Source organism: Aythya marila (genome assembly GCF_965140915.1).
Source record: "Aythya marila genome assembly, chromosome: 1".
NCBI lineage: Eukaryota > Metazoa > Chordata > Aves > Anseriformes > Anatidae > Aythya > Aythya marila.
This window is the reverse complement of record NC_139042.1, coordinates 128025487-128097575: the sequence shown is the minus strand read 5'-3', so window position 1 is coordinate 128097575 and position 72089 is coordinate 128025487. Positions and strand designations below refer to the sequence as shown.

Sequence of the window (72089 nt, the reverse complement as noted above, 5' to 3'; positions counted from 1 at the left end):
GGTCTGACTGTCAGTTCTTTTCTCTATACCCAGCTTGGGTATCTGAGAAAATGATGAGAAACTTCTTTAATTACCCGTCCTCCACATATCTTACATCTATATCATTGGGGAATGAAAATGCTCAGAATATACATTCCAGAAAATTTCCTATATTATGTGATAATGGTGCCTCTTACTAATTATTTCTATATCTTGTACCCACACAGATTTTCTTTGGGTGGCATCCACTGATTACTTAGACTCTTTCACAAAATAGGAGATGATGTCCACCATACTCTTCTTTTTGTCTGCCATTCTCATTGTATCCTCACAACTTTATCCCCACGTTTGCCCTAAATAATAAATATATATCCCCATGTTTGCCCTAAATCAAGATATTAAGTTCTGTAGTTTCTCACACCATTTTGAGGTTAAGCTTATTAATGTTCTGAGTTTGGTGTTTTTCACCCTCACAAAGGAAATCGAATAAAAGATCTGATGTGTAGCTTTCACCAACAGTTGTTTCTGCAGACATCATTTGTGGGGCCCTGTCATCCCACCAAACTTAAATTAGGACCTTTCAGCAGCTTGTGATTCTACTTGAAAGAGAAAACAAAACAAAACAAAACAAAACAAAACCCAGGGCCGCTGAGAGAATTTTCCCAAGTGAAACTTAACATTCAGAAAGCAAGGAAAGGTTATTTTTTAAAATAAAAGCTTCTATAAAATATAGCACTATAAACTGCTCCTCTGGAATTGAGATAAATTTGGTATAGATTCATCACTGAGAAGCAACTTCTCCTGGTATGCAAGTTATCAGCAACAAGCTTTTGAAGCTGTCTTCTCTAGACTCTATAGAGTAAACAGAACGGCATATATTTCACTGTATATGTGCTCTTGCATGGGAAAATCCAATTTAATCCTCGGAATTTAAACTCTCTGTGTTCTGTTCTTGGTCAGGCAGCTGCTTTTAGAAATAAAACTTGTCTTCTAGCAAGGCAAGGAGTGAACAGCATTGACTGCAAGTGATTAGAAGTAAAGCTTTTACTTCAAATACAGAATGCTTTGAGCTGCTTCAAACATCTGGCTTCTGGCTAATGGTACCCTGTGAGCAAAGAACAGTAGACAAGAGGGAAATGAATGAAACTGGAAATTGAATTATTTATCAGGGATCTAAATAGACCTCTCTTTGGCACACAGACTTGTTAAATTTCATGGGTTTTGAGTTTAAAGAATGGTATACATGATGGAACACAGCTACTTTGCCAGATCAACACAATGAGTTAAGAACTTTACATTTGCAGTATCCTTTTTCCACCTTCTAGTTCTCTGCTGGCTGTCAAACCAATGCACATTTCATGGTGCATGAAGCAAAGCACTAGAGAAAGAAAAGGGAAGCAGCCACTAAGGTCACTAATCCCACAGCTAATATAAGGGCAAATTTTGGTTTTGTCAACTTTTCTTCATGTTATGATCAGCTCAATCTCTTTGGGCTAGAATCTTCTCACATTAATCTGGTGTGCACTGAACTACCTAATGTGAAGACCAGCACTTAAACTTCTCTAAATGTGACAAATTTAAAAAAAAAAAAGAGAGAGAGAGAGAGAGAGAGAGAGAGAAAAAAAGCTTTTCCATTGGCCCTTACTTTTTGAATTTATTTGTGCTTACAGAGATTGACTTCAACTTTGTAATTTCACACTCATTTCATATCTATAAACCATTAGATAAGTGCTAGGATGAGAGAACAATCTAGGTTTAGTTCCCTGTGAAAAATAAAATAAAATAAAATTTTATTTACTTAAACTTCTAAATGTGTAATGCAATGAGTAAATACAGAGCAATACAAAGAGATGAGACAGGGACACTTAATGGTATACAATAATATGACTAAGTATTCAATGAGTTATTATGTGGACCAAAAAAGAATAATATGTTTTTCCCTCCATTTTTAAGAAGAAAGGATAAATAACTACAATCAAACATAAAAATATATATATATTTTTTGGAGGACATTAAGAAGGAATTTATTTGGTAGGGTAGAAAATCTTACCTAATTTCCTAATTTACTAAAGCTTCATATGCTAGGGTTTTGGGAAGGATGGAGCTTCTGCAGATAGTAGTGTCTGCATAAATAGTGTTCAGTACCAGAACACTGTCCTGGTGGCAGACAGTTCTTATCTTAGCCTACATAAGAGAATGAGATGCAATCACATTGTTTTATCTCATGTATGAATGATAAGGGCATTTCTGTTGCTTATTTTGTGATCAAGATTCTTCTGACCTGTAAGAGCTCAATATAAGCTTTGTTATCTATTGCAAATGGATCAATGCCACATATAGGAAATTGAATTATTTCCCTGAGTTATGTTCTGTAGTATCTGAAATATCAAAAAAAAATTCAAATACTGCATTATCCTGCATTAAGCTTTCTGTGAATACGCAAGGGCTGTAGTATTAGGGTGAAGCATAGCAGATCTGTTAGCTCAGTAAGGCTGGTAATTTTTAATCCTATTCGTTAGTCTTAATTTTACCACAAGTCTGAGCTCTTTTATATTTTTCTCTATATATTATTACATAGACAAACACACTTTGAAATATGGGATGTTTATGCATGCTAATTTAGGGTATTTGGGAAATTGTACCACTGGAAGAGAACGACGTTATTCCCAGAACAGAAATTAGAAATATGAGATTTCTCTCCTCACAGATTATTCTTCATATTTCCACATCACTCCAACAGAGAGAAAGATTGGCATATTCAGCGCAGGACCTGTTTTCCTTATGGTTCCCAAAAAATTGCTGGAGGCTCTTTGAGACTACAAGGACAGATGAAAGACTACAAACAGGCTTACAGGGATCTTGTATATGAATGACAGAGAGCTGACCACACACATCAGACCAGATCATCTTCCATGGTAGAATCAATGTAGGTATTATCTACTCTCAGTTTCTGTCTTGATTATCACTGTAGTTTTCTCAGACGTCAGTTTCCTGGCAAATGAGAGATGTCTCATGCAATTTTAAACATAAGAAGACCTGGGAGAAAAAATTAGAACAACTTTCTGCTGGATAGCATGATTTGGACAAACAGAGAAGTTTCATCCAATATAACAGCAAAATTTTGTTTCATTTTGTTATCTGATTTCTGTAACACTTGATACAAATAATTTTGTTTAAGTGTAAGCATAACTTCATTCACATTCTGTTAAAGACACTGCATCTCATTTCAGTTATGGCAAAAATTGCTAGTTTACAAAACATTTCAGTTTGAGCTTTCACTGATACTTGCTTTTCATCAAGTATTTTTCTTCTGTTATAAATTTTGGGCAAAAGTAAAAAATATGAAAATATGAGAAGTAAAAATTTCCCAAGTGACAGAAAATGTGTCTGTATATAAAAGATTTTTATGCTGCAATGCACAGCAGGAGAAAGAAGAAATTCTTCCTGTGACAGTCTGTGCTGTAAATCACAAATGCTGTGGTGTGTCTCTGTTGTGGTTTAACCCAGCATGCAGCTAAGTACCACACAACTGTTTGCTTTGTGTATTTTTGCTCCCCCTGTCCCAAACCCCAGTGGGATGAAGGAGAGAATTGGGACCAAAAAAAAAAAAAAAAAGCTCATGGGTTGAGATAAAGACAGTTTAATAAGACAGTAAAATGAAAGGAAAATAGTAAAATAATAAAATAAAAATGCAATAATGTTAGCAATTATAATAATAATAATAGAACATGCAAAGCAAGTGATGCACAATACAATTGCTCACCACCTGCTCACAGATGCCCAATCAGACCCCGAGCAGTGGCATTCCCCTCAGCCAACTTCCCCCACATTTGTTGTTCAGCATGATGCCATATGGTATGGGATATCCCTTTGATCAGCTGTTCTGACTGTCTGCTCCCAGATTCTTGTGTACCCCCAGATTCCTCAATGGCAGGGCAGCATGCAAAACTGAAAATGCCTTGACCCTGCATAAGTACTGCTCAACAACAACTAAAACATCCATGTGTTATCAACATTATTCTCATCCTAAATCTGAAACACAGCATCATACCATCTACTAGGAGGAAAATTTCCTGTTTCCCAGCTAAAACAAGGACGGCCTGGCTGAAGCAGCCATGCCTCAACTAAGCTCCTCTGTGCTGGCCACTCCAACTCCCCGTGCCACTGCTTCTCTGCACTGCCCTCTCCCTCTGGGTCTTTCCCCATCAGGCCAGGGTCCCAGCATTGGGCTCGCAAGGTCCCCAAGTGCCTCCCCCAACACCTTGCCTGAGGCAGGGTTCCTGCACCCACCCAACCCAGGACCAGAATGAAGCTGGAATCTGTGAAAATGGTAATAAAAATGATTGATTTCTAAACTAGACAACCTCAAGTAAATCTTTTTAGGCCTGAGCTTAATTTTTGGAGGGTGGGTCAAGAGATAATTAGATAGATTTTATGCTTGGAATCTCTTCATGTCATGAGTAAGGAAAGTTGCAAGGAGGAACTTTTAGTCCTACTTGCACTGATGTAAATCTGGAGAATGGCAATTCTCATTGTGGAGTTCTACACTACATACACCACTATAACAGAGTAAGTGTTCATAAAAGTGGAAGACAAGATATTTGTCTTACCAACAATTTATATGGACAGAGTAAAAGAAGTCAGAATTTTAGCTAAGTGTTACATTTACTCACCTATACTAATATGGATTGCTAGTTGTTAAAACTAGCATTAACTGTTGTCCTTTCTTTCCCTTTCTCTTTTTTTCCCATAAGCTCTTGTTCATATTCCAAATAGAAACCTATTAGATGATTAGCAGTAAGTGACAGAAACTGCCTTTATTTAAACGTAGTGGAGTGCATCTTGGTGCATTAAAATCTTTTAAATAGACTTTAAAAAGCTGAACTTTCAAATAATTTTGCTATTAAAATTTTCTTTTCCAACATGCCAAACCTGGTTTAACAATACCTCATTTAAAGTCAAGAAAAGTTTGCTCAGCTATAAACAGTTGGAATCATTATCTTTAGGGTTGTTTTTATTTTAAAGGTTTTTAGTAGAAGCTTTATTTGTGAAGATTTCTAAAGGACACTAACCTGTGAGTGGCAGTTTCACAGAGCACTCTGAAAAAAAAAAATACATGGAAAAAAAAAATGTCCCTTGACATTTAAAGATTTTTTTATTCTTTCCTCTATGCATAATATCAAATACATGCAGGGAGTAGACTGCTTTCATCTCACACTTCTGAAATATGAAGGGGATGGAAAAAATCAAGCAAAGCCTAAGCAACCCAGAAGCTCCCCTGCATGGGGTGCTGAGCCTGGGAATTCTCTACTGGCACAGCCTGGCGGTGCCGGGGAGGCCCAGGTATGCACATTAGAAGGAGACATGGCATTGCAGGGGCTCTAATGAGAGTTTTGTTTCTAGTATACCTTTCTCATAATGCACCATTACACAAAAACAATTACTTCTGTAATCAGGAAAGGGCTTGCTCTTACACTTTATTTGCCTTTCAGCCTGAACTTAAAAAGAAAAGGAGGAGTTGAAAAAAAACTCACAGCATATCAGGATAACTAATTATGGTAAACTGTAATTAATAAAATATTGTTCTGGTTTCTTGTGTGAGAATTCTTCACTGTCAGATGGAATTTTTTCTCACAGTCTTCTTTGTGACTCTCTGATTAATCATTTATATGGATATCTCAGCTCCAAACTCTTGCAGAAAACTGTAAACCTTGAAGGAGCTTCTATTTGTAACTTGATAGCTATGATATGGGCCTGCCCACCTAAGTCTTGTAAGTCTCCTTCTGTTGCTGATACACACAAATTATAAAATCACACAAATTATAAAATTATAAAAATAAAATTAAAAAGACCTTTCCAAATTGCTACAATAACTCTCCTCCTGCACAGCTGCCTGTAATTCTATGTTAAAAAATCATTATAACCTCCAGCTCTACGTAAAGCTGTATCGCAGAAGCATGTGAAGAAAAACAGGTTTTAAGTACTCATGCAAAAGTAAATAAAAGATAACTGGCAATTTGGTCAGCTTTCTACTCTGCACCTTAGGAGACTGCTCTCTTCAAAATGTCATTTTGCATTGTTTTCAGTGAGTGATATTGTTTAAGAAAATCTCAATTGCTGGTTACCTTTCTGAGAGGTCTATAACCTCTATGAAGCTGAGGAATAACTCTAATCCATTTATAAAATAAAACTTAGCTATGTATAAGTAGTGCTGAAGCTACTACTACTCCTTCAGCCCTGAAAAGCTATTTAGCTTATTCTTCATTCCCTGATCCTTCTCTTCTAGAAGTCTCACCAGAGCTTCTGAGTCACTGTTCAAGCTGCAAACCTTCCCCATGGCACAAGAGCAACTCCTCTGCTGTGCTTCCTAAGCAAGAGGGGAGGTTCACACACCATTAACTATGGACATACACACCTGGTTCAAGAAAGGGAGATGCAGCTGCAGCTAACTTCCATGCTGGCATGTATTCCACTGATGCGTGGGAATAGGGCAGGCCTCTGGGTTACCAGAAGGAAATGAATTCCTCCATCTCATAGGCCCCTTTTCCTTCCCAAAAAACTACTTCAAGCTTTACCTAATGTGGAAAGAAAAGAAGGGCCCCAGACTCAGCCAGGATTTAACATGGTTCAATGAGATATGTAGTGCCTCTTCCCCTGGACAGCAGAGAAAGGAGTAAGGGATTGCTCTCACCAGAGGGCCCCTTTGCAGAAACACTCATCCTTCTGCTGCCAAAGGGTCCCGGAATTTGCCAGTCACACACAACAAAGCTCCTATATCATCACAAGCCTCACAACCATTAATACTTTAATTAATTATTAATACATTAATAATACATTAATTAATTATTAATACATTGATACAAACCTCAGTGACTGAAAGACTAGGGTCACCTATAACTTGAAAGGTATTTTTAAACCTGGAAGCATATGAGTAAGAGCTCCTTTGTTCTGATCTTATGGATGAAATATGTTCAGGGGCTGGGTGAGATGAGATTGTACACCAACCTGAAAGAGAAGTAGGATGTTCACTGCAGAACTGGACCTGTTAACCTCTGCAGTGACCTCACCTAACACCAAATATTCCCCTCCCCCAGTCTTCCTCATGTTAAATAACTGGGCATCCTTCAGGAGCCAGGTTTGCTGCTTTACCTATGAGGAATGCAAGGAGAGGGGGAGCCGTGAGTGAAAAGAGACTGGCATGAGAAGAGTAGCTCTTGCTGCAAAGAAAGGCTCTCCATCTGGGGCTGTGTAGGAGGAAGCAGAGATTCTGCCAGCAACCAGAAAGGTGGAGGGTTTGTCGTGATTTTTTTTTTTTTTTAATGCGAGCTAATTTTATTCTCCTATGACCCCTTTCTCATGTAGACCTCTCAAAGATAAGAGTTTATTGTACTGCAGACCATTCTAAAGACAGGTTTCCATACTGGGCAGACAGGGGCTTTGTCAAAAATCTCAAACATTTTAAATCAACAACAAACACCCCATCCCCCACCCTGTCATTAACAAAACTTGCTGGTCATTACTGGATTTCTCATCCTAAGAAGACTCCTAATGTCCTATTTTTGACCTACAGGGTTAGAAAGTGTGTGTGTGCAGGCATAAGAGACAGAGAAATGACAGCTGAGATCCTTTCAGAATTGTGGAATTCCAAGATGGTTTAAGTGTGTGGGTGAGGGGCAGAAAGCATGAAAAAAAAAAAAAAAAAAAAAAAAAAAAAAAACCACATCAAGCTCCTTATGCTTCTTGCCCATCCTCAGTTCATCTATGCTCATTGAACAGAGATGAGAGCAGATCTGCATTAGTATTTTCTGTCTGCATCTGCTGTACCCAGGCAAAAATGCCTCGAGGCCTGCCCCAACTGTCCTTCCCCCACAGTGCTGTTAATGTACTGAGAGGCACTGTTTTGTCCTAGTAAATTGTTTATACATTTCCACTACATCTTATTTTCTGCATGTCTGTGCTCTAATTTTATTTACCAGCTTTTCAACCCCAAAGGTAAAAAAATAAAAGGAGATACCAAGAACAAAAAAAGAAATGGCAGGAAACTCATGTCTTTGTTCTTCTCACATGGACAGTAACACTCTCTTTCCATAGCTGCCCTTGCTACCACATGACAAATCGCAACTCTGTACTCTTCTGAGTGTTCCCTCAGTCCTGCCTGTTTTTTCCAACTGGGCAGTACGAAGTAAAGGGATTTGTGGAGTGACAGTTAATTCAGATAATTGTGTTTTCCTGCTGTCTGTTTATTGGAGATGCCAGTGCACTGAGGGCAGAGGATCCCACGTGCACATGTATGCCTTATGTAGTGCACTGTATGCCTGCAGCTGCCCTTCTCTCATCCCATCTGTTGGAGATGGATGTTGATTTTGCTCATCTTGCCTCCTAAAAAATCAGCAATAATAATGAATGAGGTCAGTGTTCAGTGGAATGTTGCCAGATTTATCTGGGCACATTAAGTGCACGTGCTGTGCAAGGTTTCTGTGCTGCAAAAACACAATCAAATCTGCGGATCTGAATCCCATGATTAAACATCCCATGGTAGTTAGGTCTTTGCATCACTGTCACCTCTGTGGATTTAAATCTATCACTTTTCCTCTCATCAAGAGACCTTTCTGTTGTGTTTCCTGTCTACCTTGATTTTTTTTTACCGTAATTGTCAGCTCAAAGACTAAGCTCAGAGCTCAGAGCTCAGAGCTTGTTAGGCAATGTCAAAGGACTTTTTAGATTATTTTTTTCTTTTTTTTGTCATGAACAAGGTTAGTTTTTTGAAACCTTCTATAAAGGGTTATTGTGTTGTTGTCAAATGTTAATTCATATTCACATTTTCCCTGACAATTTCTAAGCAAAGTCCCTTTTTCAGGTCAAAGATATTTTCTTTTCATCTTAGTTGAATTTTTATTGTAAATTAAAAGCTGAGTATGAAATGACAGCTTTTTAAACCTTGAAAATATTTGCCATCTTAGCTTTTCATCCCAGCCCAAAGTGTAAATAATTCTGAAAACCTCCTAAGAACAGTACAGAAGAGTAATACCAATTCAGCTACCTATGTGCTGTAATTGTGGAATGCAGTATCACAGGCTTTCAAGTCTGCTACGGAAATATCTATTCACCTAGATATATAACTCCTACTAGTGCAGCCCACATGACTATAACTCTTCAAACTCTTCCCACTTTCTTGCTATCCTCTGCTTGAACCCCCTTACTATTTTCTTCCTTATACAAGAACTTCTCTACTAAAGCAAACCAAAATTTACTCTTCTCATGGAAGGTACTTAAGGAGGAACGGTAGAAGCAGAATTCATCCTCCTAGCCTCAGTCAAATGTTAGGGACATCTTGAAATAAAGGTTCCACACTATGGTAACTCATTCTTTTTCAAGTTTTCTGTTTAGCTTGTTATTTGTTAGTTTTACCATAACATGAATTAGATGTAAAGTCCTGTGTTTTGTTGTGGTTTTGTTTTATTTTGTTTTACTGCACATATATAACAATGCTATACATTTGTCAGAATTCTGCAAAAAATAGCAGTAAAGAAATTGTAAAAGTCTTAATTTTGGATTGTGAGAACAGGGAACAGTGGACACTGTAAACAGTGACTGTCTTGGTAGCATTTTTTTCAGAAGAATAAAGTAAGAAAAGGAATGAAGAGAAAGTCTGTTGTCTTTCAAAGTAATCAAAGTAATTCATGAAGCAAACAAGTCCCTCCAGGAAGTCAAAACTCACTTTCCATCCTCTAATAATGATGAAGAGCAGCTAGAAATAAATTAACAAACATGCTTTTTGGCAAATATGTCTTATATGAAATGTGACAAATGAAGGCAGATGTTCTCTAACTAGTAATCCTGATTGTGAGTCCCACTTCTTTGTTTAAAAGAATATATCTTGTTACTGACTGGAGACATCTATATTTGCATACTATATCTCCCAGATGTAAGAAGAGTCATCAACTGTCATTCTGGGGTAAAATGGAGAAAATATTAATGCAGTCCTGAGGACAAAGACTTCAGGGTGTTGGTTGATGAGAAGCTCAACAAGAGCCAGCAATGTGTGCTCACAGCCCAGAAAGCCAAATGTATCATGGGCTGCATCAAAAGCATGGCCAGCAGGGTGAGGGAGGTGATTCTCTCTCTCTACCCTGCTCTCGTGAGACCCCACCATGCGTGCCGTGTTCAGCTCTTGGATCCCCAACCTGAGAAAGACACAGACCTGTTGAAATGAGTACAGAAGAGGGCAACAAGGATGATCAGAAGGCTGGAGTGTGTCTCCTATGAAAACAGGCTGAGAGAGTTTGGGTTTTTCTGAGAATACAAGTCTAGAGAATACAAGTCTCCAGGAAGACCTTATAGTGTCCTTCCAGTATGCAAAGAGGGTCTACAGGAAAGCTGGGGAGGGACCCTTTGTCAGGGAGTATAGTGATGGGACAAGGAGTAATGTTTTTTTTTTAAAAAGGGGGTAGATTTATAGTAGATATTGGGAAGAAATTCTTTACTCTGGAGGTCGTGAGTCACTGGAGCAGGTTGTTCAGAGGAGTTGTGGATGCCCCATCCCTGGAAGTGTTCCAGGCCAGGTTTGATGTGGCTTTTGAGCAACTTGGTCTAGTGGGAGATGCTCCTTCCCATGGCAGAAGTATTGAAACTAGATTAACTTGAAGGTCCTTTCCAACCCACTCTATTCTATGAGTCTGAGATTCTATAATGCTATGATCATGACCGATGTCATTTCCTACAGTCCTCAGACATCTCACTGGAAGTCTCATTGCCTTTTTCCACTTACAAATATCCCACAGAGTAACAATATTTAATTGATTCATACTTCATTGTATTTAAAATGGACACTTTTCATTGTGTATGATTTTAAATCTGAAACACAGGCTTGGCATACAGAATTAAATATACAAGAATGAGAAATGTCTTTTCCTCTTTGACTGCTTTGTAAATTACTATATTTGATGGATCAAGGATAAGTTCACAACCCACTGAAACTATCAGAAAATTTTGCATCAACTTCACTAAATTCAGGAGTCCAAAAGGAATATTATGGCAGCAAAATCTACTCTTGTATAATGGCCTCAAGTTCCTCCTGCCAATGCACATCTTCTAACAAATATGCCAAAAAAAGCTGAATCTTCCCAAAGCGGAAAAGATATTGGAGGTTTTCATGTCCTTGCTCTGAATGATTTTAATATCTATGAATGCTCATAGCCCACAGAAGTTTGATAAGTTCACTCTGAAATCAGTCTATTTTCAAACACTCAAAACTATCCATAAAAAAGACTTAATTCTGCCTCCACATGTGCATATGTGTAGTCTGTTTATGTCAGCTAGGGATACACTTAAGCACATAATCAAGCACCTCACTAGATCTGCTCACTGACAAAAATATGCGAAAAGAAAAGAAAAGAAAAGAAAAAAGAAAAGAAAAGAAAAGAAAAGAAAAGAAAAGAAAAGAAAAGAAAAGAAAAGAAAAGAAAAGAAAAGAAAAGAAAAGAAAAGAAAAGAAAAGAAAAGAAAAGAAAAGAAAAGAAAAGAAAAGAAAAGAAAATGTAGTTGAAAAGCAGTTGAACATCCACATGACAAGGGTGGAAGCCCACCACTTAGAGGCCTGAGGTTTGCATCAACCTACAAGTTCCCCAAGCCAAATTACTCTTTTCTTGCTTGGTTGCTTTTTTTTTTTTTTTCTTCTTCTTTCTTTTTTCCCTGTTTCTAAAGCGGATACAAAGAACAGTTTCTTTTAAAAGGATGTGGTTCATATAAATAAGTTTCAGATAAATGCAGCTGAGCTTTCAGGTCCTCAATGGGTATAAACCAGAAGAGCTCCACTAATGTAAAAGAAATTAGGCTAGTTTATGCCAGATTAGAATCTGCCTGGATTAGACTCCAAAATGGCAGAGCCAGGTCTCATAGCATTCAGTTCAAAAAGTAGCACAGGAAAGTAGTGTTTTCACACAAATTCCTCGAGCCTTCTCTTTTGAATTTAACTTCAAATAGTGGAGCAAAGCAACCTGCTTCCCTTGGGTCTGCTGTTTTAGTGCTCATCAGGCTCATTCAATGAACAATTTTCACCAGAAAATGTTGTTTTTGTCTGTTCTCTGCCTCAGAATTAGGGCCCATGGGCAAGTCAGCAAGATGCAGATTCTCACAGACATTTTAGGTGCTGTCCTCAAATTAGTACTTCAGTTAACTTTCAGAAAAAGCCACATGGTTGGATTTCACATAATATACTTGCTTGCTCTCACAAAAAAAAAAAAAAAAAAAAAAAAAAAAAAAAAAAAAACCAAAAAACATGCTATGCCATTCAAGATTAACAAAGTCTCTGTTATCCCAGGCCAGTGGCAGATCTCTAGAGCTACATTCCTTCTTAAATAACACAATGACTGGGAGCTTTGAAAGGTTATGCTAGCAGTCCTTAGAAACTTGCATATTCTGTGACAAAGGACATATTGCAGACATTTATTAATCCCTGAGCTGAAGTGACATAGAAGTTACTTGCAGCCTGATGAAATGTGTAACACCCAACTGACTCACATGGCTAATACCAGTTCTAAACTTAGCCATAGTCAGAATTGTAATTAAGAGCATATACATTTAGGGAATAGAATAATCTACTATTCAAGTCCAAACAGCCTTGTGAAGCATTACTACTAAACTGAATTTACCACTGACTGGTAATTTTTTCACCATCCCAAATCCTATGTCAGAAGATGTTCAGGCTGTTACAGATAGATACGTATTAGGCTGTAGATAAAAATAATGATATAGATTTAGATATTTATGACTATAAGACATTATTCTTTTAAAAACTTATATCTGTTATACACATGTGATGTGGATCTGCTGAAGGGGGAAATAATTTTATTGAGTTATAGCCAGGAAAAAAGGCATAAAGAATACAGGTAATGCACATTTTTCAAATAGCAATATAAACATAAACAGAAAAATGTTCAAGTTAGAATCACATGAAAGATTAGACTAATCTTCAGATGCATTTTAGATTTGTATGTACAGCAGTTTTATGTTAAAAGTTGAAATACAAACTCCAGACATGCAACGTATCTCAAGATTACAAAATAAATAAAGATGAATGCAAATAAGAACCAACATTTGAATCTTCTTCCAGAACAATGAGAAAATTTGCTATGTTAGAAACATTGTAAAAGTTACCCAAAGTATAAGAACTTATTTACAAAAGAGAAAGCACAGAGCCCCAGTGGTTTGGGGGATAAAAAGAGACATTTATTTATTTCCAAACAAAAGCTCAGGTAGTTAGGTCTTCTTGTGCCTGGGAGTGAATTCAAAAGTTTTGAATTTTTATTGCACTCTGAACACTCCTTTTGTAGTACTAAACAATTTCTCTATGAAAGAAACCTCCAAGAAGAACAGGCTTTTAACAGTTTGAAAGAAGAAATCCATCTCACTGAGAGTGCATGCTTCATGGGGATATCACAGTTATTTGTCCAGGTGAAAGTTTTTTCAGCTATTTCTGCTAACCAAAGATGATTTGAGAACAAGGAATAAATATGTTTGGTTTCAGTCTCTGCAACAGTATCTTCCCAATAGTCAGTATCTGCAAGAGGAAAGCAACCACACTTAGGTAATGCAAAAAACTATAGAAAGTATCAAGATAAAATCATTAGGCTCTACACTGCATACAGAATAATGGCTTAGATTCAAGTGAAAAATGCACCATTATTTCACTTTTCTTTCAGAAGTGCTAATATTAACTGAGTGTCACTAAGCATCATCAGTGGTTTTCCTGCTGGAAAGGTTTCCTTCATCAATTTTATGCATAATGAAACATCCTACAGGAAAACAGTATTGCTTCCCCTATTACTGTTCTTGCAAATTAGATTTTTATGGAGGGCTTTATTCTCTTCAGAAAAATAGGTCAGCTCCCCTGCAGTAATATACACGGTACAAGGCCTACCTATCTGCTTGCAATGAATACAGTAAATGTAACAACCCCTTCATGCTGAGCATTTTGACATGCAACTAATTCAACTGGTAAAATGACTATTTCCAATGGACAGATTTCCCCTGACCTCAGAGTTGAATAGAGGCCTAAATACTTAAACCCTTTTCTAATTCCAATCTCCCACTCTGAAAATATAGGCCAAAAATATCCCCTTCCAAGAGATTAGTCCTTGGAACTTTATTGGGCTTAAAGTTACATTCAAACAAACAATGTCCTAAGAAAAACAGTGGCTACTAAATAGTAAACAAAATGTGTTCCAAAGGCATCACATCATGATTACAATGACTTCAATTTTTCTATAACTTCTAAAATAAATGTATTTTCTTTATGTATTGGAAAATAAAAAGACATGATACATAAGAACATAAGAACAAGTTAAATAAATTGAAATATAAAGAATAAATTAAATAGATGGAAATAAAAATATAAAATAACTGTTTGCTTAAAACCAGTATAAAAAGAAATAGAACATATATTCCAAAATAGCTTCCTAGGCAGACTCTGTAAGACAAAACATGGGAAAAAAAAAAAAGAAAAATAAAATAAAAATAAAAATAAATAAAAAGGATTAATCAAAGTAGTTTCAATTACAGGAACTGAAGAATTTCTTTTCAACTGGGTCTGAAAGGGAGTGAGAACTGCTCTGACCATAAACATACACCTCAGCCATAATACTTTACAAACACATGCCTGACTTAAATCATGTGTCTTTAGATTGGTCATGATTTAACAGCACCTTTTTTCAATGTGTGTGCAGATGCTTCACTCCTTCAGGCAGCCTGAAAGGACAAGTAGGAGGGAGAACCCTACAAACATCTGTCCACATTCTGAGAGCTGCAGCACAGGGACCACACTGTCACCTTGCTGCTTGTCAGAGAAGGTTGCCCTGTCACTTGTTTTCATGTTCCTCAGTTGTGACTTAACATAAAAAAAGCCACATGAAATCCATTTGAAAATTTTTGAACTGAATCCATATGAAGTAAAATAAACACTTCTTCCTATCCCCGAATACAAAAGACATGTCTTCTTCCAAAAGAGATGTCTGTGTGTTAATCTGCAGTGAAAACTTAGTGCCAGAGATGGTACCCTTTGAAGTTAAAGGAGAGTTTCCTGCTGCCGTTATGATGCCCAGATTCGTGACTGAATTGAGAAATAACATGGTAATAGGCTTCCTAAGCTTCAAATAGCTCTCTGTAGATCACTCTCTTGTTCCATTGATTGTAGGAGGCATCAAGGTGACTGAGTTAGATGTTTTACTCAAATACTTCAAACAGCTGAACTGAAAACAGTGGTTCCCTATGAGGGCTCCTAATTCTGTTGTGACTAATTCTCTCAGCATGAAGTTCAGCCAGGATGGAGTGGTAGATTTGAGTAGAAAAATAGGGAATGACATCTCAAACTTAAATACCTAAATTTTCCTCTGCTTTTTCTACTTTTTTTTTTTTTTCTCTCTACTGAATTGTGTTAGCTTGAATCAAAGTTGATTTTTTTTTGTCAGCTTTCTTAGTATTTTTGTACTTTTCTTCTTTCTTTCCTGTTCCTGGAGAACAGGAAGAAACAAACAAACAAACAAACAAACAAACCAAAAAAAAAAAAAAAGTTGGAAAAAGAGAGGAATTTTAAAAGAAAAATTATTTCAGTTTTTGTTTTTATTTTAAAATTAACTGAATTTTCTTTGTAATTTAAAATTAACTTAATTTGACATATTCATATAAAATATAGAAATGATGAATGTTGCAAAAGTGGCATTTTTATACTCTTTGATTACATGTTTTTACTGTATGAACTTGATTAAGAATTGTCAGACTACTTAAAGGCACAAGTATTAGAAGTCCCTGTAAACTGGCATCCTGAGCCGTAATCTTTCAGAGCAGCATACAGAGGTCAGTTTTGAGCAGTAGAGCATCTACGGTATAATATAGTAGTGTATGTAATACAAGCTAGGATAACACAGAGTAAGAGATTAATATTCTGCATCATACTGTGCTCTGTTATTTTTATCCTGCTGTTTCTTTCAACTCACCGTCTCATGACTCACACCCTCCCCACACTGGAATTTCTGTCTCAGTCCTGTGGCTCATTGGTGTGCTATGGAAGACGATGCCGTGGAAAGCCATCTGGAGACCTGCACTACTGCATGAGCTCCAGGCCACTCTGAAAAGCACAGAGACAGAATTATTTACTGATTTATCATGCAACTACTCTGACTTGTGCAGTTTCTCTAGCAATCAGTCTTCAGTACTTGTGAAGGTTGAAGTTCTTCCTGTTCATATTGCCTTGGTAATGTCCCTAGATATGAAAAGGGTTAAAAAATTCAAATTTCTGGTAGTCTTAAGGAAAACTGACACTGTACAAAACCTTTAGAAAAATTACTAGCCTCCTCCTGTGAGGTGTTGCGGGCCCCTTTGAGACACGTTAATGAAATGCAGTATCAATAAAATAGCTGTTCATTACACATTTCTTGACTAGCTTTATCACCTTAGGGCATGATCTTAGATGCCACAATAGACAGACCATCAAGGATTTATGCTTCATGAACCCAAAACACAGTTACCTGATATGGAATAGTGAGAGCCATCCCTCACCGGCAGACATGTGATGAAGGCCAGGTCATAAGAGGAATTAGATGCTTAAACCCTTAGTAATTGCATGCTTAGGTACTGTAATACAAAATCCCATGCCAGTCTGCTGCAGTATAAACCTGTATTCACACTTCTTAAGGGACTCATCTTCTCGAGTCCTAGACTCTAGATTCTGTTGAAATCCAGAAATAACTAGACAGGAATCTGAGTATTATCAAATTCCAGAAATGACAGTGATCATAGGAAACACAGTTTTCTAGGCTATTTCCATTCCATTCCATTCCATTCCATTCCATTCATTTCTTTATGTTTCTGTTGAGTGTTAGAGACCTCTTTCAAGAATCAGCACTTTCAACTCCATTTTCCTGAGAGCATTTTCTAACCAAACAGAAGCCAAGAACAGAGAGGGTTCACTTCTTTTGTGAACTCCCTAGGTTAGAGGGAATACCTCAATAACATGTGAATTAGCAATTGGATACCATGTATTCCTTCAAGAATATTATAAATCTAAGGCTAGATGGTCATCTTTTCTCCTTTTTCATTAGGAGAAGTCAAAGAAACCTTGTCAGTGGAATATCTGCATCCTACCAAAAAACGACACTTGTATCAGGAAAGAGAATCTCAGGGCTGAGAATTCCACTCAGTAACAATATTTGTCTCACACAGCTACTGGAGCAGTGAGGTCTCCAAGGACTTTAGCAAGTATTTAGTCAGTGTTCTGCTTTTTTGCTGAGATGGTAGGTAGGAATGGCTTGGATATGGGGTAAGGTTAGCAGAGGGATCATTTGTGCTACAGTGCATTATTCCAGCTTTCACAAACAAATCTGCCAAAAGGTCTCAACTAGCCCTTTATCTATCCCTTTTAAATCATGTGGCCTCCTGCTTTTCCACTCTGTCAAATCTTGTTTTGCAGGTAACAAAACAAAACAAAATAAAGAAAAATATGTTTTATTCCTATCACTGTTTTGTTCTCCAAATTCATCTCGGGGCAAACTTCATATACTGTCAACTCAACTCAAGTCCTATATGTGGATTTCTGATGGTGACTCAGAGACAAGGCAACAAATCTTTTGTTGGTAACCTAAGCCAGCAGAGACATTTTGCTGCTCAGCATCCAGATGCCAGCTCAAGTCACCCATCACATCCTCTGCTCTCTCTTCTTGTCCATTCCCAATGTAGCTGGCTGCCTGGAGGGAAGAGGATGTGCGTGAGAAAGAACTAAGACTGAAGGCTTGCACATCTTCACCACATTCAAATGTCAGGTCTTCCATGAAGACAAAGGACAGAAGCTTCCCTCAGTCCACTCACAATCTAGAAATGTGACCCCAGACTGGTAAGTCATGTCATTTCTCTTGGATAATTCCTCCAGCTGGAGGACAATCCATGCAAAAGCCTGCGGAGGATATGATTAGTGACCTGAAATGAAGCCTGGGAAAACTGCAGTAGAAGCTTCCACTAGAGTCAGCACCTCAGGACAATAAATGATGTTGCAGTTTGATAGATGATTACAACAACAACATAAACCACCCGCTACAGGGTATTGGAGCAGTTAGAGAAAAGCTTGTTAAAGCAGCAGTGTCCTGCTGTGAGCAGCTGTGGGCTTTCTGTTCAATAGACAGGCTCCTTGGTACTACTGACTTAAACAAAACTTTTTGCTTGTAAAACTCACATCAACAATATTTTCAAGTAGTGCTGAGCTGCAGTCTCTTGTCCTGAATCTGTATTTGTTTGGAGCTGTTCTAAGATGATTATACGAAGTAAATGGGGCTTTTGAAATATCTTAGTTTTCAGGTTTGTCTTATCATCTGAGAGGCAAAAAAGTCCAGAAAAATGATTGCTCATAACAGCTGGGAAATCACTTGTAAACAGGAACTCTTCATTCACATCAGGCTGGTACTGTGTTGTTGCACTTCCTTGCACGTCTCATCCAGGTGATCCAAACACAAGGGAGGGAAGTTGCAGAGGCACAGTCCAGTGTGCTCACTGCTCACCGGTAGTTGACAAGCAAGGTACTTTTTCAGTGATTTTTTTTTTTTTTTTTTTTTTTTTTTTGAGGATGTTAGGTCTCAAAAGAGATATGCAGTATGGAAACATGCCTGTTTTACATGTAGTTCAGAGTTCTCTGGGAAAGGTTCTCAGATGGGACACTAGGTCTTTACAAGCTCTTGCAGACAATATCTTGAAATTCCTTCCTCAAGAAAGCTTATCCCACAACATGTCTCTGTGACAGCTGCTTGTACATGATTGATGAAATTATGTAAGGGCACTGTAGGCTGAAAGACTATGAGTCCTGGACAGTAACTGTACAATTGTACAATTGTTTCTGGGCCAGTCTAAACATGATGCTAACTAAAAACATGAAAAGAATGGTCTCACTCCTTGTGACTTCCCAAGGAAACAGCAAACACTCTTAAACATACACAAAAAAGAAATTAAAACGGAAGATTCCTGTGTCTTGCCACATTCCCAGACACAGCAGCCAGGTAGTCAAATGCAGCTTAAAGGTTGATCTACACTATTTTTTGATATGTGCTAGGCAGTAGATGTGATTAATTGGAGGAGTTTTGAGGGGAAGAGATGGAAGGGATGAGAACGAAAAAGCAGATTTAGAAGATATCCTCTTGGTATTTCAAACAGCCACTTCAAACCCCAAGTTGTCAGTATTCTAATGAGCAACTTGAACCCGAGTCTCTAATGTTGGTTATAGTCCCAAGTCACTCACACTGATTTGGTATACTATTCTCCTGTCAGAATCCTCTTCTCTGTCTGAAAGAGAATGCTGAGTTCAATTCAGATCATTGGGAAGTCAGTGGCAAAGTTCCAAGGATTTGAATAGAATCAGGGCTGGGCCTATTGTTTTTGAGACAGACACTGGTAATTATCTAAACTGCACAATTTAACTGCCACAAAAAGGGTCAGATTAGCTTTTCATTTTCATGCATGCTATTTAATTAAATCAGCCCTGATATGTTCATTAATATGAGAGTGATCATCCTGAGGCATTGCTTTTCCTCTGTCCCTGCTTTTGCCCAGGCTATGTGAGGGCATACTTCTCTGTGAACTAGGAATGAAGACCAGGAATATAATAACATCAGAAAAAATAAAGAGTCAGCTGAAACAATACCATCTACCTCAACACAAAGAAGTATTGGGCAGGTTTCTGGTCCTAAAGCTACCAGCTGCAAAGGCAAATTCAGGCTGGCAAGGCAATGTTGTGTCTGACAGAATATAACTTCAACAGGTGTTGCTAGAGCCTGTAGGAGGTGTTGTCTCTCTGAGCCTCACAGAGGCTGTCAAAATTAGCAGGACAGCTTGATAAGGCAGTCTCACTAATGTCTTTGCTAGTTGTTCAAAGAACAAGGCCATTCACAAATTGAAAAGAGCAAAGGATGAAACCGTCTTTCAGCAGAGTCTCACACACCCACAGCCAAGACACACAGATTTACTTTCACTGCAACATTTGAACATCTCCAGAGAAATAAGATTATTGAGCTCCAAATGGCTAACAGACCCAGTCAGTGCTCAGTGGAGTCCTTTATCATTCATTGTTGCTCCTCATAACTTAGAGCATTCACTAACCTATCTCAGCCTCCTGAAGCCTACAGAAACAAGTAAATCAAAACTTTTAGATCTCAGCAGATCATAACATCCTATTCTGTATTCAGGGGACAATTTTACAGTGAATGCAGCAGTCATTTATTCCTATTGAATGTCCACTGTCACTGTCACTAACACATCTCTTGTCATCATTGGTCCATGTTGATCTTTTCTTGAACATTTACATTTCCTCTGGAGAGGTGGAAGTGAAATAAAGTATCATGCCCTTCCCCCCCCCCCCCCCCCCCCCCTTCTTCTTTTTTAACTATTTGGGACAAAAAAGAACTTTGAGGGCCTTCAGAAGGAGGAAAAAGCTAGATGAATATACACCTAAATGGCCAGTAAAATTTATAACAATATCATGTATAAAGAAAAAATATTCCTAAGCATTACAGGGATATAAATATCTGTATACATTCTGAAAAAAAAAAAAAAAAAAAAAAAAAAAAGGCTAGAATACTTCTGGGAATGTCTATGCAAGCAGTTCAAAGACAAGATAGCCAGAATGTTCAACAGAAGCATTCAAATTTGAATATGCCCAACTCTCACCACAGTGAACATCCAGAAGACCTGGCAGCACCCACTTTGGGTAAGTGCTCCTCTTCAGTTCCTGCGAAGGACTACCAGTGCAGACACAGCCTTTACTACCTGCTAAGTGAAGGTTTTGATCACTATGCAAGCTGCAATCAAAGCTATGAAGATGCCAGGGTGCATGTGGAAAATAAAATGAAGCTGAAAATGTCATGCCGCCTTTACATTAATTAGTGGATCAGCACCATTTAGGATCCTGTGAACAGATTTAGATGCTGGAGTTCAAAACATATGAAAAGGCCCCCAGAAAATATGCTAATGGTCCAGGGTCTTGATCAACCATCATATGTAAAGTTGTAGAAAAGACTGGGTTATTTACTTCATATAGGATATAAATAAGACTTTCGGCAAAATGTATGTTAGAGAGAACAAAGTAAATCAGACTAGGACTTTTTGTTCACTGAGAAAAATATGCTAGGGACAATCAATAAAATATGTGTCAGGAAGTTTAAAAACAGGAAAAGGAAATACTTTTTTACAAGGCATGCAATTAAGCCATGGAATTAGTGACACAGGAAATTGTACAGGGAAAATACTTAACTGTATTCCAAAGGGGCAGGATATTTAAGGGAATATCCAGATTATCCACAATTATAAGTTATAGACAATAAAAACATGGAATCAATGGCTATTCCAGCTATCTTTTCAAATCCTTAGTATTAGTGTGGCTATGACGCTATACAATGTCTTTAAACATCACTTTGTTACTTATAACTCCTCAGATAAGTTTTCTTAAGGAAACTCCCCAGTCCCATTTGCCTCAAATTCCTCCTGCCTTCTATAGCTCCATTTTATCCAGGTTAAACATTATGCACTGACAGTGACACCCAGCCTTAAATAGTTCCATGTGATGCCTTTCTGGAGAGCACAGAACCAATCTGAATCATAATTTAAGTTCAGAGATGACAGTGAATAATAATTATCTCATCCTTAACCTTTTGCAAACTGCTGTCTCTGTGTTTTTTTTTCACTCTTTCTGAGCAAGGTGCAGACACATTGCTATTCCATCCAACTGATAGTAGGAAAGTTTACTGAAATCAGCAGGAGTGCTGCTTAAACCCGTATTTATTGAAACCAGTAGCAAATTTTCCATTAAATTCTGTAGTAGAGTATCACGCCTTCAGAGTCCAGATACAATTCAAATCAAATAAAAATAGAGCAGACATTTCTCTGACCCTAATTCCAGGTCACCAGTCTGTTTTGCAACTAGGAAAGGTAAAGTATTGTTCATAGCTCACAGGATTAAGTTACTCTTCATTCAATAGCCAGGAAATTTGATGAGAGCTATGACATATCTGCATATTGAGCAGCACAGGTCATTCTCAATTCTACCTGTACTTCATACTGGCTCATACTGATTGCATTCAACACCTACAGATGGCAAAAGGAGTGCATTGTAAAATTATGCCATTTGTTTACAGCAAATTATAAACATGGCATGGCAGTTTGTCAATGATTTTCAGTCCTTTCAGACTTATCAAATGACTCTTAAAAATGGGGATTTTATGTCTAGGAAAAAGTCATTTTTAGTCTGTTTAGTCCCTGCGCAGTCATTCTCCTTTAAAATAATAAAGTTTAAATTTGTTTCAATATTCTGATATGGACTTAGTTATATTGAGTCAGACTTACCTTTATTCCAAATGTGTTTATTTACAGAGGTGTATGTACCACTTCAAGTCATCACACCATCACACATCAGATCTAGCTATTATTCAGATTAAGTTTTCAAAGTGTTCCCATGTAAATGAAGCCTTACAGCTTTTGAAAAAACCTATCTCCGACATGTGGTCTTTCTCTACAGCAGGAAAATTGCTGTAACGTCCTAAGGTCTGATGACCCATAGTAATGCCCATATCACAGACACTGCATTTTGCCCAAACAAATGTAGCTGCAACCAAAATAGGCCAAAATTCTATAATGTAAACTGCATGATGATTCTCAGAACATGTATATATTTTGGCAATGCCCCAGCTACACTTCTGTCCCTTCTTATGATTTATAACCTATAGAAGTAACAAAAGGTAAAGAACAACTATTTGGGGATTTGCCTTTTCTTCCTTTCTCTCTTTCTTTCTTTCTTTCTTTCTTTCTTTCTTTCTTTCTTTCTTTCTTTCTTTCTTTCTTTCTTTCTTTCTTTCTTTCTTTCTTTCTTTCTTTCTTTCTTTCTCTTTCTTTCTTTCTCTCTCTCTCTCTCTCTCTCTCTCTCTCTCTTTCTCTCTCTCTTTCTCTCTCTTTTTTTTTATTTCTGTAAAAGATGCTTTTGTAAGATATTCCTTGCTTTTAGCCTGTGTGCTTATAGAATTATTTTGAAAAGCTACTAGGCAGATGGTCCCCAAATGTGAGTTAATAACTTGTAGGTAGCTTTTGGGGAAGCTTTTTGAAATCCCTTCATGCAAAATGATTTTACAAACCGCGTGCATGCCATTCTTTGACTATTCTAGCAGACTTTCACAATGGTCAAGAGAAAATAGCAGATTATATTCTATTTGTATTGCAGCAGATTGTTATATTTATTTTCCAATGATGCAAGAATATAAAGGGAAACAAAATAATTCACAAGGCTTTTGATGAAGATTTTTCTAAAATTTTGAATTCCTTACTGGATACAAAGTCAGGTTCTGTGTGCCTATGCTCCTCTTCTGTAGTCTTTCTGCAGTATTTATTATCATTCAAAAAAGGCTGTTTTTTCACAAAATGGAATAGGCTGAGGATTTGACAACCATGAGTCAGACTTCACAGCATCATAAGCTTAATTGAAAAAAAACAGATTTCAAATGTAGAGCTTTTCCTGTCTACTTTTGCATTGTTACATATACTGCATTTTTGCATAGTAATAACTTAAAAATGTTGCTAGTGTTTGATCTGGAGAGAATTTTACCATTTTTTTTAAACAGATATCACAAGAAAGCCATCACTACAATGACGACAAAATGCTGTACTCTTTCTTAGCAATGGCAACAGACCAAACACCTTCTAATTCCCCCACAAATTTTCCATATATGAACTGATGAAGTTTAAGTGCCCTGACTTCAGGATGATCCATAATTTCAACCCAAGATATTACAAATAAATAAATAAATAAATAATAGCTAAGAGCTCTGAGTTGATAGTTACAATGATTGAACCTTTTCCTCAAGCATAGCAAAACCTCCTACCAAAAGGGAACAGGAAATAACACTTTCTGGACTGAGCTAAAGACTGAAGGTTAAGGAACAAACTTCATTGTACACTCATGTACTTTCTGTGCTGCCTTATTAGAAATCACATACTGTTAATACATGTATATCCATATTTCCTTTTTAAAATCCCCAATTGCTTCACTTCTTACAGCTCTCACAAGGAGAGGATGAGAGAAACAATACACCAAGGCTGTTAGATACATTTCTTACAGCATTGTTGGAGGTGGTGAATGCAGAATCAGTAATGAACACTGTATGAGAATGTAAATAAAACAGATCACAATGGCCAGTAGCAGAAGTGATAAACAAATTTGTAAATTCAACAGCAAATTGCATATAACAACTATTCTACTAGATGTCACTAAATTGACAGTAATTCTGGCCAGGTATACTTAACACTTTCATTTGAGTTTATGATTGTAAGACATGTTGGCAGCAAGTGTGACCACATGGTACTTAAAATTAAGATATTAGTATCCCATTCAGGAAATACATTCTCTGTCGTGCACCCTGGCACTATGTGACCTTGGGAAAGTAGTTCAGGGCCCAGTTATGCTTTTCAGGTCCCATTTTAAACACAGCACAGTAATATTTCTTGCTTTTCTTACCATCTATTCTCAAAGCAGGCCATGAAGTCCTATCCCATAAAGAAAATGCCACCAGTGGAAGTAATACGTATGGATAGTTGGTTGGTAAGTAGGGAGGAATCAATAAACTCTCTGCATAGTACTTTATTCTTACAAAAGGAAATAGGACGAGCTGTTATTCAGTTCCAGGAAGAAAACAAGCTGCAGCTAGCACTACTGCTGTGCATGGATGCTATGGGGCATACAAACTAATCTACTTAAACTCAGCCTTTTTAAAGTCTAATACTAAAGAGAGAGCTTTCTTGAAAACTCTTTCCTAACCCTCCAAGCACTCCACTTCAATGCAGCAGAAAAGAATACGAGTTTTGGTTTCAAGATTTTGTTTCCTCAACTTGTAAAACACCAGGATGGCATGAGACAGACCATGACAAACCTGGCCACAAACTCACTGAAATCAGGAGAGGTCTCTTGGTCTCTGCCTGTCTGTCTCTGTCTCTCAGTTACAACGGACTTTAGGAGAAGTTAGAAGTCTGAAATTTGTTCTGAATGTACTGCTAGAAGAACGTAAGGACTCTGTCTAAATATGCTCTTATTTGCCATATTACTAAGCACAACTCTGCTTCTTGCTGTAATTCTATAAATGGCATCTAATCAGTATTTGCTACATTTCAGAGAAGTCCATGAATACATTTTTTTAATAATGTATTTCATTCACTATGTCCTTCCTGTATTCATAGAGTACGATTTTAGGAAAGCTAATGCAGTAACTTTTCCCTAAGAAGAGCAGTATTCATTTGGCTATCTTTTCTTTGTGCACTCAGCTACCTTTACAAAAGTTTTAAAATATTTTTTTTAAGGCTAGAGTCCTGCCAAATTTGCTTTAAAACAGCCAAGACATTCAAAAACTACAGACAAAAGACAAAACCAAAAACACAGAGTAACTAAAAAACTCTCCCCTTGGAAACAATCGAATCCTTTTACAGAATGAATCAGAATGGATCCAACTCAGTTCAACATGCTGTCTTCTGTAAGGCTGATATACTCTATTTCTGTGGTACTCCACACAGCAGTTGCAGAGAAGTCCTAACATATGTCAAAATAGCTGTACCTAGACTTTCTGCTCAGACCACCAATAAGCCACAGTGTCCCTGAGTGGGGAGCCATCCATAATATAAGCCAGACCAGGGAGCCCTGCCAAGGACAGAATATGCACTCCACAACACACGGGCTGGTATGTGCAGCACCAGGCACAGCCACATCCACTCGGCCTTGTCAACAAGTGAACATAACATAAGGTAAACAGAAAAGAGATGATGATGAGATGAAGCATTCTGGGCTCTGGAGACTGCTGACTCTGCAAAATGTTCTCATGCTGGGAAAACAATGGTGCATGCTTCAAACATGCTACCATTCATCAGGGGAGAGGGGAGAGCCAGCTGCACAGAATATGCCAAGCAGGGCGGAAGAAGAGCTGCTGATCCTATTGAGCACTGACCCATGGGGCAATTCAGCAGATTCTGCTTCTCACAGAGGCAAGACACAGCCAGTCAGCAGACGGGGCTAAGCACTGAGCTCAGCTGGAGCTGAGGTCCTGCCACTCACTGAGCACTATTTTGCCTCAGTGAAAAGCACCAGCTCCTGGCCCCAGGCTCCTACAGAGATCCAAACTCAACAGAGCCAGCAACACAGCGGGAGTCGCCTGCAGCCCTGGATATAGACATAGCCAATCTGCTCTCAGCAAGCACTGATATTGTACCCTTAGGGTATATCCCGTGTTGGTTTAACCCATGTACAATCCCCTGTTCACTTAGGGTGGTCTGCTTCTCCTTGAGTAAAGAGCAGCATTTGACCTGCACACCGTGAAAGACTATTATTTGTTAATGAGACATTTGCTCTGTTGAGAACAGTTAAAATGAGCATGCTGCAAAGCCTATGAAAATTCACATTCATAGCACTACTAATCAACTGCACTCATCCTCCAAATTCTGCCATCTCAGTGTGAAATGAAAAGGTTGGACTCACTGCAAATCAACTCAGCTCTACACTATTTTGTCCCAGTCACATCAGCACCGAACTAGAAGGAATAGCCATGGATCAGGAAGGAAATTTGTCTGAACCACTTTGTTTGTTATCCTTGCATGTTAAACCTTGGAAAATCTTTTGTTGTTGTTGTTGTTTGTGTGTGTGTGTGGTGTTTGTTTTTTTTTTGTTGTTGTTGTTGTTGTTTGGTTTTTTTTTGTGTGTGTGTGTGTGTGTTGTTGTTTGTTTGTTTGTTTTGTTTTGTTTTGTTTTTGCCAGGATCTTTTGCTGTAGTTGTGCCTTCCTTTGAGAAAGATGCTAAATCATCTGTTTATCATTTGGTCTGAAAGGTGAATAAGTATCTCCTAACAGAATCAGAATCTTCTGGAATTCCCTTCTGCTTTTTTCTTAAATTGAGAAGGCACTCCTTGAACACACCCAAGTAGGTACTTCATGAGTAAGACTTCTTTTCTATAAAGGTACCTGGCTCATGTCTCCTGTTCAGCAGGGACTCTAAAACTTTACAGAATCAGCCATTGGCAGAACTCCCAGGATATTTTTCCATTTGCACATATTTCTAAAAATGTCAGCACCAGTCTAACCATTCTCATCTGGGAAGCCTGACATCAGACATGCATTAGCCCAGGAAAAATAAATAAATAATTAAATCTAAAATGAAAACTCCTTCTTAAAAGGAAAACAAATTCAAAGTATGTTACACTGGCTCCTGTCTCTGAGTTCTATGCAAATAACAGGAGGAAATTTAACAGTGTGCATTTACACCCATTATAATTCAATTAGAAAATCAGATAAAGAAGTAGTATGGATTTGGGGGATAAAGAATGGATGGTATATGAAATTAAAGACTGATTCTTGAATGCTTGGGTTAATTACCCAACAGCAGAAAATAAATAAATAAATAAATACAAAAATAAAAATCCCAGACAGAGTTTTAAGAGCCATGCTCTCTTTGCAGTCCTGGAATTAGAACCAGACAGCTAGATAACACTACATCTAGCTGTGGGAGAGCTTCCCCAGGGAAGAAGCATTTTTGCATGAGCACTTTGCTACAGACATTGGTCTCCCATTATTGTCTCTTCCAAATGTGGGCCCTTCACACACCTTCCCAGCATTACCTGCTAGGAAATACATATAGATGAGCAAGATGTGCTACGCTAAGTAGCTAGCTAAGTTTGGACAATAATCAGTATTCTACCTCACACTTTCTTCTCCCCACAGCACATGTTCTCAACATGCTAACACTATAAGAGAGGTCTCTGCTTTGTTTAGTCTGTCAAAACTCAAGGGAAAAGGACATGACTGCAAACCTCAAGTCTATATGAGTAGGACTGCTGGAACAGAACAAAAGTTGGTTTCAGTAGGACTAATTCACAGAGTGAACAAAGGGCCGGATGGAATCCTGAAATATTTTAAATATATATCACTCTGCCCATAAACACTGCAATAATGACATCACAACTTCTCTCTCCAAGGCTAATTATTAGAAAAGCCCCTTCTCCTTACCAGCTCCCATAATGATTTTGGTCACTTACCTCTGTGAAATGTGTTCATCTGATTTGTGTCAATATGGAACAATGCTAGGGCCGCATGATATGATGGAATGTGACTTTCTGTCTTACATACCCTTGTATAACTACAAGTCTAAGAAAAACTGAGTGGTTAATGTATATAGTTCTTGTATTTTGCAAAGGAATGGTCCAGCAATTCGTGTCAATAGGGGATAAGAGAACAAAGGGGTTTCAGAATAACTGCTAACTATCGTGACTATTGCATGGGACACTATGCAAGTCTCTGATATCTGACCAAGAGATTAAGGAGAAGTGAAAAGCTGAAGGATGACTAAAAGACAAAGCTTGCAGGGGATGCTGTACAAGTCTCTGACAACCGGCCAAGATGGACAAGGGAAGACAAGAAAAAAAGCCTGGGAGGAAGACTACGAGCCTTCAGCATAAGAGACCCCCAGAGGGACCCCCAGAGACTGATACGCATGCACCAGTAGGAGAGTTCAGATTCCAGGAACTAATTATAATTAGTTCCCTGCCTTTTCTAGAAGTAATAATGAATATGTAGGAGCCTAGGAGCATAAAAACCAGCCGCCTGATGTAACTTGTGTGTGTCTTGGTGGAGCAGAGACTCCTGGCGCACCCAGCGCTGTTTGCTTACCTCTATTCATTTAATAAATTGTAAAACTTTGATTGTAATCCTATGTGGGACTTAGCCATTTGTTACACCTCTAATGTGTGTTTGGTTTGAATTATACTTTTGACTTCTTGTTTTGTTGTTGTTGTTTTTTAATATCCATTTAAGAATGTGTTCTGTCTCTAGGTATTGAATAATTCCTAAATATGATTATTCATTACTGAAACAGACTTTGAAGACTGATGCCCTGGGAAGTTTAATGAAACTTTCCAGGTGGTGGATCTAGGCATTCCAGACCTCAAGTTCTCACGGTTGCATAAGACATAAACCCCACAATAAGCCTGCCCACTCATTTGCTGGAGTAAAACCCCCTCCACAGCAGAAATTCTTCAGAATATTTGTTTAAATTGCCATAATTGGACAGGTCTCCAGCACTCAGAAGTCTTGTCCTGCCAATCCTCCTAGAAGGATGACAAACTCTGTCAGAAAACAGAGACTAAGAACAAAACTGAGTCATTAGAAGAAAGACTAGGTTTACTGGAAGATCATAAGTTGTTCTGTCTACAAACACTAAAACAATGAAATCCCATCGATACATTTACCTGCCCTTAACACTTCATTCAGAGTGACTTGCTTCTTACCTATTTGTTGGGATGGCTGAGGTCATTAACATCTTAAATTATTGCAGTTATTGTTGTCATGATCTACAAATTACCACATCAGAAAAGATCTGAAGTTGAAGTTTACTTCTAGACATCACACTTCCTTCTCAATCTGACTAAATGTAACTAATGTTCCAGTCCCTGGCAACCACAACAGAGCAAATGCTGCCACACAGATTCTCCTGGAAGCTACAGAAGAATTCTAGTGGTGGTTCACTCTACCCCTGTGCTGGGTGCTCCACTGTTTTACAGCACTGGAAGCAGTAACAGGTACATGCACTTGTAATAGTTTTGTTTTCAGTATTACATGCAAAATCCTAATGCTTTGTAAGAAAAGCTTAGCAATGCTTTCAGACCAGTCCTTTCCTGCATGCACATATTTCTGAGGCTATCTCACATGGATTTAGAGAAGTCACAAACATTTGAAAGCTAACAGTGGTCAGAAAGTATTTACATATTTTGACCTATCACTAATCCCCTCTCAGTTTGCAATAAATTTAGGACCAAATTTAACTTTTTAGCATATATGAAAAGGAATATAAACCTAATCCACAGTGTAAACAGAGTGGACCAGCACAGAAGTATCTTCAGTTACAAGCTAGGCAAATATCTGCAGATCACTTAGGTGAGGCTGACCATTTTGTTGAGAAGGACACTGGCTTCAATGAGATCTCTGTAGGTCTCCTGCTGCCTGAATTTCTTTGTATTTTTTATCTGTATTTGTATTTTTATCTGTGTTTTCCAATACAGTCTGCCATATAACAAGAACAGATAATGTGCTTGGCCACCAGAGTCTTTATTGTACTACAGTTCCTAAGCAGAATTACAAGGTGCAGTGATTGACACACAATGGATAGCTTACAACAGGATGGTGCATACAGAAAAGTCAGGCACACAAAAAAGAAAGCAACAGTATCCTGTTCTCACTGTCAGATTCACGTGTTCTCCACTTGCACTTAGGAAAGTGGGGGACTTTTGTAGTGACTTTTAGTATATTTGCTTATACACAAGTTCACGTGGAAGCAGAATTAGATGTGAACAGAACTCTGCAGAAATAATTCTGATCAGTGAACAGAGACTGACTATTGTTTAAGGTTAGAAATTACCAACAGGTGGAATATGTAAAGCTTTTTAAGGTACTCCAAGAAATTGTCTGAAGGCAAGATACCGTGCAGTATCAAAGTGGGGTGTACTTCTCAGCCCTAAGTGTGAAACAGAAGCTATTTAATGGACACACTGCACTTGTCAATTAAACAGTTTGAGGAAATATTCCTGGGCAATTAATCCCAATCACCTATACTGTTAAAAGCTTCTGGTCACACTGGCAAGTCTGTACAAAAAAGCTCTCTCCCAAATACTATCTAGGCACAATCCGGGAATTAGCACAGGCCAGGAACTGAACCCATTAGGCAATCTGCTTCTGGTCACCTTGTTATGGAGGGAAAGAGCACAGGCTGCTATATGCCATTTGGCCTCAGTGACAGAGAATGGTCCTGGGAGCATTTCATTTTCTAATATAGATTTAGTCAGGATGTCTATGAGAATTCATATCTCCGCCTCAGTGGAATATTCAGCTTCCTTACTAAAAAGAACCTACCCCATTTTCCACTAGCAGGAAGCAGTGCAAATTACATTTTAAAAATGTTTCCAAGCCATCCAGAGTGTTTTCCCTCTTATGCTCAAAAATCCTACACTCCTCAGCCTCTGTTCTTTTATCAGTATGCATCACTGAGATCACTCTTACATTTCTTGGAATTCTTCTAGCATCTGTTTAAAATGGTTTCATTTTAGAACATCAGTCTGAAATTCTCAAGATGAAAAACAAAACAACAACAAAAACAACACACCAAACCCAACTAGAACGAGCTTGTGGGCATTCTTTTATGCAGTCAAGCAAATTCTGCATCAGACTGCAGTATTAACTATTAGAGAAAGGTAACAAATAAAAATAAGAAAATGCTAGCTTCTTGTAAGTAACTTTTCCCCATTCTGTAATATTAATTATCACCTTGGCCGTAGTTTACCTGTTATAAGCATTGTAACCTGTGAGTTACCTGAGTGAGTAACCTGTGAGTTACCTGAGTTAGTAACCTAATAGTGCTCTTCTGTGCTTCATCAGTCATGGGGACAGGGCCACTAAAGAATCAAACAGCGCTCTTCTTGGCTCCAGAGGAATCTAGACTGAAATGCCTTGACTACTACACTGAGAGGTTCAAGGCTTCTCTAAACATTCTACAAACTGACATGAGAGCCACTATACTTAGTATGTTCACAAAAGGTCATTCAGAGATACTGTGTGGGAAAAGTGGGCCCTGGGAATCTGACTGAAATTTTGATGTTTACTGGGATTTACTCCCTGAGGCCCCCAACAGGATGCTGGTATCTTCTTAGGATCTACAGTCTGGATCTCCATAAATAGAGGTACCTGCATTCTTTCTTTCAACACACCGAGTAGACTTTTAAAACATGATCCATTGAGATGCTGTGTAAGTATTTTGCCCAAAGCTGTAATACAGAAGCACCTCTGGGAGCCACCATTCCTTTCTGAGGCAAATGTACTGATATCCCAGCTATAGATTCCTTCTCTTCCCTATGTTTCTTACTTGGCCCAATGAATCTTACTTCCTGCAAAACACAGTGGGTAAACTTTAACTGGAAGATACTACTTCTCAGAATTGTTTTCACCCTTCAGACCAATCATTTCTTAGCATCAATTCCCTTTCATGGCCAGAATTTCTAAGCATGTTAAAGATTATATTTCCTAAATAGAACATTCTGAGAATTAATTGCGTAATAATAAAATAATATCAACGTGACATTATTTTAATTATTTCATTATTTTATATTACTGGAGTACTACCACAATAACCTTTCTTGTCTTTACATAAGGCAGCATTGCCTTGAAAATTATAGTGCTTTCTGAACTGCGGAACTCATAAAATTTGCTCTGAAAATTAACACTTAAGCATTCCCTCAATTACACCCCCTCAGATTTTCAAATAATTTTAAACAACAGAAAAGAAATTCTAAGGCTACACTGCTTAAATAATTCAAATCATGTTCAGCTTCCCACTCCCCCACCCCTCCCAGCTGCATGTATTTCTACGTACAACTGAACAGAGAAAAGAGAGAAGAGCTAGAAGAGATTTAACTATGCCGAACTTTCTTGAGAGAATTCAGTATGGAGTATCTAATTTGTGTTAGAATCTAAACTAATCCCTATCAACTCTGGAGGGAGCAAAGAAAACCTTGGAATGTATTTCCAGGGAGCTACCAAGTACTAGGACACCACCAGTGAAGTGCTACCACACAACAAAGGAATTTCAGCCTTACTGACCTCTGCTCCCTGCATATACCTCAGACCTTTAGACAGAGGTGCTATCAATTAGTATTTTTAAATTGTACTTCTTCTTCCAATATCTTCACACAAACTGCAATCCTGGATCTGTTTTTATTACACAATTGTATTCTCATTAGCAGAGCTGCAAGGCTTCATTGTACATGTACTCTGTGTACTCCTACATGATACAGACCACACAGCCTCTGCTACCTGGACTTGGTTGAGGCCATGAACTGACAGAAGAGACTGCATATTTCAACTTTTATCTCCCAATTGGCTTCCTTTTTAAATTTGAGGAGGATGGAATACTCTTGAGACGAGTACTGTTATTGATTTCCATCAAAGGTGGCTTCTCTAGCAAGATGTTTTCCTACGTCAACTTCAAACACAACTAACTCTAGCAATGTGTCCATCTCAAACTGAAGGGAGGCAGCTGTGGAATTACCAGCAGTAATCACATCTACTATGCACAGCAGTAGGACAGCTCTGCCAGTTACTGCTTTGCAGTAATGACTGCTATCACTACCAAATGGACGGTGACAAAAGTGAAGGTAAGAATGCACAGTGAGGTATTAATCCAAAGGGTAAAGGCCAGGGTAATCTGAGAATGGAATAATCAAAGTTGGAAGAGTGAAGGATCAATAGAAGGCAAAAACATAATCACTTCTACTTGTAGAAGCAACTCTTCATCTCGGATCTTGTTTTTTTTCAGTTAATATCTGTGAAAATTGGGGAGCCCTCAGCCTCAGTCACTCGTGTGAGAAGGATTGCAATGGGTGACATAAATTATAGAGGAGAAAACAACAACAAACATGAAAGAAAGGCAGTTATCTCTGGCTGTTTAAAGGCTGCTTCCCACAAAATAGCAAATGACAGTATATGTGGCGTATTGTAGTTGAAACACAGAAATGAGATCCAGCATGTCAGAGAAGTGTTACAACCTGCAGTGATTTCTTTGGAAACATCCTCCTGATGACAACCAACTTGTCTGAATTACTAATACAGACAACACTTTACTTCTAAATTCTGTCTGGATAATTAATTCTGCAGTAACCATACAGGCCACCTGTGCTGTAATGCTCTGTTGCCAGCTAGGAAGGTTATTAATTTTACTGTTAGACGAAGCCATTTCCAAGTCATGTCACCTCAATGAAAATTCAAAGTAACATTATTCTACTGGAAAAGGTAACCTTATTTCCATGCCAAATAAGGAGAAAATTACAAAGGCTGTTGCATCTATCTCTTCCCAAACAAGCAGATCCACCTTTTTTTTTTTTTTTTTTTTTTGGATTCACCCAGGTAAAAATGAAAACAAAATTCAGGTATATATCCTTAGCAGAAAATTTCTAAAGAAAGCCTTGAAGATGGGCATTCAAAGCTATTCCAAAAATTAGACTAGTTACCGATTGTGCCCTAGGAATGGGATTTTAGAATGCAGAATGGACAACTCATTACTGTTTTGGATTCACCACATTGGCAAAAAGATGTGATTACTTTACAGAGGCCACTTGAGTTATAAGTTCAGAGGAGAGTGGCCCATCGGCTACTACAAGCAGAGAATCTAGCATCATGCATTTACAACAGTTGAGAACATGACAAAGTTAAGTAGTGATGACGTTGTGGTGAGAATCTAGAGCTACAATCACTGGGTTCAATCCTTAGGTGTTTTCAACAAAGCTTATAAACATGCTCTCTTTCAGTACTTATGGAGAGAGAAGTGTGCTTTTCTTACACCAGCTGGTACTACTGAGAAAAGAAGGAAGAAAATGCCTCCAGGTAAACAAACCATCTTCAATGCATTAGTTAACAACAACTCCAGGTCTGCCTATGGTTTTGCCTTTTTCAGCCCTGGTAAAAATACAATATGGATACCTGGGAATCAAGAAATACCAAATAAGGACACTATATTAGATTACACAAGCAAGGAAGCACTGCAATATTTAATGCTAATTGTGTATGCATGCTGTTATTTTTCTTTAAATAAGCTATTTTTCTTTGCAACTTCTAATTCCAATTAAGTTTTTAGTCATATCATTACAAGCTTTACTTTTTTTGTATTACAATTGCCATAAATATTCTTATTTCATATAATTAGCCATGATTTTAATGATACAATACCCATATTTTTCACAATGTTTCATCATACAAATACGGGGGATATTCTAGCAAGTGGACCCAAAAGTAGTTACTGGAGAATTTCCATGTTTATTCCTGGTATGAGTTTCCACAGTAACATCAGACAGCATGATCCAAGTTCAGTGAAGAGTATCAGCACACTTCGGTCTCAAATTAAGGCAAAAGCAACAGAAATCCAGTAAGGTAACAAAGAGAAGTGAGGAGCAGTTAATGCATACAACAAGACAGTGAAAGAAAAACTTAGAAAAGTTACAAATACACAAAACGGCCTTGGGAGAATGCCTTGGAAGAATGATTTTAATGGCTATAATATTATAAGGATCTTTTCTATTTCATTTTAAAAAATTAACTAAGTTAGCTTAACAGAGGAGGTTAGTGAAGTTGATGGTCACACAATGACAGCTGCACCAAAAGCAGGAATATTCCGTTAAAGTGTTATCTCACAGTTTTCTTGTTGCTCCTCTATCCTGAACAGGATCAATCTCATTACTAGTGAGATCTTTCCAACACGTTGACCACCATACAACATACTGACCCTATACTGGGCAAGTTGCAAGACCAAAGTCATTAGGTCTATCAAGCTCTCTTTTCATTTTTCCATAAGTACGGTGGCAATCTGTCTGCAGGACATTGTCAAATTTCACTACTGAGCATGATATCTTGCCAAATGACCCAAACAAATCTCTGCTGGGCAGCTACATTACTCACTACGGCTAAGCAGAACTGTTGCACACCACTAAATGGTCTCCCTGTTTTACCTCAGAACTAGCTTCACTGATGTGTTTCAGAAGAGAAAAGCTTTTTACTTATGTATTTTCTGTGAGAGAAAGTGCACTGGTATTTCCTTTGTTACCTATTTTGAAGTGGATGGAAGCACAAGGAGAAGCAAAGCTACTTCAGAGAGTGCTCAATGTGCTGTGACTCAACAGCCCTCATCACCACTACCACTACTGCAAGAACAGCCTCAGAGAGTGGTGTTTGCAACAGGAGAAGCCGAGGAACAGTCAGCGGAAGTGCCATTTTCTCTTTATATAGCCCAAATAAAAATGAAAGAGGGATTTGTTCATGCTGCATTGTGGCCCCCTCCAGATGGGTCCCAGTGCACAGATGCTGGCATTCCGTTCTTAACTGTAGAGTCAGCCAGAGACATGCAGGGAAGCAGAAAGGGGACCACAGAGTGAATCCCTCTCCTTCCTCCCTCCCTCCCTCCCTCCCTCCCTCCCTGCTTCTGGTGATCTCATGTTTCAGATGTCCCAGTCCAGCCAAGCCTACTTACATTTGTGCCTCTCCTAGCACCCTCCCCTATGAAAAACCTGGTCTTCCCTTCTGCAGCCTTTTCTCTTACACTGCTTGCATGTATAAGATCATTGTACTTTTGTTCATAAAGCACTGGGAGATGAATGATGTTATGTAACAGTTGCTGTTTTATCATTTTTAGAATGATGGAAAAGTAAAATGGGAATATAGACTCCCCTTGGAGCCATGCTGAGCAACCTAAACTCGTGTTAATGGTGACCCAAAAGAATATTCAGTTCAGCATCCTCAAAATGGAGGGGTAATGCATTTCAGTGCATATTGTCCTGCCCAAGATGAAAAGCCATTAATAGCTATGGCATACAGGCATGTGTGGCGTGAGGAATCCTTTGTGACATAGCTCCTAGACAAAGGTTTATAAAAATATGTTGTTTTCCTTTTATTTATTTATTTTTAATGTTTACAATGAATTGTTATTCATTAAGGCCTGATATCTTGTGGATTGTGATATTTCAGACAGGTTTATTCAGATTTCTTTCAATTCCAGATCAGCTAACATAAAACCAATTATGGTTTGACAGATTTCCTTCTTGAAATGTGCCTAGATTTGGCATGCACAGCCTATATTTTCTTCCTTCTTTCACGTTTACATGAACTTTCTCAGATTTGATTCTCTTTTTCCTCTCATTTTCTTTCACATCATCAATTTGCATCAACATGTTACAAGGCTTCTGCACTGTTTGTATCCCCGGCACAGAGATACATGGTGCCTACTAAACTCAGTGAAGGAACTTGACAACAAAATTAACCAGAGTAAGTGCAGGTTCTTGCTGCTGGAAATGCACAATCTTATCCAAGCCAAAGTGCTAATTCTTCATGAAAGCAGTCCTGGTACTCAGTTTACAACTGATCATGTCAAGAGTACTGCTCTGATGAATAGCGGCTGCAGGGACAGGCATTCTTTCTGCAGTAAGAATCTGGTGTTCTGATTCAATGTCTTGCAGCACCACTTGTTTTCAGACTCACAAACTGTACCAAGTACCTAAATATTTGCACTGAAGTCCAACAGAAACTAGTGGCCCTAAGGTTTCAGCAAGGTACTTATATCATCTCTGAGTAACATTCTCCAAGATCTGTGCAACCAAAATGCTTGCTGATTAATGTTTCACTTAAATATGTACTTAAAGCTGAGCCCATAGTAAATGCTTTTCTGAACTGTACTCTAACCATGTTTCTGGTTGTATTACTCAGTGCCTGGCATCAACCTCTCTCTTTAGAAAGCATATCCTTTACTGTCATATAAGCCAACAGAAATTATACATCTTTGTAAAGGTGTCAAAGCTGAGTTCAGACTGCACTTAACAACTAATTTAAAAAGCTATGCCACACAAATATTTTCAACTACATTTTGAGAATATATTTTTGTTGCTGTTGTTGGAAAGTTCTGTTGTTTTATTATGGAAAAACGATGTCCAAACTGAAGGTTGAAGAATGATTTGAGAAGCCAGCATCCAACCTTGTGGAAAAATCAGATTTTTGTGCTCTCACAGAGCTTGATCTTGATTAAGACAAATTCTACTCTAAGTTATAGCAGCAATCCAGAGCATACTGGCTCCAGAGGGAAGTTAAAGTTTTCCAGCATCTTGCTAGAACAAGTCCTGTGGTATCTACAAACACTAATTGAGGTTCAGGAAGCAGTCATGACAATGTAAGAGTTTAATGCCACTGAAGGGTGAGGATTTCAGTTCTCCCTGCTTGCTAACTTCTCTGAACCACTAAGGTTCCCCCTCCTTCCTTGCACTGGCTTTGGCATTCACTTGCTTTCCAGCTCACTAATTTAACAGAAAACTATCTACTTTGGTGCTGTTGTTACTGTGCTGGATTTTCTGCCAGAATAGTGAGCTCAAGAGCTCCTAGAATAGGAGGCATCACTTGCACGTGCACTTGTACAAGGACAGAACCAGTTCATGGTAAGAAAAAAAGGGCACAAAACAGAAGGAAGAAAAGTGATAAGCAAGGAGGGAAGCCAGGCTTTCCCTTTCTATTAGGAATGAGGTTTTAAGACTCAGTACCAATAGGCCTGATCTGCTTTCACCTACATCACTTTTACACCAGTGTTTCTCCACTAATTGCAATAATTTCTGTTACATACCACTTTCAGATTATTAATATACAAAAGCTTTAGCCACAAGCAGGATTGAACTGTTAAACAAGGGACTGTATTTACACAAAGTCTCCCTGCTCTGACAAGCTGACAGTCTAATCCACCACAGTGTGTGACTAGAAGAGCTAACTATAGAAGAGGAAAGTGGTCAGGAATGTGAGGGTAGTCATCAGGGGAAGACGCCACCAAAACGTCATCCTGCAAAACTCAATGAATTGTTTAGTACTTATTCAGGTGAGTTAGATGGATTTAATCACTGAAAGTCAATCAATATACTTCCCTGAGTGAAAAAGCTTCATTCTAAGTACATCAACGATCTAGATCATGGCGATTGCAACAGGCAATTATATCATTTCTTTGTTCCATTTTAGATTCAACCTCATCAAAGGGCTAATTCTGCACCTCACCTTGATGCAAAAAAAGACTTACTAAAGCACAGATCTGCCCAAATCTGGAATGCACCTGGACTGGGCACTTTGTTAGTCTAATGCAGATAGCTTCTTAGAATATTACAATATTATTGTCCATCTAAATAAACAAGCAAAACACCTAAGAAACCAACACCCAAAATTAATGTGAAAGAGCCAGTTCTCTGTTTTCAGATTCAACCTCCTCCCCACTTCCCTTCCCCCTCCCCATATTTTGGTTTTGGGCTGAGATTTATGTAACAGTTCTTCACACTAAACATGAAAAATTCTACTTGCTTGGCACTCATCATGACTGTTTTACTGAATAGGAAGGAAAATGTCATTCATTTGGCCATTATTGTTGAATGGGCATGGTAAGAGACAAGTAAGCATAAGTTGTGTCTGGGCAGAAAATGTTAAAGCACTGTTCAGCAAGGCTGATTTAAATTTACTGCAGTGCATATATCTGAGGTACTTGCATAAACCATAATCCCGACTTAATATTTACCTAAGTGATAGAAAAAAAATGATAAAAACGAACCTTGAGTGTTGACAATCAAGACTCCTTTCTCCTAGTCTTCCAGTATCACCGTACTTGGTAAAGGCATGAAACATCCTTCAGCAATACAACAGGAGATTGAGGGGATGAGATGTCCTTTGCAAGAAAAATAGTAACACAGCGCCTTGATTTAAAGAAGCAATTTCATGTCAGTCTTCACTAGTGAGTTGTACAGTGCTGTGTTATCAGGATGAAGATAATTTCTCATTCATCTCTCAATGACATCTTAACTGTAATATCCACAGCACTGAAAAGATTTTGTTTGGAAACAAAGGAAAACAAGGATGTGTTTTGGTGAAAGGTGATGCTTTCCATCTGAATCCGAGGTATATGCCACACAATGGTTATTTCAGTAGTGTGGCAAGACATTATATTCTTTAAGTGCCATCCATTTCCAGTCTACAATAATTAATAACAGTGAGCTATGTACAAAAATGGTATGGATACATCAAGGTGACTGGTACTTGTGCCAAAGCAATCTGGAGTGTAGAATAAAGGAGTAGTTTTGCAGATACTGCACTCATATTCTACCTTCATGTTACATCTATCCACTCCCTACTGTTTTTGATCTGTTGTGCACTTGGATCAAATCTAGTCACAGCAGACAGTACTATTTTTCTTTTGGTCTCAAAAAGATAATGAAAGTGTAAAACTGTAAAACTAAATAATAATAATAATAATAATAATAATAATAATAATAATAATAATAATAATAATAATAATAATAATAATAATAATAATAATAATAATAAAGCTGCACTTTTTTTTTTTTTTCTGAGGGGACAGAAAGCACAGGACCTAATATTTAGAAATTCTGAAACAGTAAGGTAATTAATAAAATTATTTATAAAGAAGTATATCTGCAATAATTAATAATTTAAGGCTCAAAAGAAACTAATATATCATTGAAAATAAACATTTTCTGCTATTGGGTTAAGAGCACCAAATTCACTTCACATTCTAGACAAATAGATCTGTACTGATCACAAGTGGAAAATTCGGAAAGTGCTGATCTGCTAATGTCCCTAGTGCTTTAATGAAGTCGTATTTCACAGGAATAAGAAAACCCTTTTCACCCATAAATACAGATATACAGATATAAAATATATTAGAATAATTTCAGTTTGAAACTACAGTACAAAAAAACCCACATCCTTCCCCCCACCCCAAAATCCATTCATTCTCCACACACACAACCCCCAAATCTTGAATACTAAACTCGGAGCAACTGAATTGCTTACAAATGACCCATTTAAAACCATACACTATTTGCTAAAATAAGTTTCTACAAATTAGATTTTGCACTTTCGTAATTTACCAGCTCCTGCATCATGGAGCATAGCTTATTCTTAGTCTATTTTAAAAATAGGTGACCCTTTGTGTCATGGAAAAAGAACATAAAAACATGTATTCCTGAAGGACTGCTCAGGACAGTGATCAATTTATAAAATATAGCCTGATTAAAAAAACTAACTGGTATGAAAATAATAGGAATAGTAGTAAGTTTCCAACAGCAGCAAATCTTTGTGCATCTCTAATTTTCTCCTTTCCTTACAGATCTGTTTCCCTATTGGTGTCCAGACAGAGAGCATAGAGGGATTTTCTGAGATCTACATTACTTTTAGCTTTGATATTGGTTTTCTCTAAAGAGCTGGTGCCATTGTTGAACCCCTCACTGTTTTCCAAGTGCACAACAGATTTGTTCAGAGAGTTTTTACTGGATCTTCTCTTTGCATCTCCCCCCATTGTGCTGCCTTGAGCACTACTGTGCTCTTCTTTGAGGATAGCTTGCTCTTCATGATCAGTCTCTCGGTGGTAGAAGTAGTTGAAGTTGGACACAATGACAGGGACAGGCAGGGCAATGGTGAGCACACCAGCAATGGCACACAAGGAGCCCACAATCTTTCCCCCCACGGTGACAGGTCGCATATCCCCATAGCCAACAGTGGTCATGGTCACCACCGCCCACCAGAAAGCATCGGGTATGCTGGAGAAATGAGACTCAGGGTCATCAGCCTCAGCAAAATAGACAGCACTGGAGAAGAGGATCACCCCAATGAAGAGGAAGAAAATGAGGAGTCCAAGCTCTCTCATACTGGCTTTCAAAGTCTGTCCCAAGATCTGCAGCCCCTTGGAATGCCTGGAGAGCTTGAAGATCCTGAAGACCCTGACCAGGCGGATGACTCTGAGGATGGCCAAGGACATGGCTTGCTGCTGGCCCCCACCCCCATTGCTACTGCTAGCCCCAGGCTGCTGCTGCTCATGGGCCAGCTCTGTGCCCAGGGTGATGAAGTAGGGGATGATGGCTACAATGTCGATGATGTTCATGATGTTGCGGGAGAACTCAGGTTTGCTGGGGCAGGCAAAGAAGCGTACAAGAAGCTCAAAGGTGAACCAGATCACGCAGGTGGTCTCAATGATGAAGAAGGGGTCTGAGAGGCTGCTGGGTGGCTGCATGGGTAGCGGGTCCCCAGTCGTGCCATTCAAACCTCTGCTTTGTGGGGGCAAGGGCACAGGCATCTCCCTCTCATCTCTGAATTCGGGCAGGGTCTCCAGGCAGAAAGTGATGATGGAGATGAGGATTACCAGCACGGAGACGATGGCGATGGCCCGGGCTGAGCTGGAGCTCTCGGGGTACTCAAAGATGAGCCAGACCTGGCGCTGGAACTCGTTGCGAGGCAGAGGCTTCTCCTCCTCCTTGATGAAGCCCTCGTCTTCCCGGAAGCGCTCCATGGCCTCATCGCCCAGCTGGTAGAAACGGATCTCGTCAGCAAAGACATCGATGGAGACATTGACGGGCCGGCGGAGCTTGCCCCCGGACTGGTAGAAGTAGAGGATCCCATCGAAGCTGGGCCGGTTGCGGTCAAAGAAGTACTCATTGCGGAGTGGGTCGAAGTACCGCATGCGCTTATCCGGGTCTCCCAGCAGCGTGTCGGGGAACTGGTTGAGGGTGCCCAGCTGGGTCTCGAAGCGCAGCCCGGAGATGTTGATCAGCACCCGCTGATGGTGCAGGGCGCCCCGGCTCGCCGCTGTCGCCGCCTCCTCCTCCTCCTCACCCGCCGCTGCCATGGCCATGCCTCGCCGGTGGCCCCCTTCCTCGGGGGGTCCCATCTCGTGTTGAGGTGCCGGTTGGGGCGCTGGTTGGGGCGGCTGGGGCGGCAGCGCCCGCCCGTTGAGGCTGCCCGCCCTAGCGCTGTGGGGGCCCGGCGGTGCCCCCTCCTTGCCGTCGCTCAGTCGCGGCGCGGCGGCGGCGGAGCCCGCGATGTGGAGCAGGTCGCTCCGTCGCCGAGACCGCCCGCTGCTGCCGCTGCCGCCGCCGCTGCCGCCGGTCGCGACATCCTCGCCGCCCGCGATAGCCGTGGCGCCGCCGTTCTCCAGAGTCACCAGCGCGATCTCCATGGGCAGCGGCGGCGGGAGGCGGGCATGCTGCGGTCGCCGCCGGCCACCTCCGGGCGGCCCCCGCCTCGCAGCGCCGAGCGGCCCGGGGGAGCCGCCCGGGGACCCGGATATGAAGGGGAGATCACCGCGATCGCCTGACGTCAACGAGGATCCCTTCTCCTCCGCGCATCCCCCTCCATCCTCCGGGTTGCCGCGTCCCGGACCCGCCCCGCCCCGCAGCCCCCGCAGCCCCCCGATCCTGCAGCTGGGTTTACCGTGCGGCCCCCACGCGTGGATGACTTGCCAAAGGGGCTGCGCGCAGGGGGGGCTCCGGCTATCCGACCCCGCTCCACCCATCAGGAAAATCATAACCGAGAGCACCGGGAATTCCCCCCCCCCCCCCCCCCCCCGGCCGCTCCCCCAGCGCACTGAGAACAAAGAAAGGGATTGGGGATGTTTTGTTTTGCTTTGCTTTGCTCCCCAGCCTCCCCCTCACCCTCACCACGCAGCTCCAAAGGGTGTTTCTAAAGCCAGCGGAAAACAATGTTAGTAATTGCAGTCTGGGACCATGCTTTCCCCGTGATGCATCTTTAAAACCACATCCAAGGCTGATACGTTTCAATAGATGCACATTTTATTAGAGAAAATGAATTGAAGCAGCTTTATATGATATGACGACTTCAATTACAAATCAGTAATCAATGCTAAGATCTTATTTTCTCTATTCAAACCATGAGTTTATCTATTCTATGCAAGGTCTACTGGAAAATATTCTCAATATGTACACAAATAGTGTAGGATTAAAACATATACATATCGTCTTCTAGAGTTTCTGGGTTTCTGACAATGCCAAGTGTAGGAAATATTAAGTGAAAAAACACTTTGCCTTTCAGGTGGTATCACTGCAGAGACATTTTTATTGAATCCTTGTGGTAGTACTTGTAGACAATCAAACACTTTACCTAGATTCACTGGGATAAATGGGTTTTCACTTAATTTAATCCATTACCTCTGTATATGAAATATGCCCAAAGACATTAGAAACCACACCAAAATAGAAAACCAGGATTAATTTGAATGATTATTGCAAATGATAATTTGTCTATGACATGGTCATGTTCTGTAATGTACCTCTGAGATCTGAGCACAGAATCACTGTCCTATTACGCCATTGTGCAGGTGAAGTAAAAGATCACTTTACTCACATGAGTAATTCCTAGAAGCAAAATTACAGATATGTTTTCTAGAGCAGCCCTTTGAAAATAATGGGCCTTTGATTTATAGGAATATATCAAACTGCTAAAGTGTATTACAATACCCTTTGGAACAGGAAAACTCTGCAATAAATACAGGCACACCTGTGCACCCTGACAAATAACAGCTGACCTGTTATCATTGCATATCAGGGATGATAACCGAAGGAAGGTCTTGCATGCTGGAAACTAGTCTGCTTTTCCAGCTATGTCAGCTCCTCTAATGCAAGATATTTCCCCTCCAAACCTTGCCTTGGGACTAATCTTTTATTTAAAGAGGAAACATCCCTAGACAGGTTCACATAGATCTCCCAGAGGCAATGCCAATTGGAATTAATAAATTGCACTCCAGGAGCTGCAGTGCCTGGCCATCACAGCAAACACCTTTGGATTCTTCTTAATGAATATGTCTCCATCATGGGGCCAAATCACAGGCATCCACAGATGCACAGGCTGTGCTTTCATCTGCACAATAATAGTATCAGTAACACAACAAAAAACAGATGACTTGACAGCACCTGTGTTTGTTCCCTCAACTCTATAGGTTTTTCATTCAGTGTGCTGTTCCTGCATGTGTTCAAACATAAATACCTGCCCTTTCTCCATCTGCAAGCCCCCCTTTCAGGGAACTCACCCCACAAGGATAATATTTAGACTTTCCGTGCAACCACCTTCAGTTTACATGACCTGTCATTGCATGAGACCAGTGTCTGCAGGCTCCCACAACCAAACCAACTACCTAGAGGGACATATGCATGCTAACCCTTTCCCACACTTTCAAGCATCCCTCAGAGAAACCCACATTCATTCTCAGTCCTGTTCCTACATTTCACCTCCCACTCCTAGAGATACTTTCAAAAATTTCCCTACTCAGTATCTTCAGTGTTATGGCAGACAGCCTTTTGGGGAATTCAGCCTAGGAGGGATGACTCTGTGGGCAGAAAAAAAGGGCTGCTTCTTGCTGCTTCTCAGACTGATGTATCCATTCTCCCATTCTTTCATCAACAAGAGGGAGCTGCACTTCAACGATGCCTGGGAGAGATTACACTGAATTATGCTACCCTGATTAAAGACCAAGTTTCCAGCCCTTTTCAACATTGTGTTGCAGTGTTCACATCCTGAGTTTGCAAGCAGATGGGATTATACTGAAGTGCTAAGAAAAAGACAGACTTGCTCACTTTCATCTTACTGAAAGCCTTACTGAAAACCTGATGAAGAAAATGTACATTATTAATTGATATAGCAGGAAAACACAGCTACTCTGTTTAGTTTAAGTAGAATATATTTACATTCTTTGCAGCTCTAACAATTCTGACAATTTAGGATGCTGTCTGTATATGTGGGTACAAGGGAAGAGGGGAGGAAAGGGTGAAGAGAAAGTGGGAGGATAATGTTAAAGGGGAAGAAACATCTACTCAATCAGCAAATTTCAAAGGGCAATGTTAAATAAGCATTCCTAATTTTCTCACTGTGATGAAATGACTACAAACACTTTCTTGAAGAACAGCCCAAACAGCAAAAAGCAAAAATATTGAGAGAAAATATGACACAAGACTAGTGGGACATATCAAGTGCTGTGCTACTGATGTTATAACCAGGTATTCTCTGACAAAGAGAATAGTTCTCTCTCTACTGGTGAGTTAACAAAAAAACCCTATTTTTTTTACCCTAAACACATGCACATGTGCAGTCAGTCCCATACATTCCAGCACATCCACACCCAAATTTACCATTCCATGAAGTTCCCACTGCCACTCAGTTCTCCTAATCCAGTCATGATGCCTGTTGTCATCCCCTCTAAATGAGGTGATGCTAGTGTTGCTTCGCCTCCCCCATCTAGTGTGTGACTCTTCCAAGATTCCCTACTTTACCAACTAGTTCCTGTGAGAGGCACACACAAGCTTTGCAGAAGAAATTCTGTCCAAAATAGAGATTTTCCATCTTCTCCCTAAAGGTGAGATTCCCAGCGCCCCCTTACCAAGGTCTCCATGGGGATAAAAGAAGGACCTTATCATTTTGCCCTGCACAGCATCCTGCAAGGGACCTGAATTACACATAACTATGCTCTGATGTGTTTAATCATGTGCACCACACGTGAGATGTCTGTAATTTCTTTACCTCATCAGTGTGGCCTGCATATGATGTATATTCATACTAGCTCTGGCCTTTCCCTCCTCTGAGGTACTGAGATAGATGCAGCTGGCTGACCCAAGCTGTCACGGGCTGATGAGTAGCGCCCATGCTATTATGCAGCAGGAGTAGCTTCTGGGAGCTGTCATTCAGTAGGATGCTCCCACACCTTGCTGGACGGTGCCTTCCTGAGAAATGAATTACCTGCCCTATGTGGGGGTTTCATATGTAGAGAGATCAGAAATGGAGGCAGTCTGCAGATGCTGTATTAATCTACCCATATGCAGACACACATGTGCTATGCATGTTCTGGCATACTTGGCTGGAGGCACCTTGGAAATACCCTTCCCTTTCACAAGCACTCCCTCCTGGGCCAACTCTATCACTGACAGCAGCTGTGGAGCAGCAGCATCCCAAAAATTAACATACAGTTCTGAGATGTGGATACACATCCACCAGCCTCCACCGGCTTGATCTGCCCACAGCCCCAGCCTTCCGTGGTGGTGGAACCAGGCGTGTGAGCTTCAACACATTTTGTGGGGACAGGGATGCCACAAATACACCTTGTGGGACAACATGGGCAACTCCACTTTTTTATCTCTATGTATTGACCAAATAACATTACCATCATGTCATATGGTGAGAAGGCCATCCAAAGCTGAGAAGAAATCAAAGGGTTAAAGGCAAATCTGATCCTCCTCCACTTGGTTAATTCCCCAGCAGCCTGATCCTCTGTTGTGATGATTCAGGGCAGAGAGAGAGTGTATGACAGAGAGACTGCCACAGTCCCCAAGGGAGACCCCAGAGAAAAGACTCTTATTTCCTGTTCAGGAGGATTAAATACAAGGCCATTGACAAATCACACTAAACATCTGGATGCGAGCACTTCATCTATCAAGGCCTAATCCAAGAAGTTATTCATTAATGAATTCAACAAATTCACACTCTTCTATATATAGTATCAGCTTATTTACTTATTTATTTATTTAATATTTAGCGTGGAGATGTCTTGTATCTGTATCAACAGATTTTTATTTATTGTACAAAGCAATCTGAGGCATCCTGCTTTTGCTTAATTGATTGTTTAGAGTAATTCTCCTTTTTTTTTTTTTTTTTAATATATACTGACATATTTTCTGATAGCATCCAGAAATACTCCAATAGTTAAAACCCAATCATGTTCCACACTTTTATATTGTTATGCAATTTTAAACATAAATTCTGGAAACTTTCCATCACACAGTAATGGAAAAAAAAAAAGTAAATAGCAATTGATTGTTTTGTGTGTGTATTTTGCTTTGATTAAAATTAGAATCCCTCTCATTTATCTTCCAAGAGATAGTAAGCACTGAGTAAGTGATCAGGTTAATTTGAAAGTAATTTCATCAAAACATCCATAATTTACATTGACTTGAACAGTAGAAAAGATGTTGAACAGTACCAGTTATCAGGCTTATTCATTTAAACAGACTACTTACATTATGCTTTAATTTTGTAAGTACAAACTACTCCAAGGAGGTATAATGACCCACATTTTACAGGGGAGATGCCTGCACACAACTGTGCCCTTGGAAGTCATCCATTGAGCTTGAATAGCACTTTAGTCTGCTCACACCAAAACGACACCATGTAGCTGAGTGCATTGTTTTTCACACAGCTGTGCCATCTTGTTTCCAGCGAAGTCTGCAGGCTTTGTCATTGATATTGGTGGGATCAGCATTTGGCCCAAAGGTTTGTATAAATCCAGCTGCAACAGGATATCTTCAATTCAGCCTCAAAGTGTTGGACTCTGCCAGACAGTATGAATCATCCAAACTTGCAATTTGTAATTTCCAGCCCTTGTGGCTCACAGTGCATTACTGCGATGTAATCTTTAACTCTAGGGACTTAGCTTAGAGGGGAAATCTCATTCTTTGCCTTTATTCTCTTTTAAATTCCAGAAGTGTGTACCTGTACTCTCAGTTTTTTGCTTTTGTCACAACAGCAAGTGGACAGTACCAACTTGGATATCCCAATTTAAAATAGAAGAATGAAGACAAAGGAATGCAGTCTAAAAGAGGAAAGAATCATGACCTGAAGAGCCAGAAGGTTACACCTATGCAACGTTATCTTCCCTGTTAAAGCAAGTAGTCTCACAAGTGAATTTTGTGTTGATGCTTTTGCAATAGTTGTGCTCTACATAAACATCTATTTAAGTATGCAAAGCAGGATGTTTCTGGGCAAACTTAATCCTTCCTTATCACCTAAATGAAAATAACTTCATTTTCATCCTATGCCCACTGAAGTCACGCTGACAAAATGTTTCTACCAGTTCAGAAGTGCAAGATCAGGCCGCTCAACCAGGCTAAGGAGGAAGGACAGGTATAGATAGATCAGAGGTTACTTGTCTAGGACAAACAATTACAGTGATGTGTGTTAGGTACTCAGTCGCTTATAACAAGATAGCAGGTGGCAAACTCATTCCTTTGCATTTTGTCATTAACTATGCTGCCAGTCACAGTCTAGAATCCATTGCAGTAAGCTCTGTCATACACAAATTAATCTCCATGCACTGCTTAAAACAACAATAAAAAGTTATATATATATATATATATATATATATATTTATTTAAGTAGTAGATTTGCAAAAGTGTTGAGTAATCTTATCCAAACAATAAAAGAGCTTTACTTGCACCAGTCTTCAGTGCTGGAGAGGCCCCTTGGGAAACCTTGACTGTGAATACAGTATGCTAGATACACAGAAGATTTATTTCTCCTGCTTCACCAAACAAAGAGAAGAACCAAGGACTCACCCAGAGGTTTATCATTTAAAGCTTTAACAGCAGTTGCATTATATTATGGAAAAGCAGCATAATTCATATAACAAGTAGCAGAGAGAAATATTTGGCAGGAAGGACAGCTAACACAGATTGAAATAAGGCCTGATTTGCTTTTCATATTCACCAATGAAAATCAGAATACTCAAATCAATGGAATTACATTTATAATGTATCACTGTGGTAATATCATAGAATCATTGTGTGTGAAGAAGGAATGGAAGAATACTAATTTATCTTATAAGTGTGAATGTAGCAGCTGAGAGAAAAGTTTGGCATATGCACACAAATCAGTGATGAACAAGTAGCATTTATTTTGGATATCTAGTAAGTTCCAGATTGATGTAAGATGTGCATTTTTTTTTTCGTATGCACCCATTTAGGCAGTAGATTACTCTCCTGGACTTTTCCATAAAATATAGACTGTTTAAATTTCATGTGAATTTGGCTTTTAAGAACTTTGCATTTCAACTGTGAAAAAAAAAAAAAAAATCACTACTTTTAAATCACTATTTTTAATCAAAAAAGTAGAATGGAATAAATAAATAAAACTACATAGTTTAAAATCTGAATTTTAGATTTTCAAGACCAAATTTTTAACATTACTTAACTGTCTATAGATGAATGGAAGTGCCAAACTCTAGTTCTAATTGATTTAGGAGCAAAAAAGGAGCCAACAAGTGAATCAATAAATTCACCGGAGCTATGCAGCTTTGCACTAGCCAGTGAGTTGACTTCATAAATTTTGTATTAATGCTCATACAGTTTGGTATGAAAGATATTGCTTAAGGTGGTGGAAAACTTTTCATCTTTGATAAGAGGCAAAAGTTTGAAATAATAATAGTAATAACAAATGGGAGAAAAAAATTATCAATGGAGAGCCTTAATTTATTCTTCCTAACCAAAAATATGGCATCTATAGCAAGCAATACCAAATAGTCCTCATGCATGAAAACTTCTCTATTGATATGAAAGCAACAAAAGGCAAATAAACATTCCAGCATTCCAGAAAGTGTTACATTATGATTCTTACTACATTAGTTTCCTAGTCAGGATGGAAAGGCTTGTGTGACATATTAGAGACAATAATGCCGTCTTTAGCTTCAGAATAGTGAAAGAACAGAGGCAGCTGTTCAGTTGGGCAAAGTAATGTCCAGTTTCCTTCATGGTTACTCTAACATAAAGTGAAACCATAAGGGCCATATAGCTGTAATTCATCACAGTCCTACTGGAAGTTTCCTCAGTAGGAAAGGCTGGGGTGAAGTGTACAGGTGAGTGCATCCCACAGTTACAGTAATTCCTGGCTGCTGCTGTCACATGGACACTGCTTTGAGGCTGGAGGTACCTGAGCCTGCCTGGTCTACAATGGTAAGCTGAGATGGTCTTATGAATGGAAAGAAACTCTACAGAAATGAGTCAAGGACTCATAGTTGAATGATAGACTTTGCAAACCATGCTGACAGATGGAACGGAAAGTGGAGCTCTTATGGTGCTAATTTCACAAAGACTTCTGCATTGATGACTACGTGGCTTGGCTTTGTACCAGCTTCAAGTAAGTGAGCCCATTAATATCTTAACTCTTGAGTTTATGTTGTTCTTTTTCTCTTCCAAACTTGAAATATTTGAAGGCAACCAAGGGTTTGCACACACGAGCCTCACATACACTCCCCAGATACGTTTTCCTTCATGCAATCATGACAGAAGCAGCAGAGAATTTGCAAATATGCTCACTCTCCTCTTTGGTTTTCTTTAAGTTAGCTTCTTCTTCTTTCCCCTAGTGTACGTCCAATAGTAGTAGTGTAGGAAGAGAGCAATGAGGCTGAGAATGTAAAGGAAGACTGCAATGTTGAAACCATCAGGGAACGGGCATTCTGTGAAGAGGTTGTAGGAAGAATGAACAGCGATGGCCACAAACTGGCACTGGAAAAGGTGGAAAAAAGAAGCAGACAGATTAGGGATCCTACATATCCCAACTGAATGTTTAATTTATCATAAAGAATATCACAACATACTACATACTCATAGCATTCTCAACCCAGAGTAATACTGGCTTGTTTCTCCTGACATCCCTGAAAAACTTGCTTTTCAAGTCCAGCAGTGTTTTCCCCAATTTAAAAAGGAACACAACATGTCCACCAAACATTGAGTCTTATGCACTGCTGCAAGGAGCATATTTGAAATCCAGCCTCTCCCACCTAGGAGAACACCATTGCCTTTGTGTCACTTTTCTGTCGCAAACTGGTAACAGTTGTTTTGGAATATGGAAACTAACGGTGGGAGAATCCATGTCTTCCCTATTGGTAATCAGATTATTATACTGTTAATGATTTTGATTGCTATTTTAGCTTAGAGAGAGGTGGTACAGATGTTACTTTTATCCACTTTGACATGAATCCTTTTTCCTTTGTATTCTACCACGTCACTTAATACTCTGATGCAATGAGTTCTACCTACTGAATGTATATTAAATGAAAGCTGATTTCCTGCTTTTTGCATCACAAGTATCTTAATTTCTTACAAAATTTTCTTGTTCTGCTTTTGCCATTAAGGATAAATAAGAATTCTGGACCAGCCATCTACCCAACACTATTTTATATTTACCCTAGCTTTTCCTTCTCTTTTTGGCAACTGAATACTTTTTGTTTCCATAACCTCTCTTTATGTGGCATTAGCTCTCTCACATGCTTAACTACAACCATTGTCCTTGTCTGTAACATGGCTTTTATTCTGTATCTTTGAAAAAAACAAAGGGTTGTACAAATTTGTCACCTCTTCAGAGATGAGGAAGAGAAAATTCAAAGGGCCTATCTACATAGCAAGTGAAACTCACACATTTTTCTTTAACTCCCCTCTGTTTGTCTGCAGTTATATATACTCTTCCCTTCTGAAGAAATTCAGTGAAGGCTGCCCAATCTCCTGCCCTCCTGAAAATTCAAAGCTTTCAAAATTAACTGCCACACACCTCTCAAGATCAAGCTGTTTTTAGGGTTCCGCAGGGTGAAAAGGTTGCCACATAAAGCAGAAGAGGGATAAGTGTTGGAAACTAATGCAGTCGCTGAAGGCCTCTTGGTAGTTTCCTGAGAGTACCATTTAGAGCAGGTAATCATCCAATTCACCTCTATTACTGATACATTAGGAAACCTAAGGACATGGTGATTTCCATAAACAGCAAGCACAAAGACCTGTGCCAGTGAAGGAACAGAGACAGACAGAAGGTGCCTTCACACCCAAGACATGGAAATGTAGAGATAAACACATGAATTAATTACCAGCTGCATGATGGTTAGGTAACGCTTCCACCACAGGTAACAGTGCATCTGTGGTCCCAGGCTGGCCAGGGCATAATAGCCGTACATGAAGATGTGTACAAAGGAGTTTAGCATCCCAATAAAGAAAGCTGAGGAGTAAAGAAGTCAGTATGAACAAGGCATATGAACCATTCAAAATTAACCTTTTGGTGAGCTCACATCCACTGTGATGGTGCTTTCAAAATACTACCCATATGTGTGAACTTTCAATCGAGATTCTACCTAGGATGTATTTCATATTCTCCCTGCACCTTTCAACATATTTCCATCCCATATCTAGTGTTCTGGGACAGAGGAGAATACTACCCATATGTGTGAACTTTCAATCGAGATTCTACCTAGGATGTATTTCATATTCTCCCTGCACCTTTCAACATATTTCCATCCCATATCTAGTGTTCTGGGACAGAGAAGTGCCTCAAAGACAGAGGTACTTGATCTTCTGACCCAGGCATTTCATACCATTCACGTGTCAAGGCCATGTAGTTAAAATGACTCCCCCCAGAGAGTTTACCCTAGCTTCTTGTGTAGAGCCCACCTATACTGGTAAAAGAAAGCAGTCTGAATACAGACCAGAAAGGAAATGAGGGAGAACTGGGTACAGTCAGAACAGGAAACAGAGACAGAACCTGTACCACTGCATCAGGCCCAGCTGAATGGAGAGTGCTGGTCTAGATGGAGATATAAATAGGCCTAGTATAGGATAATACTGTTTCTGCGTGGACAGGGAATGACTGGCACATTCTTCTACTGGAAGAGGCAGTTACTATAGCAGTCTAAATAGCCCAAAGAGCTGAGCAGATGTTACCAACTGAAATGCACATGTTTTTCACACCTTTGGAAATAAGTGAGCTTTCTACCTACCAGTCAGCCCATCTGCACTGTTTATGCTATCTCCGCAAGAAAATTAAAACACAAGGTGTCCACTTACCTTGTCCTCCAGGCACGTATTTCACCCCTGACCACCAGTTGAACAGCATAGTGCCATGATGATACACATGCAGAAAAGTCACCTGTTCTTGTTTCTTGCGCAGAATAATGAAAACCTGAAAGAAGCCAAAGGAAAATCTTGAGTTGGTATGTTTTGATAGAAGATTTTATGCTAAATGTGATAGTGATAACAGTAGTGAATAATGATTCTAAATCTTCCAAAACTCATTTCCTCTGCTCTTGATAGAAACTGGTGAAATTCAAAACATGCATTACATCCCATATTATCTGTAATGAAGAGAAACTGAAGGATACCGTTTCTTCCACTGAGTCCCAACTATTTTTACCTTTGGATTCAGGTCCTAAGGTCCAAAGAGGACTCATCTCGAGTCTCTGACTGAGCTTCCATATAATTTACAGCTGCTTTGGTCTGATCCTTTTCAGGACAAAGATTAGATTCTTACTGGTACCAGAGAATGATCTACAGTGCTGTGATGAATGTCCAAATCCTCTGGAATTTGCATTAGTAAAGAGAATGATTTTCATATATGAATATGTGTCATGTCACTGTACTTGTGCGCGCACACACACTATCAAAATGTGAATCTGCTTTTCAGGGACCCAGGACTGACAAAAAGCTGCTTTTCTTGCTGATAAAAGCAGAGATGGGATTGGTGAACTCACTGGCAAGAAGCCTAGGAGGGCTCCATGTGCTGATTCACTTTTCAGACAGTGTGTTATCAATTTGTCTCACAAAGAGCACTAGACTGCGAAGTCTTTGGTCAGGATACAGTTTACTCCTGCTGACCTATCAGAGAGATATGATTCCCTTGTTAGTTCAGTCAACTCTTTATTATATAGGAGAACACCTGACAGACAAGCTATAAAATAATACTGTCTTCAGGTGAACTTTCAGTTTTACATGGGGCACAAACTTTTAACCCACAGCTCTAGAACAATCTATGTCAGATAAGCAGAACACATACTTGTATGTGTGCAGTTTCTTTCCTGCCCAGCTAACCACTGTTATTCAGCCAAATGGCCAGTGGCATGTTCTGTCTGGCAGCAAATATCCAGCAGCCTTAATCAACTGGTAGCTAAGATTTTGAGAGACCATCTGTTAATAGCCATTCTTAGAGCTTCTCCCCAGCACTGTGGTCAGGAGGGAATGTCCTCCCACAGGGAGAGTGCTGGAGAGTGGAAAGTGTGCAGCCACTGGGACAGAGATGGGCAAACTGCACAGGAATGATTCTTTTCTTCTGGAAAGAGGTTTTTGAGGAAAACTATCAGCATGATATCCTGTGGCATTGCTGGGCACTTGCATACAAAATGCTGTCATAAACCAGCACACTGAAGCTGCACCCTCTCCTTTAACAGTATCAGCCTTACTCACATTAGCAGGCAGAACAGAACGCATGAAAAACAGCATTTACTAAAAAGCACCAACTGAATCAATACAGGATCAACCAAGGACATTAGCTTATGGCACTCTGCCCCATTCTGACAAGGAAGCAATTTGTTTACAGCGCCAGTTCTGCTACGGAGCCGAGCCAAGCTTTCCTTACCGTATCAAGCAGTTCGATGACTTTGGAGAAGAAGAACCACCAACACACTCTTGCCATCTGCCGGTCATCACAAGGAAACGCTGTTAGACCTCAACGCAAAATGACTGCCTGAGACTTTTAACTATGAAGTGTGTGAACACTGCCAACCTGGGATGGACAGCAAAGGAGAAAAGCTAAGTGTTTTGTTGTTGTTGTTTGTTGTGGTGTTTTTTGTTTGTTTGTTTGTTTTTTCTTTTTAATGACAGTTGTTTTTTTCACGTTGGGAGCTCAGGAAGGACTGTTGATCTGCAGGAAAAGCATTCCAGGTTTCTTTAGCAGTATAGATGAGTGTTTACTAAATTCCTTGCTCTTTGATAAGGCAAGGGTGTGCTGCCCTGAAAACATTTCCAGCATGATGGCAAATATTTGAAGAACTGGAAAGCTGATATCCATGCTTAGATGTGTTCAAAACCTGTTAGCATCCAGAAGAAAAACAATACCTCTGTAGTCAGACAGAAGAAACTCAATCAGCATTTTGGAAAGCTGAAGTTGGTGGGACCGAAATCCCCCTGTGATAGGCAGACAAGGAATTTTTTAGTCAAATCCTCCAGCTAAAAGAAATTTTGAGTAAGATTTGTGCCATGGAAATTTTGGTATATGAAAATTGTTTTTCTAGTTGGCAGTGATCACTCAGAATCCTTACATAATCAATGGAAAGAGACATATTTTTCAGATGTAATTTACAATAGCTATACTAGATGTCTACCTTTCAGGTGGTAGGAATACCTTCACTGCAGTGATCAAAGACAGAACTTAGATGGCTACATTAGCTGAGATGATTAATTTGTTCAGAACTAAAGCAAAGTGTAACTGTTGAAGAAGTTCTTAGGGATGACAACTGCTGTTTACCAGGCAAATAATCTGTATACCAACAGGAGGAACAGGGACTAAGGCAAGTTTTTTATAAAAGTATACCCTCATTCCTAGTTCACTTTGGCTATAATCCACTGGCTGGCACAGGTAGCTGTAGTCATCCAAGACTGAAGTTATCAGAAACTGAAACAAAAGAAAAGCAATGAGATCCATTTTATGTTCAACACCATCTGTTCCAAAAAGATGCAAGTATTAATGCTAAAAGTCATAGGATCTTTATTTAGTGTTCACTGATAGAAGATCAATGTAATTTATATAGCTGAACAAATAGTAAAAGCCTAAAACAAAGTACTTCACATCTGTGTTGGAATGTGAAAAAGGAAATTTGTTCTGTGCATATTTATAACTCTTTATGTAACAATGAGAGTGCTCAAAAAATTTAGCAGGAATAATGAATTCTAGGCTTCAGAATCTCTCTGCAAGAATCTCTCTGTGTTCTCATTTGCAAAGACTTTGTACTATTTTGTTTTGGCTGTTTGCATTTGCCTATTAATTGGAAAACCAAGAACTATATTAATTATACCAGTGCAACCAAACAACCATGCACAGACAACCAGTACGAATTACATCATAAATTGAAAGGGCAAATTTGTTGATATTAAAAAGTTTTTCAAAACAATTCAGCAGTACTATCTTGAAGAGTGGCATGTTAACTTGTAGAAAGGTTTGGACATTGAGAAGAAAACAATGTCATCAGTACTCTTGACAGCAGGAAGCTATAGTGTGCTTGGCAGTCCTGGAGAAGATTGTACAAGTCTGAAAAAGCAGTTCTCCTAGAGGTGGGTCCCTCACCAGCCAGGCATGAGAAAAAGTGTCACACATCCTCCATACACTGTAGGAAATATCAATTTTTAACTTTTTCATTCAGGATTATTTCAACATGAATTTTATTAATGAGAGGAAGATTCAAAAATGGTAGGAAATAAGGTATACTTTGGAAATATTTCATCCCTTTTAACAGGGCAGTATTGCCCCTCTTGTGGCAAAATGTAGATATGTCCAAATCAGCACCCACTCCGTTCATTAGAGTCCAACATCTAAAGCTGTTAAAATGTTTCTGGCTTTCAAACAGTTCCCTGATTCTTATCCAGAAGGGAGCAATCCTGTCTCCTCACCTCATAAAACATGTAACTTGATAGCATCATCATGGATAGATTGTAGGCAACCAGTAGACCTCGCAGCTTCAGCGGTTTCTGGTTACGCATGTAGAAGGGCCCCAGTGCCACAACAAGGAGGTAGAAGGCAAAAAGGAGTGTAACTGGCAGTGGAGAGTGGACCAGAGGCCATGGGTCTGTCCTTGGATCTGAAAAGCAAAACACACAGTCAAATTTGCTCATCTTCCACATTGTGTAGCAGATATATTTAATTATTTCCCTTCATCCTGCTCTCTGTGGCACGCTCAAAGGCAGAAAACACTGAGGCTCCATGTGACAGATCGCTAAACAGCTTTAGCACTACATTAGGATTAGGGCTGTAGTGCCCATAGGACTGCTTTGCTGAGCACCAACCTCCTGTGGCACAGTAGGGAACAGGTCTTTCCTGTCAGGAGCTGGACTCCTCACCCCTGGCTGCAACACTGTCCCACACACTGGAATAAGAAGTAGCTTGAGACACCTGCATCAGAGATGCACAAAACAAAGCAAAGAGTTCCTGAATCTTCAAGAGCATAAAACTTTACAGCTAAATAATAGATTGTTTCCATCACTAATGTTATTTCCTTCATGACACACAATGTTCAGGACATCTGAAATTCTCCACTCCCTTATTTTTATATCTACTTATAGGGTGGACCCTCTTAAAAGCACAGCTTTTTTTTCTGCAAAGTGACAAAACTCTTCTCTGTGCTAAAGTTGCTCTTCAGTTCTTCATGAAAAGAAAGCTCAACAGATTTTCTGTCACTCTTCCTCCTCCTAATCCTGCCTCATCCCTGACCCACAGAAATGCAGGAGGCAAAAATGCTGTTGTTCTCATCCATGCATTCCTCTCCTATTTCCGAGTCAGTCACTGCTCTACTAAACTTCCTCATCATCTCCCTTTGCTTCTTGACCTGCCAGTCCTAAAGGCCTCTCATAGGGGATGCTTGCTGAAGTCCTCTTCTGAACTTTATTCATTGGCTCAATCAACATGCCATGAGCTCCAGGGTATTTTTTAAAAATGACATTCCTGTCCACAGCACTTTGCTAATCTCCATTCCTTTTAGACCTCCAAGTTTTTTACTATTCCTGTTTTATGTAATTTAAAGGCTTTGTCAAGAGTTCTTTGATATTCCACTTCTGGATTTAACAGTCTGTCAGAAGTCCTGAATTCCCATTCAAACTCTTCTGAAATTCAAGTTCTGAAACATTTATGACCAACAGTCTACGTCCCATGTCCTTCCCTTACCAGAACCACCACATAAACCTGCCATGGCACAGAATCACAGAATCACAGAATTTTCTAGGTTGGAAGAGACCTCAAGGTCATCGAGTCCAACCTCCAACCTAACGCTAACAGCCCTCCACTAAACCATATCCCTAAGCTCTACATCTAAACGTCTTTTGAAGACTTCCAGGGATGGTGACTCCACCACTTCCCTGGGCAGCCTGTTCCAGTGCCTCACAACCCTTTCAGTGAAGAAGTTCTTCCTAACATCTAACCTAAAACTCCCCTGGCTCAACTTAAACCCATTCCCCCTCGTCCTGTCACCAGGCACGTGGGAGAACAGGCCAACCCCCACCTCGCTACAGCCTCCCTTGAGGTACCTATAAAGAGCGATAAGGTCGCCCCTGAGCCTCCTCTTCTCCAGGCTGAACAAGCCCAGCTCCCTCAGCCGCTCCTCGTAGGACTTGTTCTCCAGGCCCCTCACCAGCTTTGTCGCCCTTCTCTGCACCCGCTCAAGCACCTCCATGTCCTTCTTGTAGCGAGGGGCCCAAAACTGAACACAGTACTCGAGGTGCGGCCTCACCAGAGCTGAGTACAGGGGGACGATCACCTCCCTAGCCCTGCTGGTCACACTGTTCCTCATACAAGCCAGGATGCCGTTGGCCTTCTTGGCCACCTGAGCACACTGCTGGCTCATATTCAGCCGACTATCCACCATCACTCCCAGGTCCTTCTCTGCCTGGCAGCTTTCCAACCATTCCTCTCCCAGCCTGTAGCTCTGCTTGGGGTTATTGCGCCCCAGGTGCAGGACCCGGCACTTGGCCTTGTTAAACTTCATGCAGTTGACCTCAGCCCATCGGTGCAGCCTATCCAGATCCTCCTGCAGAGCTTTCCTACCCTCAAGCAGATCGACACACGCACCTAACTTGGTGTCATCTGCGAACTTACTGAGGGTGCACTCGATGCCCTCGTCCAGATCATCGATGAAGATATTAAAGAGGACCGGCCCCAGCACCGAGCCCTGGGGGACGCCACTAGTGACTGGCCTCCAACTGGACTTGGCTCCATTCACCACGACTCTTTGGGCCCGGCTATCCAGCCAGTTTCTAACCCAAAGAAGCGTGCGCCAGTCCAAGCCAAGAACAGCCAGTTTCTTGAGGAGAATGCTGTGGGAGACGGTGTCAAAAGCCTTGCTGAAGTCAAGGTAGACCACATCCACAGCCTTTCCCTCATCCACCCAGCGCGTCACTCTGTCATAGAAGGAGATCAGGTTCGTCAGGCATGACCTGCCTTTCATAAAGCCATGCTGACTGGGCCTGATCGCCTGCTTCCCCTTCAAGTGCTGCATGATGACTCTCAGGAGGATCTGCTCCATGAGCTTTCCTGGCACTGAGGTCAAACTGACAGGCCTGTAGTTTCCCGGGTCTGCCCTCCGGCCCTTCTTGTAGATGGGCGTCACGTTTGCTAGCCGCCAGTTGATTGGGACCTCCCCCGATAGCCAGGATTGTTGATAAATGATGGACAGTGGCTTGGCCAGCTCCTCTGCCAGTTCCCTCAGTACCCTTGGGTGGATCCCATCCGGCCCCATTGACTTGTGCACATCTAAGTGCCGTAGCAGGTCACCAACCAGTTCTTCATGGATAATGAGGGCCACATCCTGCTCCCCATCCCCTTCCACCAGCTCAGGGTACTGAGTATCCAGAGAACATCCGGTATTGCCGCTAAAGACTGAGGCAAAGAAGGCATTGAGCACCTCCGCCTTTTCCTCATCTCTTGTAACTAAGTTTCCCCCCACATCCAGTAAAGGATGGAGATTCTCCTTAGTCCTCCTTTTTGTGTTGATGTATTTATAGAAACGTTTTTTGTTATCTTTAACGGCAGTAGCCAGATTGAGCTCTAGATGAGCTTTGGCCTTCCTAATTTTGTCCCTGCACAGCCTCGCTACTTCTTTAAAGTCCTCCTTAGTGGCCTGCCCACTTTTCCAAAGCTTATAAACCCTCTTTTTCCTCCTAAGATCAAGCCACAATTCTCTGTTGAGCCAGGCCGGTCTTCTTCCCCGCCAGCTCCTCTTTGGGCACGTGGGGACAGACCGTTCCTGCGCCATGAAGACTTCCCTCTTGAAGATCGCCCAGCCTTCCTGGACCCCTCTGCCCTTCAGAACCGCCTCCCAAGGGACTCCACCAACTAGAGTCCTGAGCAGCTCAAAGTCAGCCCTCCGAAAGTCCAATACAGCGGTTTTACTGGTCCCCTTCCTGGCCTCGCCAAGAATAGTGAACTCCACCATTGCGTGGTCACTCTGCCCGAGACAGCTCCCGACGATCACGTCCTCCACCAGTCCTTCTCTGTTTGTGAAGAGAAGGTCTAGCGGGGCACCTCCCCTGGTAGGCTCACTAACCAGCTGCGTCAGGAAGCTATCTTCCACGCTCTCCAGAAACCTCCTAGACTGCTTTCTCAGGGCTGTGTTGTGCTTCCAGGATATGTCAGGGAAGTTGAAGTCCCCCACGAGTACAAGAGCTGATGATTTTGCAACCTCTGTCAGCTGCCTGTAGAATTCCTCATCCGTCTCCTCATCCTGGTTCGGCGGTCTATAGCAGACCCCGACCAGGACACTAGCCTTGTTGTCCCTGCCGATCCTAACCCAAAGGGACTCGACCTTGTCATTCCCAACCTCGAGTTCTACAACCTCGAAAGACTCTCTAATATAGAGAGCCACACCACCACCCCTTCTATGCTGCCTGTCCCTTCTATAGAGCTTATAGCCAGGCATTGCAGCACTCCAGTCATGAGACTGGTCCCACCACGTCTCCGTGATGGCAACCAAGTCGTAGCCTGCCTGCCGCACGATGGCTTCCAGCTCCTCCTGTTTGTTACCCATGCTGCGTGCATTGGTGTAGATGCACTTCAGCTGGGCCATTGCCTTATCCTCCGGCCTTGCCATTGTTCCCCCTGGCACAGCCCCAACAATCCTAGCTTCAGCCCCATCCCCCTTCCTACCTAGTTTAAAGCCCTCTCAATGAGCCCTGCCAGTTCCTGGCCCAGGATCCTTTTTCCCCTAAAAGATAGGGACCCGTCTGCGGCCATCAGGCCAGGTGCTGAGTAAAGTGCCCCATGATCAAAAAACCCAAAATTTCTGCGTTGGCACCAGCCCCGGAGCCACGTGTTTAACAGGTGGGCTTTCCGTGTCCTCTCTGAACCCCTCCCTGCCACCATAGGGATGGACGAAAACACCACCTGCACTCCCGCTCCATCCACTAACCGACCCATTCCCCTAAAGTCCCTTTTGATAGCCTTGAGGCTCCTCTCTTCGATGTTATCACTGCCCGCCTGGACTATCAAAAGGGGGTAATAATCAGAGGGGCGTACCAGGTTAGGAAGCTTCCTGGCAACGTCCCTGACCCTGGCCCCAGGGAGACAGCAGACTTCCCTACGGGTAGGGTCAGGCCGACAAATAGGGCCCTCTGTTCCCCTAAGAATCGAGTCACCAACAACAATAACCCTCCTGTCTTTCTTGGCAGCTGCATACAAACTTGTGACATTTAACCTTGGAGTTCTCATAGAGCTTTGCCAAACTGAATTTATAGCTACTGAAGACCTGAGGTCTCCTAACTACAAAGTGGAAAACCTCAAACACTGAGCTGTGTTTTCTGTCAGTATCTTGATTACTGGTTTGACTTGAACTTGCATCACAAGGAGTTTAAATCTTAGAGTATCAACTCTTTGATTTACTATGTTTTCCCACAACACATGCATTAAAAATAAATTAAAAAATCTATAATATTCCAGACTTATAATATAGTCCTTAGCACATCTTTCTTGCCATCCTGTCAGAGTCCATTGTAAGTTAAACAGAAAGTTGTTGGGAATTCCCCAATGTAGGAAAATCCCCCATCATCCTTACTCTCATAAAACTGGAGTGTCCCTGAGATATATTTGAAGACTTAAAGAAAGTTCAGGATGATGAGGAAAGAAAAGTGAAAAAAATGTGGGCTCATAGGAGGATCACACTGATAGGTTTGTTCTTTGTGATCATGCTGTTCATGTGGAAATTTCTATTTAAGAGAGCATCTCTACCTACCTCCACTTTCAAGGATCCAGTTGTAGAATTCTTGAGTTTTCTGCAAAGTTGAAGCCATCACAAGTTCTAGAAAGAAATCAAAATGAACATTCTCAGGATCATATCAGCCCCATTTATCCTAGCCTTGGCTGAGCCCTGAAAAAGGAGACACGTTAGACAAAGCTCAGGACTCCAGTCATTAAAAACAAAATAATTTGCTCTCTCTAGGAACTGTAACTTTGGACCAGGATCAGAACCATATTTTAAGAAGGAAGGAGAAGAATCCTCTTGTAATGTTTAGCTATTTGTTTACCTTCTGTATGTCAAGATTTCACTGCCTTGTTGATGTTTCACCAGCAAAAAATACCTTGACTATCTGTATTCAAAATATAAAGAGCTCTGTCTACCATGTGATTATGTTAGGCACAACAGAAAAAGCAGTGTAGGCACAACATTTGCACTAGGACACAGACCAGGTGTCAAAATTGAATTCTTTCAGAGGCTTTCATGGAGATTGCATGCTAACATGCAATTTAGGACTAATTTATCACTCTTGCAACTCTAGAGATGTTGACTAAGCTATGTTGGTTCTTTAGCTTTCTGAGGAACAGTATAAATTGTGGGGTTTGTTTGTTTGTTTTTGCTTTATCTAGTTATACTATAATATAGTATATTATTATAAAGTATAATACTCATATATAAAATGTTGTTTCTTCTGTTCCCTATTTTCCTTTAGTAGGGAGATCTTTTCAATGGTATTCAGAAGTGCCAAAGTTCACCTAGAAAACACTTTATTGCAGTGATTTCCAACAGCCTTTGTTATCTGTTGTAGTTTTGTTTCATTAGAAAATATGTAAGGACATCTTCTTCCCAGATTCATCTCCTCCTGGTACTGAGAAAAACACATTTTCTGCTTTGACTTCTCATAGATTGCTGAGTCTAAGAATACCCATACCACCTCTGGAACTGTCTCCTCTCCTGTGCCCACTGAGGTTCCTGCTGCAAGAACAGTAGCTTGTACATTACATGGCAGGAAAAACTGTGGCATAATATAAGACCTCTTATACTAGTATAAATACGTTTTTAAGGGGCTTTATGAGTATAAACATTTTCCTAATACCCAGACCACACAGTTCTGCTCGAACTACAAATGCATAGAGTGCACTATTTACCAGCTGTACCTATGTACAAAAAAAAAATTTGAACTAACATGCCTGACTATATCCCAATTGTACACGGATTTACTCTAGTGAAACACAACAAAATGTACCTTTACCTACACCTCCCCATCTGCAGACCTCACAGCCTGACATGCATCAGCAAACACAGCACCATTATGGTGATATAAGCATAGTTGCACATATTTCTCTTCTGCAGTCAATCACTGCAGTCAAAACACTCTTTGGTCTGCTTCTCTGACATAGGCTCTGAGAGTGAGCGAATCTTGTATGCATCCTGGCACAGAGGCACACACCCTTGTAATCTGGGCAGAACCTGCCAGCAGAGAGATTAGTTAGTGATTATCAGCTGGCTCAGAGTCAATCCAGCAGGGATTTCATATGGCTACATGCCCTTGGACATTCCTTACACATTCCAGATCACTCCACTCCACTTCTTTTGCTTCCCTCAAACCATAGACTTCATGCCTCATGAAAGAAATGAGTGAAAGAAAAAAACTGTGAAGGAAGAATAGACTTACCCCACCAGTTCAGATGGCTTAAGTCTCCCTTTCTTCAGGGTGTCCCCAGCATATCACCTGTTTTCCTGTCACTCTGGGTACATGCAGCAGACAGCAAAATAAGAAGCTGCAAGAGCATGTGCCATTAAGCAGACATCATGTCCAGCTTTCCTCTGAAGAAACGAAGTGAGTAAGTGGTCTGTCTGGTGTGTCTCACACAGATGTGGCTGATCTTCATGCCTTTTAAGTACAACACAGCATCCCCCACAAGTACCCACCGTAAAATCACCGCGAGATGCAGACACCGTGTTGTTGCTGAAGGCAGTTTCGTAACTTTGCAGGAGACGAGGTTACATCACATACTCCTCCCCCTCCCTCTCCCCACATGATTTATCAGATTAGGGAACTGGAAAGAAAAGGAAAATGAATGCTGAACAGGACTGGGACTCCACAGGAGTGAACCACTGACCTTTAGTCTCACACTTGGGAGCCTAGCCAAATCTTCATGTGGGAGCCAGACCAGCATTTCTTCTGCAGATTTCTTCAGGACATGACATGACAGCTTTTCAAACAGTAGAAAATGAGGAATCATGCCTAGACAATAACCTGGAAAACAGTCTGTTGGACAATACCTGGAAAACAGTCTGGAGCAATGCTTCAGCCCATCACAGGTAGCCATTAGTTTTCATTTTATGTGCTCAAATTCAGTCAAGACCAGAAAAAGAGAAAGCAGGGAATGGTAGGAACACACACCCACTCACTCATTCATTCATTCACTCAAGGAAAGGAGAGCAAATTCAGGGGGAATCGTCCGCTTATATCCAAGCTCTGGGTAGTCACATTTGCTGATTTTAAACAAACATGAAAAATTATTGAGTTTGACAGTGATACCAAGTTTTCCTATCTGTGATCTTCAGCAGCCATACCAAGGAACAATACAGAGAGCCTTAAATGGCACTGGCTTAAATCAGTAATTGTGATTTATGTGATTCATTCCTCTGTGGAAGTACCAATGCTGAGACAGCACTCAGGCTCTGTCCCACCAATAAGCAGTGCAATGCCATGCTCTGTGGTTCTGCTTGGTCATCTGAGGTGTACCTGCATCTGGGGTGCATACTTTCCCTGTTATTTTTCCAGTGGACATGGTTTATTAGCAGAACTCTGAAAAAAAGAGAGTAGCATTATAATGCAGTTCCACTGCATTTTGTCAGTTACCAGATATGTCATAAGCACTTCTGAAGAGCAAAACACTGAAGATTAGCTTTTGACAATGGGATAATTAGAAATATCATGTGATAGGAGGTTTTGATCCAAACACATCACTCTGTTAATGCTGTTGGACAACTAATATGCTTCATGACATGGAAATTATAAGGGAGATTAATCACCTTTAGAAAAGGTGATTTAGGATGTGGGCTTTGAGGTTGGGGTTACCAGAAGGGTAACCCAGATTAGGAGAAAGTTGGACTAACCTTTAGTATCATGGTTTGTTTATTTATTTATTTATTTTTATCCAAGTCGTCATTGATTCAGGTTAAAGGACACAACAGTCTACTTTACATGCTGTTTTTTTTTGTTGTTGTTTGTTTGTGTTTTTTTTTGTTTGTTTGCTTTTTTGTTTTTCATAATTTCCTATAAACATCCTTCCTCAGAGTTTTTAATTTCACTTTAGCCAATAAAATTCATTTCTAAAGTTTTGGTGCCCAAATTCTTAAAAGGTTTGGGTGATTTATCTGTGTGAGTCAGTAAATTAGACAAACCTTTTCCATCTGTTATTATGTATAGATGAGAATATTTTATTACTGTTTTCTAGTAATTTTAAGTAATGTTTGCTGAGAAGATATTTATATGGTAGTATAAAACTCAGGAATACAGACACAATATTTTCCATCAAACCTTTCTACACTGGAAAACAAACAAACAAACAAACAAAAACATAATCTAAGTGAATTTTCACAAGTGCACTTCATTTGAGGCAAAGTATGATATTACTGATGTAAGCTGGAATGAGTTCTTCCAAAAACTACCATGAAGTGTATTTCATTTTTTCAAACTTGTCCTGTTCCTGAAGTATTCCCAATGGTACTATTGCAGATGTTCATTAGCATGACTGGCGGATGGACAGATTGCATCAATAACATGGTACTTTGTGCACTCCTATGATGGGTGGCCTTTGATGGATTTCAGTACAACTGTCAGAGCAAGTCTATGGGGAACATAGCCTCGTGGCTTTCAGTTTCATGAAACAGAAAAAAAATATAACTCTTTCACTGCAGAAGTATTAAGGGAGCTCTGAATGCCAAAGTGAATTGGGTTTTTCATTCAGTGACTGGTCAAGAAGAAAAGGTGTTGTAGGAATATGTATTGCTGGCGTAGTAAAAGCAATTCAGTTATGTACAATATACGACTGTCAGTTCAGACAAGTCAATCTGAGATTTAAAAGATTGAATATTCTACCTATTTTAAAACCTACAAATTTCTTGCACACTACATTGGTATTTGCCACAAATTAGTTATCAATATTAATACCATCAGTAAAATAGTTCTGAGAGGTTCTACCCAATACAGTGTTTGTTGTTTAGTCTTCTGATTGTTCTGAACAAAACTGTTAAAAGAACACACTAACAAAACAAACCTGTTTCAATACTTGAGAAAGATAAAGAGAAGTGGATCAGTTTGTTCTGGATATCTAGGCTACATCCTACTGATGCTCTTTACACCACAGTGGAGGCTTATCAGATCTGACAAGCCTGTGTGCTTTGCTTTACCCACCTACACCTCATAAGAAACAGATGTGCTTTTGTACTCATCTAGATTTCAAAACATAATGGGTTCTAACTTCACCTCTTTTAGCCATGCTCCTTGTAGTTCTGAGCATTTAGCTAACTCTCTTGTAAAATAAGACCAAAATTACTTAACTACCTAAAAAGTTTCTTTTAATATAGATAAAATTGCTTGAAGAAGTGAGAACTGTTTCTTGATATTAACCAAGTTATTGCACCAAATTTAAGACCTTTTTTTTTCTTTTTTTTTTTTTTTAACTTTTTCCAGTCTTTAGACCATCATTACATTATTTCAGTCATCCACAGAATCAAAACCAAGTTGTATAAAGTGGGAAAGTCTCAAAGTCTCAGACCTGATATCCAATTTATTTTCATTTTCCCAGTGTTACAAAGGTATAAGCCATGTTCAAGGAACTTTAATAATCAACAACAATTAAAAAAAAAAAAAAGGCTGAGGTAAGTTTACCAAACAAGCAAATTGACTTTCTTTATCGGCTCTAAATTGCAGGGAGGCATGGGGTGATATTGAAAACAGTGAAAGACAAGATCTTTTCTGCAGTGGAACACACCTTCAAGTGATATCACCAGCCTGCTGAAGTCAACAAACCAACAAATAATAGCAGAAGGAGTTTCAAGCTAGTTTAAAGAATATCTGACCAGCTAAGGCACCAAAACCTTAACTACCAGTACACATTTAAAGATCTGAGGAGGTCAGATGCCTCCTGAAAATTGCATATCCCTTGGAAGACTTGAATGCCAACAAATTCAGGATCTGGATAGGCTGCACCGATGGGCTGAGGTCAACTGCATGAAGTTTAACAAGGCCAAGTGCCGGGTCCTGCACCTGGGGCGCAATAACCCCAAGCAGAGCTACAGGCTGGGAGAGGAATGGTTGGAAAGCTGCCAGGCAGAGAAGGACCTGGGAGTGATGGTGGATAGTCGGCTGAATATGAGCCAGCAGTGTGCTCAGGTGGCCAAGAAGGCCAACGGCATCCTGGCTTGTATGAGGAACAGTGTGACCAGCAGGGCTAGGGAGGTGATCGTCCCCCTGTACTCAGCTCTGGTGAGGCCGCACCTCGAGTACTGTGTTCAGTTTTGGGCCCCTCGCTACAAGAAGGACATGGAGGTGCTTGAGCGGGTGCAGAGAAGGGCGACAAAGCTGGTGAGGGGCCTGGAGAACAAGTCCTACGAGGAGCGGCTGAGGGAGCTGGGCTTGTTCAGCCTGGAGAAGAGGAGGCTCAGGGGTGACCTTATCGCTCTTTATAGGTACCTCAAGGGAGGCTGTAGCGAGGTGGGGGTTGGCCTGTTCTCCCACGTGCCTGGTGACAGGACGAGGGGGAATGGGTTTAAGTTGAGCCAGGGGAGTTTTAGGTTAGATGTTAGGAAGAACTTCTTCACTGAAAGGGTTGTGAGGCACTGGAACAGGCTGCCCAGGGAAGTGGTGGAGTCACCATCCCTGGAAGTCTTCAAAAGACGTTTAGATGTAGAGCTTAGGGATATGGTTTAGTGGAGGGCTGTTAGCGTTAGGTTGGAGGTTGGACTCGATGACCTTGAGGTCTCTTCCAACCTAGAAAATTCTGTGATTCTGTGATTCTGTGAAATTCACTTCATATGCAATTTAGCTGAACCCAACCTCTTGACTGTTTCATGAATGTGTTATTGATATACATATATTTAAAATCACTTGTAACTTACATGTATGTATGAAACTTATGCTTCGGGATGCCTGACCAGAGGTGAAGTCCAAAGGATGACTTACAGCACTAGGTTTGCAACATACATATAAGGTGGTACTTTCCTGACCAGCTGCATCTGACGTGAAGGGTACAGGAGAAGGAGAGACTTCAATAAGGTATAAATGCAAAAGGTGCATATGCACCAGCACAGAAAGAAAGTCCCCCCAAAAATCAAGTCTCTAATTCAGCTCATGTCTACATCTGCACTCTTGCCAAAGAAGATCTAGAGCTACCTGTGGGATAATATGCCTCATATGGTGTGTGTAAATAATCAAAAATCAAAATTATGAGAAGTTCAAGAAAGACAGGATCATACTGTTAATGCTACCAGCAGATGAAGTACTACCTTATTACTTGGCAAGACTGTCATCCAAACAAAGCTCTGAACTTCTGAAATAGCATCTTCATGAGCAGATTTGTCAAGGGATATTCATGTAATCCCACCCTACCTTACACTTTTTAATATCACATCAGCATTCAATTGCTAATGACAGAAATAAGTAACAGCTGTTTTTATGAGTACTCTTGCAAGAATGTGTAACATAATAATAGATGTTTTTACGGTAATAGAATTTCCTATAGAATACTAATTGAATGACTCAGTTTGTTATGTTTATATGCAATTACCAGCTCATGTATATTTCTGGAGAAATACAGCTAAATGTATTTCTGTATTATGAAGTTCATTTTGAAGAATATTTTAGAGGTGATTTAAGGTGATATCAATCATCATTGCAAGACTCTGAAAAACATTGAATCATACAATCATAGAATTGTTTGGGTTGGAAGGGACCTTAACAATCAGTTCCAACCCCCCTTCCAGGAGTAGGGATATGTGCCACTAGACCAGGTTGCTCAAAGTCACATCCAGCCTTGCCTTGAACATTTCTAGGGATGGGGAAGATGGAAAATACTTCATTTTAAAAGAGTTTATTTTCATGACAATTGTTGCCTGCTATACTTTTCACTATGGGTCCCTTGAGTGGTTCCAAATGTACCAAACTTTTCAGTATATTTGGCTATAGTCCACAAAGCTATTGTGTATGAAAAAAATCGAAACTCTTGCCTATTTTGAACAAACAGAAGCCCATAAGTACATTGAAACTCTTGAAGGAAGAAGCTCCTTCTGGCACAGGAATTTTGTTCCTGTATTGCCTCACTTCTACACCATGCAGCTAATTGCACAGACCTTGGAAGGTTTACAGGAAGATAACAGGAAATAAAGGTTTTGGCATAAGTGCTGAGAAGCCTGTCTCTGTGCTTAGGACTGGAAAATTACAGCATAGTCTTAAAAAAACATATTTTTTTTGGAGCACAGATTTTTCAGTGTCATTCTTCTGCATATGATATATGAAGTATATGCCATGGACTCAGAAAAGCTCATCAGCCTCTCTTTGCCTCAGTTCCTAAACTGTAAACCAGAGGGAAAACTTGCCTATCTCACAGGAGTGTGGTGAAGGTGACCTACAGTTAGAGGCACTGAGTCTATACCAGCCATGTTCTGCCAGTTTGGGTGCAAGAACTGTGTTCTATTTCTGACTCTAAGGCTATTATATTTGTGACATTGGGCAATAAAATTACAGATAAAGATAACTAAACTTAGGTGTCAACATATATGTATCTACTTCAGTATTAGCTCCTATTATACCTAAAGAAGCTCTAAGAACCAAGTTGGCTGCCCACACAAAGGCACGTATTAGCATTCAAGATACCCCAAGGTATCTCACTTGACCTCCTGCTCACCAGAAGGCAAAGGATTCCTTCAGGTTTTGTGCCATATCTGTAAGTTCCACATGGATATCAGAGGTTCCCTAAGGCATCTCCAGTGGCATTAGATACCTATGCATAGTTTCTGATTAAGTCCTCTTTATTTCTATTCCCACCTTTTGTCAGTATGTTATTGCCTACTTACTTGACCAGTTCTTTAAAGAAAGTGCTTCTCATTACATGTTTTTATTACAAAGCATCAACTTTGGTGGTAGGAGCCTGAAATATCCTTGTCTTCAAGAGTGCATTTCTGAATGATATAGAGGCCTAGAGAACTCAGAAACCTTTGAGTTTCATCTCAAAATTTACTGAATGGTCATCATGACTTGAATTTGTATTGTGTGAAACCTGGGCCATTACTGGTAAGGGGAAGTGACCTAATGCTGATTCTAATTATTCAAAAACCCTCCTAGAAACGAGCCGAATAATATCTTAATCAATTGGGTAAAAAGGTATTTTACACACAAAACTGCAGTCTTTAGGAATGGTGAGAGAAAACAAGTTTTTCATGCTGAAATCTTGGCCTGAAGTGAGAAGCCAAAAGAAAGAAAGGGTGGAACTGATGAGCTTTCATCTAGACATTAGGATGGGGGTTACCTCACCTAGCTTTATATGCTCAGTTCTGAACTGGTGACTCCAGAATCCATGAATAGTTGCACAAAAAAATAGGATCCTCATGGAACCAGCTTGCCTACAGTAACTCAGAAGCCAGCTATAGAAAGGACTTGCCACCTAGACTTGCTTCTCTCTCTCCATTTACTATAGAAAGGGTCACTGATTATGAGTTCAGAATCAGTGCAAAAAAGGTGGAAGGAGGAATCCCAGCCCAAGGGATGTCAGGAATATTGCTTTAGTCCTAGAGCTCTACAAAGCACACAGAATGAACTAGCTTGTTCAAAGCCTCTGATACAGACAGCACTTGGTACCTGTATCCAAAACCAGTCCTCAATGTTTACAATATGCATGAGCCACACAGGCAGAATATACATTGAATTGCTGCTGCCACTAGTGCAGTATCCTCATAATAAGACTACAGTGCAATACCTGTCTGGTCTGCAATGATTGCCACTGTCTCTTGTTTGTCCACCCAAAGTCAAGGGAATACAAAAATGTTACAAACTTCTCCTTTTAAGACTTGAGTGCTTCAGGTTTTTTAAGTTTTCCTCTTGCATTTCAGTCCCAAGCATAACCATCAATAGCACTGAACTGAGAATGAATTCTGACCTGCTGTTCTTATCGAAGGGAAAATATTTGCCAGTGAGTATCCATTGTGACTGGAGAAGAAGTGTCATTTTCTCTACCTGTACCCTACCTACCTATTCTTCCACTATCCACACCAAGGTCCACAGTACAGGAAAGAAGATGCTCTTGTAATCAGAATGCTGGAATGAAGAAGCAAAGCATGTGTATTCTGAGTTCAAATTCAAATGCTCTGAAATAACACAACAAAATCTGTCAACCTTATGGGGATTGTGACAGTTTAAAGACACAATTCTCTCTTCTTGTTCACCTGGAAGACACTAATCTCACCTTCCCTCTGCAAAGATGTCTACTTCAGATTAGTTTTACCTAAATCTCTCTGTGATGCCACCATGCTTTCATACCCTTCTGCCTCAACCCTACACCTGGAGAAACCTCCCTTTCAAAGTATGTATGGCTACCGTTTCACTCCTTTTCACCTTAAAATCTTTCATTCTAATAATGCCTGCAAATCACTGATGTGGTACTCAAAAGGTAACTGACAAACCAGGATGTCTCCCTAACTCTAACTACTTTCTCCACTTTATTCCCATTTTGCCTACTCCTACCTTTATTCTGCCTATGTCTGCAAAGCACTTAATCCTATATAACATGCAGATTGCAAGCTCTTCAGGTTCCAATTCCCTCTACAGTGACTACAAAAGTACTTATAATAGCAATACAAATTGAGGATGCAAAATCCTCTTTCCTTCTCCAGTGATGTGGTATGTCAGCACCCAATGATCTGGAAACCAAATAGAGCACATATTTATAGGAACCAGAAATTGAACAATTCAACTTTCCATCTTCTAATAGTGGATCATGTAGCCAATAGGTAATACATTATGTTCCAATCTGTGTCCTTCAGGTGCAATTACAGTTTGGAAAAGAGCAAACACCTTCCTGAAATTGCTTTGCATTTACAATAACAAAAAAGATTTGGCTTTGTTATGACCCTTCCATAATCTGAATCTATGCATGGCCTACGAAAATAGAA

General features: G+C 40.1%; 2 protein-coding genes and 1 long non-coding RNA gene across 4 annotated transcripts; all 3 read right to left on the bottom strand.

Moving 5' to 3' along the window:
• Positions 1 to 13227: 13227 nt before the first annotated feature.
• LOC309875087 lies at positions 13228 to 39874 on the bottom strand. The gene is made up of 3 exons (XR_014316976.1): positions 39165 to 39874; positions 15969 to 16099; positions 13228 to 13537 (listed from the first exon to the last, which is right to left on the bottom strand). It is a non-coding gene; the product is annotated as an uncharacterized lncRNA (long non-coding RNA).
• Positions 39875 to 40380: 506 nt separating this feature from the next.
• Positions 40381 to 42598, bottom strand: LOC309884364 (potassium voltage-gated channel subfamily A member 5-like). Its single transcript, XM_082773257.1, has one exon. It carries the CDS (start codon positions 42579 to 42581, stop codon positions 40734 to 40736), a length of 1848 nt encoding a protein of 615 aa, XP_082629383.1. The 5' UTR covers positions 42582 to 42598; the 3' UTR covers positions 40381 to 40733.
• Positions 42599 to 46764: 4166 nt separating this feature from the next.
• LOC309873979 (very long chain fatty acid elongase 4-like) lies at positions 46765 to 63871 on the bottom strand. 2 transcript variants are annotated; one of them, XM_082751844.1, is made up of 9 exons: positions 63846 to 63871; positions 63589 to 63694; positions 61911 to 61976; positions 56590 to 56777; positions 55517 to 55597; positions 54563 to 54619; positions 52999 to 53113; positions 52029 to 52156; positions 46765 to 50679 (listed from the first exon to the last, which is right to left on the bottom strand). In XM_082751844.1, exons 3-9 carry the CDS (start codon positions 61966 to 61968, stop codon positions 50509 to 50511), a joined length of 798 nt encoding a protein of 265 aa, XP_082607970.1. In that variant the 5' UTR covers positions 61969 to 61976; positions 63589 to 63694; positions 63846 to 63871; the 3' UTR covers positions 46765 to 50508. The 2 variants fall into 2 exon arrangements, with proteins under 2 accessions (XP_082607970.1, XP_082607969.1); XM_082751843.1 differs by lacking the exons at positions 63589 to 63694; positions 63846 to 63871 and adding an exon at positions 63166 to 63284.
• Between the last annotated feature and the right edge of the window lie 8218 nt (positions 63872 to 72089).

Excerpts from the sequence above, each read along its gene's own strand:
- LOC309884364 (XM_082773257.1), bottom strand. The coding sequence starts at position 42,581 with ATGGAGATCGCGCTGGTGACTCTGGAGAACGGCGGCGCCACGGCTATC.
- LOC309873979 (XM_082751843.1), bottom strand. The coding sequence starts at position 63,202 with ATGTCAGGCTGTGAGGTCTGCAGATGGGGAGGTGTAG. Across the intron at positions 61,977-63,165 it reads CTGCAGATGGGGAGGTGTAG|AACTTGTGATGGCTTCAACT; the intron begins GTAAAGGTACAT and ends ATTTCTTTCTAG. Across the intron at positions 55,598-56,589 it reads CAAGTTACATGTTTTATGAG|TTTCTGATAACTTCAGTCTT; the intron begins GTGAGGAGACAG and ends CTTTTGTTTCAG.